Source organism: Budorcas taxicolor, chromosome X (genome assembly GCF_023091745.1).
Source record: "Budorcas taxicolor isolate Tak-1 chromosome X, Takin1.1, whole genome shotgun sequence".
NCBI classification, from domain to species: domain Eukaryota; kingdom Metazoa; phylum Chordata; class Mammalia; order Artiodactyla; family Bovidae; genus Budorcas; species Budorcas taxicolor.
In genome coordinates, this window is record NC_068935.1 from 140,242,817 (window position 1) to 140,301,171 (window position 58,355).

The 58,355-nt window shown below is 52.0% G+C and overlaps 2 protein-coding genes and 1 non-coding gene across 4 annotated transcripts; 2 read left to right on the forward strand and 1 right to left on the reverse strand.

Annotated features, from left to right (window-relative positions):
• Positions 1–9,469: 9,469 nt before the first annotated feature.
• On the reverse strand, positions 9,470–27,094 carry ZBED1 (zinc finger BED-type containing 1). Of its 2 annotated transcripts, none has more exons than XM_052662970.1 (2): positions 26,975–27,094; positions 9,470–13,757 (listed from the first exon to the last, which is right to left on the reverse strand). In XM_052662970.1, exon 2 carries the CDS (start codon positions 13,745–13,747, stop codon positions 11,624–11,626), a length of 2,124 nt encoding a protein of 707 aa, XP_052518930.1. In that variant the 5' UTR covers positions 13,748–13,757; positions 26,975–27,094; the 3' UTR covers positions 9,470–11,623. The 2 variants fall into 2 exon arrangements, with proteins under 2 accessions (XP_052518930.1, XP_052518931.1); XM_052662971.1 differs by lacking the exon at positions 26,975–27,094 and adding an exon at positions 13,889–13,932.
• Positions 20,943–21,071, forward strand: LOC128070694 (small nucleolar RNA U109). Its single transcript, XR_008201666.1, has one exon. It is a non-coding gene; the product is annotated as a small nucleolar RNA U109 (small nucleolar RNA).
• Positions 26,361–28,853, forward strand: LOC128069678 (basic proline-rich protein-like). The gene has a single exon (XM_052662790.1). The coding sequence runs from the start codon at positions 26,361–26,363 to the stop codon at positions 28,851–28,853; it is 2,493 nt and encodes an 830-aa protein (XP_052518750.1).
• The last annotated feature ends 29,502 nt before the right edge of the window (positions 28,854–58,355 follow it).

Sequence of the window (58,355 nt, forward strand, 5' to 3'; positions counted from 1 at the left end):
TGGACAGATGGATGGGTGGATGGATGGGTGGATGGATGGATGGATGGATGGATGATTGGATGGATGGATGGATGGGTGGATGGATGGATGGATGGGTGGATGGATGGATGGATGGGTGGGTGGGTGGATGGATGGATGGATGGATGGATGATTGGATGGATGGATGGATGGGTGGATGGATAGATGGATGGATGGATGGATGGGTGGATGGATGGGTGGGTGGATGGATGATGGGTGGATGGATGGGTGGGTGGGTGGGTGGATGGATGGATGGATGGATGGATGATGGGTGGATGGATGGGTGGATGGATGGGTGGGTGGATGGATGGATGGATGGATGAGTGGACAGATGGATGGGTGGATGGATGATGGGTGGATGGATGGGTGGCTGGGTGGATGGATGGATGGATGGATGGGTGGGTGGGTGGATGGGTGGATGGATGATGGGTGGATGGATGGGTGGGTGGGTGGATGGATGGATGGATGATTGGATGGATGGATGGATGGGTTGATGGATGGGTGGATGGATAGATGGATGGATGGATGGATGGGTGGATGGATGGGTGGGTGGATGGGTGGGTGGATGGATGATGGGTGGATGGATGGGTGGATGGATGGGTGGGTGGATGGATGGATGGATGGATGAGTGGACAGATGGATGGGTGGATGGATGGGTGGATGGATGGATGGATGGATGGATGATGGATGGATGATGGGTGGATGGATGGGTGGATGGATGGGTGGATGGATGGGTGGGTGGATGGATGAGTGGACAGATGGATGGGTGGATGGATGATGGGTGGATGGATGGGTGGGTGGGTGGATGGATGGATGGATGGGTGGATGGGTGGGTGGATGGTGGAGATAGGGAGATAGAGAGACAGGTGAATGGGTAGACAGACAGATATAGATAGTTGTGCATCCATGGATGGAAAGATGGAGAAACTCAGAGACAGAGGGACAGACAGGTAGGTAAAGACAGATAGAGGGACGGAGTGAAGGAAATAAACACAGAGATGACAATATAAACTACATCTGTGTGTTACTTGCTCAGTCGTGCCCGACTCTCTGCGGCCCCACGGACTGTGGCCCGCCAGGCTCCTCTGTCCACGGGATTCCCCAGGCAACTTTACTACAGTGGGTTGCCATTTGCTATTCCAAAGCAGCTACATATAATGAATAGCTAATAAAGACCTACTGTATAGCACAGGGGACTCTATTCATACTCTGTAAAAACCTATATGGGAAAAGAATTTTCACAGAAAGAGTGGTTAAATGTGTGTGTTAGTCTCTCAGTCATGCCCAACTCTGGGCGACCCCATGGACTGTAGCCCGCCAGGCTCCTCTGTCCAGAAATTCCAGGCCAGGATACTGGAGTGGGTATCCATTCTAGTACTGACTATTGAATATTCTGTACCGAAGTCCAGGCCAGAATACTGGAGTGGGTGGCCATTCCCTTCCCCAGGGGATCTTCCCCGACCCAGAGACTGAACCTGGATCTCCTGCATGCTAGGCAGATTCTTTACCATCTGAGCCACCAGGAAACCCATCAAGGAAGAAAATACACAGATAAACACAAAAGATAAATTAGCAATAAATACATAAATGATATATTAGCATTGGATGGCATCACCGACTCCGCGGACACGAGTCTGAGCAAACTGCAGAAGATGGTCAAGGACAGAGAAGCCTGGCGTGCTGCGGTCCACGGGGTCACAGAGTCAGACACGGCTGAGCGACTAAACGGTAACCATGTATAAATGACAAGTAACAGATACCCAGAAAGATGATGGCTACCAAGAGATATATGATACATTGAGAGATCACAGATACACAGACGCAAAAATACACAGATGATACAGATATTCGACACACGTGATCAAAAGGTAGATAGATGTTCAAGAAACAGAAAAGAGATGTATGCATCAGTTCAGTTCAGTTCAGTCGCTCAGTCGTGTCCCGCTCTTTGCGACCCCATGAACCGCAGCACGCCAGGCCTCCCTGTCCATCACCATCTCCCGGAGTCCACCCAAACCCATGTCCATTGAGTCGGTGATGCCATCCAGCCATCTCATCCTCTGTCGTCCCCTTCTCCTCCTGCCCCCAATCCCTCCCAGCATCAGGGTCTTTCCCAATGAGTCGGCTCTTCACATCAGGTGGCCAAAGGATTGCAGTTTCAGCTTCAGCATCAGTCCTTCCAATGAACAGATGAAAGATAGTAGATGCATAGATTTACTAGCAAGTAAATGATAAAAATGTGGATAGACAGATATGTAACACATAGATGATAAATAATTGACTATAAAAAATACATAGAATATAAAAAGTGCACATATTCATATGTATAAATATGTACTTATGTTTATATATGTTTATAATTATGTTCTTTTGAGCAAGCTTCAGGAGTTGGTGATGGACAGGGAACCCTGCCATGCCGCAGTCCACAGGGTCGCAAAGAGTTGGACACGACTGAGCAACTGAACTGAACTAATAATTCTATTTTATATATTTGTATCGTGAAATGAAAATATCTCCTGTCACAGCAATAAACAAGAAATGTCCCAGCCATCAGGAATTTCTGGCCTCCAAACGTGAATAAAAGTGTGTTACTCACTCTAACTGTTTCCAGCTCCTTTGACTGTAGCCCACCAGGCTCCTCTGTTCATGGGATTCTCCAGGCAAGGATACTGGAGTGGGTTGCCATGCCCTCCTCCGGGGGATCTTCCCTACCCAGGGATCGAACCCGCGTCTCTTAAGCCTCCTGCATTGGCAGGCAGCGTCTTTACCACTAGCACCACCTGGAAGCGTCACCAGACAGCAAGCAGGAGACGCCTCCCACTCACGTGGGACCACAGGGTCGCAGCCGCCAGAGCTCAGAAGGTGGCCAACAGCCCCCCACCATGTACAAGCCCCAGCCGTGCGTCTGGGGGATGTGAGGGGCACAGAAGGGCTTGTGTGTCCGAGCAGAGCTGCAAAGCCAGTCCTGGGGCCCAACACAGCTGCAGGACATCCAGCATCGTGTCTGAATTCTGGATAATTTATAGGACAGGGACCCACCGGGCTGCACATTCCCAACGAGAAGAATCCTAGTCAAGCGTCAGGGTTGGTCCACACTGCACTGGGAACCAGGAACATGAGCTGTCAGAGACTGCTGCAGTAGTTTCAGAAGCTTGTAGCCTCCCCACCTTCTCAGAGGTTCAGGTCCTGCTCACGGGGCGGCCAAGACCGAGACCACCAGGGTCTCTTTCCAAATCTGCCCAGCACTGCCCCCCTTCCCGAGTGGAGGTGAGAGCGGAACTCTGAAAGCAGCCTGAGTTAGGGAAGTCCCAACATCGTTTGGAATTCAAAGAAAGAACTCAGGAAGAAGTAACTCCTGAAATGGGCATTGTGATGGCTCAGTGGTAAAGAATCTGTCTGCCGGTACAAGAAACGTGAGTTTGATCCCTGGGTCGGGAAGATCCCTGAGAGAAGAGAACGGCAAGCCACTCCAGCATTCTGTCTGGAGAATCCCATGGACCGAGGAGCCTGGCGGGCTATAGTCCATGCGGTCGCAGAGAGTTGGACATGGCTGAGTGACCCACACACAGATGCTAAAATTCCCATCACAGAGGAAGAAGTTACCTATTTGATGATCACAAGCCCTCAGACCTACTGGTGCCCGAGGGCGGGTAACGTCAACCCCTGCGACCCCACCCTGTCACCTCACCCTCAGTCAGAGGCCCCATGCACGAGGCGACCGCAGACCCCCGAACGTCCCTCCACCACTTGGCCTTTCAAGATGCTGAGGCTTCCCTGGTGGCTCAGCAGGAAAGAGGCCACCTGCCATAAAAATGCAAGAGATAACGGGTTCGATTCCTGACCCGGGAGGATCCCTGGGAGCAACTAAAGCCTTGTGGGCCACAGCTGCTGAACCCAGGGCCTTCAACTCCTGAAGCCCACACACCCTAGAACCCGTGGTCCGCAAGAGGAGCGGGTGACAGGCAGGACGGCCAGGGGTCTCCAAACGGAGGAACTAGGCTGCCAGTGCCAGACATTTTTTCTCTCTCCCTTAAGCGGCAGGAGACAAACTACAATGCCAGATATTTTTCTGCCTTCTCTGTGGAAAACCAAAAGGTTTCTTTTAAAATTCTGTCTTGCCGTGATGACACCTGGTTCCCCCTGAACTTAACTCTTCTAGAACCTTGAGCTGACCAATGCATTTTCTTAGGGAAATGTTTGTCTTAAGCTATGTGAATGAACTACGTATCTGCCCTACACTCTGATTTCCTCAAGTCGGTTCTGCCTAAGACTCAGAACCGACACTGCTGCTGCTGCTGCTGCTAAGTCGCTTCAGTCGTGTCCGACTCTGTGCGGCTCCAGAGACGGCAGCCCACCAGGCTCCCCCATCCCTGGGATTCTCCAGGCAAGAACACTGGAGTGGGTTGCCATCGCCTTCTCCAATGCATGAAAGTGAAAAGCGAAAGTGAAGACGCTCAGTCATGTCCGACTCTTAGCGACCCCATGGACTGCAGCCCACCAGGCTCCTCCATCCCTGGGATTCCCCAGGCAAGAACACTGGAGTGGGGTGCCATTGCCTTCTCCATCAGAACCGATAAGGGCTCAGCAAACCAGTATGTTTTATTCACACACTGTTCTCCTAATCCATGTTAATGAAACTATCTATTTGCTTGGAAACCTGTCCTTCTTCAAGATTCAGGTCAGCCATTTAATGGCCCGGGATGGCTCATGTGGTGCCAATGTTATCTCAAAATGTGTGTTGCTGGGGAGGGGCCTGGTGCCACTTTCTGAGTTTTGAGACACTTCCTTTCTCTAATTAGCAGACTGCTAGCAGCTGTATAACATCCAGCTAAAGACTAGCAGAGGGGCAGTCTCTCTGCCCCCTTCTGATGTCTATCTCAGATGCTTTCTCTATCTCTTCATACTTTGATAAAACTATATTACAAAAAAGCTCTGAGCAACCAAGCCTCGTCACTGGCCCCAGATTGAACACGTCTCCTCCGGAGGCCAAGAATCCCGGCGTCTTTCACGGCTCAGCAGCAACCTTTCAAGGAAAAGCCACAGCAATGGGAAGCCTGCAAACCACGGGTAGAGAGACCCCACTCACCGCCCTGAGAAGCACCCTGTGTGCAGTAAACAAGACCCAGACATTAATAAATGAATTTAAATTTAAAAAATGTAAAACGCTTTGCCAAAATCCAGCGGGGAGTTCACGGTCTTTGGAGCATACACTGACCATCCTCCTTGCCTGGGGCCTCCAATAAACACCACGCTTTCTTCACCACGACCTGGGGTCTGCAGACTCACTTTACTGCGTGTGGGGGGAAAGACTTGGGTTTGGTTCAGTGACAGTTTCAGCCTTGCTGCCCAAAGCAACTGGAAAGGAAAGCTCTCCTCTCGCTCGGAAAGACTGTCGACAGAGAATGCATAACCTGGTGAGCTCGGCTCAACTTGGGGGAAGGGACGTCGGAGGAACCTGAAGCGGACCTCAAGTGACATGGGGTCAGCCGGTAGCTTTTTGACTGAGCTGTCCTTAGAAGCCACGGGACCTTTCTGGTGGCTCCGATAGTAAATGAATCTGCTTTCAACACAGGAGGCCTGGGTTTGATCGCTGGGTCGGGAAGATTCCTCCTTGGAGAAGGGGATGGCAACCCACTCCAGCGTTCTTGCCTGCAGAATGCCATGGGCAGAGGAGCCTGGCGGGCTACAGGGGGGTTGCAGGCAGTTGGACACAACCGAGCAACTAATGCTATTACTACTACCATGAGCCACAGACGGCCCCTGGCTGGATGGTTAAACATCGGCGTACGGGACAGAATTAACAGTCACAGGGAGCAGGCTACACGGGCGCAGAAGCAAGATGTGTCCGGAGACAGACGCAGGCTGCTTCTCCAACGAGATGGACTGCACGGACTCAAATTTTTGTCCCAGAAAAGAAGGAAAATGGCAGAAAAATCTCGTGCGGGTGGAGCATGGGGAAGCTCCGGCCGTTGGGGCTTATCACACTTCTTGGTCAGATGGCGCATATGTTTATCAATGCATTTTATGTTTCTCAACAACAGAAACAGAATCAAAAAGAACAGGAATACCCTCTCACACTAGTTGATGGGAATGGAAATGGATGCAGCCACCACAAGGAACAGAAAGCGAGTTCCTCAAGAAAAAAAACTAAATAGAGCTGCCGTATCATCCTGCAATCCCACTCCTGGGCATATGTATCTGGAGAAAACGGTAATTCTAGAAGCTACGTGCGTCCCAATGTTCACTGAAGCACCGATCACAATAGCCGGCTAAATGTCCATCAGTAGAGGGATGGATAAAAAAAGCGGCGGTACATACACGTGCAACGGAGTATCACTCAGCCACGAAAAGGGACGACATAATACCACTTGCAGCAAGACGGACGACGAACCTAGAGATGATCGCACCAAGCGAAACAGATGAGAAAGACAAACACCATAGTGTGTCACTTCCATGTGAAATCTAAAAAAAACGGTACAAATGAACTTAGTTACAAGACAGAAACAGACGTAGGAAACAAATGTTTGGTTCCCACAGGGCAAATGGGAGCAGGGACAGATGAGCAATTTGGGACTAACAGGTACAGACTACTATTTTATAGACTACTATTTCATAGACGACTGTTTCATAGACGACTGGTTCATAGACGACTGGTTCATAGACGACTGTTTCATAGACGACTGGTTCATAGACTACTATTTCATAGACGACTGTTTCATAGACGACTGGTTCATAGACGACTGGTTCATAGACTACTATTTCATAGACGACTGTTTCATAGACGACTGGTTCATAGACTACTATTTCATAGACGACTGGTTCATAGACGACTGGTTCAGAGACAACTGTTTCATAGACTACTGGTTCACAGACGACTGTTTCATAGACGACTGGTTCATAGACGACTGTTTCACAGACGACTGTTTCATAGACTACTGGTTCATAGACTACTATTTCATAGACAACTGTTTCATAGACTACTGGTTCATAGACGACTGTTTCACAGACGACTGGTTCATAGACTACTATTTCATAGACGACTGTTTCATAGACGACTGTTTCATAGACGACTGTTTCATAGACTACTGGTTCATAGACGACTGTTTCACAGACGACTGGTTCATAGACTACTATTTCATAGACGACTGGTTCATAGACGACTGTTTCACAGACGACTGTTTCATAGACTACTGGTTCACAGACGACTGTTTCATAGACAACTGGTTCATAGACGACTGTTTCACAGACGACTGTTTCATAGACGACTGGTTCATAGACTACTATTTCATAGACAACTGTTTCATAGACTACTGGTTCATAGACGACTGTTTCACAGACGACTGTTTCATAGACTACTGTTTCATAGACGACTGGTTCATAGACGACTGTTTTCATAGACGACTGGTTCATAGACGACTGGTTCATAGGCGACTGTTTCACAGACGACTGTTTCATAGACGACTGGTTCATAGACTACTATTTCATAGACGACTGTTTCATAGACGACTGGTTCATAGACTACTATTTCATAGACGACTGGTTCACAGACGACTGGTTCACAGACGACTGGTTCACAGACGACTGTTTCATAGACGAGTATTTCACAGACGACTGTTTCACAGACGACTATTTCATAGACGACTGGTTCATAGACTACTGATTCATAGACTAGTGTTTCATAGACTAGTGTTTCATAGACTAGTGTTTCATAGACTACTGATTCATAGACGACTGTTTCATAGACGACTGGTTCATAGACTACTGATTCATAGACTACTGATTCACAGACGACCGTTTCACAGACGACCGTTTCACCGACGACCGTTTCACAGACGACCGTTTCACAGACGACTGTATATAAAATAAGAAACAAGCAGGTACCACATAGCACAGGGGACTAAATTCAGTGTCTTGCAATAACCGATAGTGGGAAGGACTATGAAAAAAAGAATATGCTCATATGGATAGATGACAGGTCAGTTCAGGTCAGTCGGTTCAGTTCAGTCGCTCAATCGTGTCCGACTCTTTGCGACCCCATGAATCGCGGCACGCCAGGCCTCCCTGTCCATCACCAACTCCCGGAGTTCACTCAGACTCACGTCCATCGAGTCGGTGATGCCACCCAGCCACCTCATCCTCTGTCGTCCCCTTCTCCTCCTGCCCCCGATCCCTCCCAGCATCAGAGTCTTTTCCAGTGAGTCGGCTCTTCGCATGAGGTGGCCAGAGTAGGTAGATGTTAAAGTGAATCAGAAGGCATCACAGAATGATGTAGCACTTCGCTGTATTTGAAGAATTGCACATAAATAACTTGAATACACACACACACACACAGTGGAATATTACTCAGTCATAAACAAGAACAACTTTTTGCGACCTCTGACAATACAGATGGTCTCGGAGGGTATCACATCTAGTGACATAAATCCCAAACACAGAAATAGCATGTCACCACCTGTATGCAGAATCTAAAATAGTGAATGAATAAATATATCAAAAAGAAACAGACTCGCAGATGGACAGAACCAACTAGTGATTCCACTGGGGGAAGGGTATAGGGAAGGTCAGGATGAGGAGCAGGGATTAAGAGATACAAACTAGGACATTAAGAGAGACAATGTGTCTGACTCTTTACAGTTGGTGGGATTCTCCAGGCCAGAATACTGGAGTGGGTAGCCTCTCCGTTCTCCAGGGGAACTTCCCAACCCAGGGATTGAATTCAGGTCTCCTGCACTGTGGGCGGATTCTTTACCAGCTGAGCCACCCGGGGAAGCCCATCGGAAAAGCAGCACAAAGCCGTGAAAACCGACCGTGTTCTCTGCACGCTTGGCTGTTGGCTTCCCCGAGCCTCGGTGAGAAGCAGCCGTGTCTCTCAGACCCAAAATGACATCGACAGGGACCAAGGGAGCATGGAGACTTGATCAAGACTCAAAATGTGAATGCCTGCCCCTCCCCACCTCCCGCAAGTCACACCCCCCTGGGGGAAGGACGGGAAGAAAAAGCGGTCCTCTGGGGAAGCTGGATGGATAGGCCCCCAGCACCCCCCCCCCCCCAAACCCGCCGTTTTCCATCCAGAGGCTGGCCACGATTGAGATGCTACCACAGGACTCCGCTGATCCCAGGCCAGGGGACTACTCAGGGAAGACCTCCCTGCCCTCTCCCCGCCAGATCACAACTGTTGTGACCGCCTCGCTTTACAAGGGCTTCAAGACACAGCTCCTTGGGGCTCCCCGGCTACCTCCACCCACGTTGTCCACCACCAAATCAGCCCGACATCCCACGACCAGGGGCCAGGAACACATCCTCAGCCCCTTCACTCAAAACAAATATGTACAACCGTGATCTATCCTTCCTTTCAGCCCAGTCCTGCCATCCTCCTAGGGGCTGCTTGGGATAAAGACAACAGTACCCTTCTGCATACAAGGGAAAAAAAAAAAAAAGGAACATCTGAGAATCGTGACTTCATTGTGACTTTACTGAGCATGGGACAAACACCACTTAGAGGAAGCACAGAATCAGGATTTTGACGACAAGACCTGAGCGCGAAACACACTCCATTTCCTGGAAGCAGAGTCCTGGGCAGACCCAGATAAGACACGTCCATGACAGTTAGCGGCCGTGTCTTTACGAGAAGTTCTGGATGCCGGCAATGACGTTTTATCTGAGACATTTACGGACATGTTCCACTTTTGTGTTCGATGGAGAAAGCTCTGAAAGTGGCAGGTTTTCATGCCTGAAAAAGGGCCCATTTAAGCTCAAAATGAAATAATTTGATGTCTGATGTGGCATCCCCCGAGCCACCCTGGATTAGAGGCAACCCATAAAACACAGAAAAGGAGAAAGAGGACGGATGCTGACCTCCGAGGCTGTTTCTGGGGTAGCTTGTTTTCTTAAAAGAAAGGAGAGCGAGGGAGGGAGCAGGGAAAGATAGGAGATGGAAAAAACCCGGACGCCCTGGGGGTACACGTGGTCCGTCCTCACTGCGTAAAGGCTCAGGACAGACGTGGGCACCCTGCTGTATTTAACGTGGAGAACCAGCAAGGACCTGCTGGACAGCACATGGAACTCTGCTCAATCCTCTGTAATAACCTTATGGTCCCCGGCGGGGAAGGGTGGGGGAAGGAATAGATAGGGAGTCTGGGACGGACATGGACACCCTGCTGTATTTAACATGGAGAACCAGCAAGGACCTGCTGTCCAGCACAGGGAACTCTGCTCAGTGTCACGTGGCAGCCTGGATGGGAGGGCAGTTTGGGGGAGAGTGGGTACTTGTGTACGTGTGGCTGAGTCCCTTTGCTGTCCACCGGAAACTGTCACAGCATTGTTAATTGGGGATTTTTGCTGTAGACTTGCTCAGTCATCTCGCTCTCTGTGACCCCAGGGACTGTAGCCCCACCAGGCTCCTCTGTCCATGGGATTCTCCAGGCAAGAATACTGGAGTGGATTGCCATGCCCTCCTGCAGCGGATTTTCCCCAACCCAGGGATCGAACCCAGGTCTCCTGCCTTAGCAGGCAGGTTCTTTACCACGGAGCCCCCTGGGAAGCGTCTTTGAAGCATCCGGACGGGCAAACACCACCTCGACAACACAAGAGCTAGGGAACCTGGCAAGGACCGTGAATTCGGGGAAGGGAGGGGAGGGAAAAAAACAAAAACAAAAAAACACTCGTGGGTGGCAAAAAAGAAACCACACCCAGTATCTCTTTTTTGGCTTTTTTATAAGCGATGGCACCACGGGCTGAAGGGTGACATGTTCCATCATGCCTTGAACACAGGGCGGCTGGCTAAAGCGTGTCTCCAGGTTCCCTGGTAATTGACAAGGTAGGCGTGCTCCTTTACGGACCGACGGGGCTAACAGCCGCGGATGGTGCCCGGGGCGCGGGTGCAGCGTGCAAGTGGTGCTCGGGGGGAGGTGGGCTTTGGGGAACACGGAAGGGGCTTTCGTCCTCAGCGGCCCCCTGATTAACATTTGTCTCTGATTCACCCCAAACCCTCCCTGGCGTGAGAACATGGGACACTGCAGGAACGGAATTAACAGAGGGGAGTCAGACCACCCCCGCCGGCCATGCTAGCGTCGGGGGCGTTGAGACTGGTAATCCGATGGGTGGACGCTGCCGGTTTTTACAAGTCATTTCTTTCCCTGTTCCTGGGATACAGGGGGGTCCCCCCCGACACCGCTGCCGCCCCCTGCAGAGGAAACACTTGTTTTCACCAGGTTTGGACTACTCAAGAGCCTCGTCTCTCTCTCCTCTGTGGACCACCCAGAGTCCATCTCTCTCCTCTGTGGACCACGCAGAGTCCATCTCTCTCCTCTGTGGACCACGCAGAGTCCATCTCTCTTGTCTGGGACCACCCAGAGTCCGTCTCCCTTCTCTGGACCACCCAGAGTCCGCGTCTCCCCTCTGGGGCACGTACACACACACACACACCCTCAAAGATCCGTGTCCCTCTTCTGCTGGATTCCCGCCTTCCCAGCAGCAGTGCGCCCACCCGCACTGGGGTGGCGGGGGCGTCAGTCCCGACAGCCAAGCATCCACACGGGTACCGCCCCCGGGCGCACCCCTGTGCACCGCCCCCGCACCTGCCGGCGCCCGCCAGCCCCCACCCCGGCTACACGAAGCTGCCGTCCCGGACGCCGAAGAAGCCGGCGTGGGCCGCCTCGCCGGGCGCGAAGGCCTGCTCGTGGTCCAGGCCCCACTCGCCCTCGTCTTCGTCCTCCAGCTCGGCGTCGGCGCCGCCGCGCGCGTTCTCGTACAGGAAGACCTGCTCGTCCACGTGCGCGGGGGCCAGGCGGTTGCGCTTGGCGCTCACCACGGTGGCGCGCGAGCCGAAGAGGCGCTCGGGGCCGACGCGCGTGGCCGCCACGGCCCAGTACTTCTGCAGCACCTTGGGCAGCACGGGGAACAGGGCCAGGCGGTCCGACCACCACTTGAGCGGGTCCTCGTTGAGCCCCAGGGGCTTCTGCGACTTGAAGTTGCTCAGCTCCTCCACCACCTGGGCGTGCCACTCCTCCTGGTCCTCCACGCCCCCGGTGGGGCAGAAGATCTCGGCCAGCATGTCGTTGATGACGCTGGCGGGCGGCGGGGTGGGCGAGGGCGCCGGCTTCTTGGGCGGCGGCGGCTCCTCGGGCGGCGCGGCCGCCGTGTCCTCGGACGCGCGGCAGGCACCCTCTTTCACCTTCTCCAGGAGCCCCTTGGCCTCCTCCAGCACGCGGCTCTCCACCTGCTGCCGCTCGAAAGTGGAGAGGAACGGCAGCCTCTTGTAGCGCGGGTCCAGGAAGGTGGCCACGTTGAGGAACAGGTCGATCTCGGGGCTCTCCTGGTAGGTCTTGGCGAGCTCCTTGGCGATCACCTCCTTCGCCATGCTGATCTCCTTGGGGTCCGTCTCCTTGGGGTTGAGCGTCGTGTTCAGGAGCATGTGCAGCAGCGGCTTGACCATGCTGATGGCGGGGTGCTTGGAGGCCGACAGCATCTCGGCCACCTGCTGGAACGGCTGCAGCAGCTCCACCAGGCCCTCGATGGTGGCCCACTCGGCGGCGTCCAGCATGAGGTGGTGGTTGTTGGTGTCCTCCAGCAGGACCCCGGCGACGGCACACTGCTGCTCCCGGAGGCGCTGCAGCATGGCGAGCGTGCTGCCCCACCAGGCCACGCGGTCGCTCACCAGCATGCAGGGGGCCGCGTTCCGTTGCCTCTGCTTCTCGCGGAGCATCACCATGGCCACGGGCGACTGCTGGAAGTACGCCACCAGCTTGGCGCAGCGGCCCAGCAGCGCGCCCAGCTTGGGCAGCCGGAAGGCCTGGCGGATGGCCGCGTCGAAGGTGTGGCCGAGGCACGGCATGTGCACCGGGATGTCAAGCAGCGAGCAGGCCTGGGCCAGGTCCTTGCCGCGGTCCGTGGTGGCGCCGAAGACCTTGGCGTGGACGCCCCACTCGATGAACGCTTCGTAGAGGACGCGCGTGATGGTCTCGGCCGCGTTCTCCTCGGGCACCTCGAAGGTCTTGAGGCAGCGGGAGCCCACGGCCAGCCCGTGGGGGGCCGCGCGGCCCAGGAAGTGTGCCGACAGCGTCACGTAAGTGCGGTTCTGCGTCTGGCTGCGCCACAGGTCGGTGGAGACGCCGCACCAGGCGGCGTCCGCCAGCTCCTTGAGCACCGCCTCACGCACGGCGCCATAGCGCTCGGGGATGGCCTTGCCGCAGAAGAACTTGCGGCTCGGCAGCTCGTAGCGCGGCTCGGCGGCCTTCAGCAGCGCCCTGAACGTGGGCTCGTCGACGATGGAGGCCGGGTAGAGGCCCTCGCAGATGAGGCCCATGACGGCGGCGGTGAGCTCCTGCTGCTTGCGGCTCTCGTGGCCGTGCGCGCCGGCCTTGGTGGCCAGCGGCTCCGGCGCGCCGCCGGGCTGCGCGGGGTCCGGCTTCAGCTTGGAGAAGGCGCTGGCGAAGGCCTCGCGCATCTGTTCCGTGTTGCTCTTGACGAACTCGCAGAACTCGTCGGGGTGGTTCTTCTCCAGGTGGTAGGACAGGTTGGAGGTGTTGCCCGAGTAGGCGATCTGGGCCATGCAGATGCGGCAGTAGATCTTCTTCCACTGCAGGATACAGCCCTCCGCGTTCGTGTCGAAGCCGAAGTAGCGCCACACTTTGCTCTTGGCGCGCGGGTGTGCCACCAGCTTCAGGTCGCTCTGCCCGCCCTCCAGGCTCTTGCCCTCCATCGTGCCGCCCCCGGCTGGGCCTCCGCTCATTCGGGACGACCTGCCGAGAAGCACCAGAACAAAGAGCGTGAGAAGACGGCCCCGGCTCCGCCCGGCCAGCCGGTGGGGCGGGGCGGGAGGGGGGGAGCGGGGTGGCTCTGGAAACGAGGGTGCATGGAAGTGGGGACCAACCCCGAGGCCGCCGCTCCAGCTGGTGGCAAAGCGGCGAGGGCTCAATCTGAAAAGCGAGCAGCTGTTCCATCCAGGTGCGTCGGAGACATGCGCTTATTGATTTTCTTTTTTAGTGTTTCCATCCTCTTTGGACTCCTCATGACAGCTCTTTCCTCACCTGAGCTCGTGTTATTACGTCCTGTTCTGGGAAATAAACCAGCCCCGCAAACAAGCAGGTGGCTCTGTTCCCCAGGTAGACCCCACAGTTCCCAAACACCCCCTTGCCAGGCCAAGAGGACCCACGTCCCCCACTCCTAAAGACTTCTGGTCAGGACGCAAGCGTGTCAAAGGCCACCAAGAAAACTGGCCCAGATAAGAGCAGGACAGGCGGGGCTTCTCAGGCAGGCACTGTGCGTCCCTTGTGGCTCACCTGGTCAAGAATCCGCCTGCAATGCAGGAGACCCCTGGGTCGGGAAGATCCCCTGGAGAAGGGATAGGCTACCCATTCCAGTATTCTTGAGCTTCCCTGGTAGCTCAGCTGGTAAAGAACCTGCCTGCAATGCAGGAGACCCCTGGGTCAGGAAGATACCTTGGAAAAGGGATACGCTACCCACTGAAGTATTCTTGAGCTTCCCTGGTAGCTCAGCTGGTAAAGAACCTGCATGCAATGCAGTGCAAGAGACCCCTGGGTCGGGAAGATGCCCTGGAGAAGGGACAGGCTACCCACTCCAGTATTCTTGGGCTTCCCTGGTGACTCAGCTAGTAAAGAATTTGCCTGCAATGCAGGAGACCCCCGATTGGAAGCCCCGGTCGAGAAGATCCCGTAGACAAGGGACAGGCTACCCACTGCAGTATTCCTGGGCTTCCCTGGTGGCTCACCTGGTCAAGAATCCGCCTGCAATGCAGGAGACCCCTGGATCGGGAAGATCCCCTGGAGAAGCAATAGGTTACCCACTCCAGTATTCTTGGGCTTCCCTGGTGGCTTAGATGGTAAAGAACCTGCCTGCAATGCAGGAGACCCCTGGGTTGGGAAGATCCCCTGGAAAAGGAGTAGGCTACCCACTGCAGTATTCTTGGGCTTCCCTGGTGGCTCAGCCGGTAAAGAACTTGCCTGCAATGCAGGAGAACCCCCATTGGATGCCCTAGTCGAGAAGATCCCGTACAGAAGGGATAGGCTACCCACTGCAGTATTCTTGAGCTTCCTTGATAGCTCAGCTGGTAAAGAACCTGCGTGCAATGCAGGAGACCCCTGGGTCGGGAAGATCCCCTGGGGAAGCAATAGGTTACCCACTCCAGTATTCTTGGGCTTCCCTGGTGGCTTAGATGGTAAAGAATCCGCTTGCAATGCGGGAGACCTGGGTTCGATCCCTGGGTTGGGAAGATCCGCTGGAGGGGGGCATGGCAACCCACTCCAGTATTCTAGCCTGGACAATCCCCATGGACAGAGGAGTCCGGCAGGCTGATGTCCACGGGGTCGCAAAGAGTCAGACACGACTGTGGGACTAAGCACGTACAAGCAGATGCGGGGCTGGCAGACCAGCATTCAGGTTTTTTTTTCAAATTTTATGTTTTCCAATGATGCCTTTCTGTCCACAATGAGGTATCACCTCACCCCCGTTACACTGGCTTTCATGAAAAAAAAAACACACACACAAGTAACAAATGTTGGCAAGGATGTGCAGAAAAGGGGCCCCTTGCTACACTGTTGGCGGGAATGTGAACTGGTGCAGACACTATGGAGAACAATACGGACGTCCTTTTAGAAACTAAAAACACAGCTCCCGTACGATCCTGCCGTCCCATTCCTGGGCATGATATCCAGACAAAACTGCAATTCAAGAAGATACACGCGCTTCAGTGTTCATTCCAACACTATTCAAAATAGCCAAGACACGGAAGCAACCTAAGTGTCCATCAACAGAGGATTGGATAAAGAGCAGGTGGTACATATATACAGTGGATTATTACTCAGCCATGAGAAGGAATTAACTAATGCCACTTGCCGCAACATGGACGGACCTAGAGATCATCGTACGGAGTGGAGTGAAGAAAGTGGAAGGCAAACAGCGCTATGATTCTTAGTTATACAGGCAATCCAATTAAAAATATATTTTTAAAAAAACTAGGGAATATGGGGACTTTGCTGGTGGTTCAGTGGCTAAGACGCCAAGCTTCCAATGCAGGGGGCCTGGGTTCCATCCTTGGTCAGGGAACTGGGTCCCACATGTCACAACTGAAGACTCTGCATATTGCAACAAAGACACAAGGCAGCCAAATCTATATATATATATATATATACACATATATATGAAACTAGTGAGGATCACAAAATGGAAGCAGGCTCACAGAGCTAGAGAACCGAGTCATTGGAAAAGACGCTGATGCTGCGGAAGACTGAGGGCAGGAGGAGAAGGGGATGACAGAGGATGGGATGGTTCGATGGCGTCACCCACTCAGTGGACATGAATCTGAGCAAACTCCGGGAGATGGTGAAGGATGGGGAAGCCTGGCGTGCTGCAGTCTATGAGGTCGCAGAGTCGGGCATTACTGAACAATGACGACATCAACGATAACTCCACGAAAATATTAGAAAGAGGACTTTTGTACTTTGCAGGGTCTCTTTTTCCTCCCCAGGGGCATCTGGGAATGGATGCCAGACTGGGGCAGGAAGGGAATTCTCCATCCCTGGAATGTCTCAGAATGCCCCCCGCCTCATGGCCACTAACACCTGGACACTGCGAAGCCAACCAGCCGTGGTGCCGTGCCCCTGGGCTCTCAGAGCTCAGGTCCCCAGGCTGCCAGTGCAGGCGATGCCCACATGTTCGGCCCCGTGGAGCTGCCAGTCAGAGGGCCAGGACACCCACAAGGCAAGCTGAGTTTTCTTAAGAGGTGTCAGGGGACCTCCCTGGGCGCCGAGTGGTTGAGGCTCCACGCTCGCAGGGGGAACGTGTGAGTCCCCTGTTTTATAGACGGCAGCTCCACCTCTGTTTCATGCGTAGCAGGGGGCACAGGCTGGATCCGTGCGCGCGGAACTAGGATCCTGCATGCGGTCCAGAAACATACAAAAAAAGACTATATCAAGAAAACATTAAAGGTGTCTGTTACTTGCAGACATACAAAACTTACGGCTACCAAAGCGGAAGGAGGAGAGAGAGATTAGGAGTTTGGGATTAACAGATACACACGGCTGTATATAAACTAGGTAACTAACAAGGACCTATGTACTGTATACAACAGGAAACTGTATCCGTTACAGGCTTCCCTGGTAGCTCAGCTGGAAAAGAATCTGCCTGCAATGTGGGAGACCTCAGTTCAATCCCTGGATTGAGAAGAGCCCCTGGAGAAGGGAAAGGTTACCCACTCCAGTATTCTTGGGCTTCCCTGGTGGCTCAGCTGGTAAAGAATCTGCCTGCAATGTGGGAGACCTCAGTTCAATCCCTGGATTGAGAAGAGCCCCTGGAGAAGGGAAAGGTTACCCACTCCAGTATTCTGGCCTGGAGAATCCCATGGGCTGTATAAGTCCATGGGGTCTCAAAGACTCAGACAGGACTGAGCGACTCTCACTTTCCGACTATATATAAACTAGATGACTGACAGGGACCTAGTTACCGTATACAACAGGAAAGTATATTCATTATATGATTACATATCCAGATAACTCTATAATACACTACTATCATCTTGCTGTAACGGAAAAGAATATGAATATAGACGTGTGTGCCCAACTGACTCACTTTGCTGTGTGCATGAAACTAACACAGCCCTGTAGATCAAATAAACAGCAATTTGTTAAAAAAAAAAAAAATTCTTTAATGAAAACAAATTTTAAAAGGTGTCTGTTAAATCTGCAAGCTTCCAGCCTCCTGTTGTTGTCTGGTCTCTCATTTGTGTCTGACTCTCTGCGACCACATGGACCGCAGCACGCCAGGCTTCCCCGTCCTTCACCATCTCCCAGACTTGGTTCAAGCTACTATACAGCACTCACAGGTAAGTCACAAACTGCAGCCGCCAGGCATTTTCTGAGTGTTGGCTCAAATGTTCAAAACTCAGTAACGAGGGCTGAAAAAGCACCCTCCACTGAAAATTCATGTCCTCCCAAAGCCTCAGAAGAGGCTTTGTCCTCAGAAGAGGACATTACACGGAAATAAGTTATCTGCAGACATGATGGAGTGAAGGTCTGAGATGAGGTTCCTCCTGGATGGGGGTGGCCTTAAACCCAAGGACAAGGTCCTTATAAGACATAGAAGAGGAGAGACACGGGCGCAGAGGAGAAGCCACGTAGAGACAGAGGCAGAGATGGGAGGGAGGCGGCCACCAGCCCAGGAATGGACGCCTGGGGCTCCCAGAAGCTTGAAGAGGTGGGGAGGATCCTCCCCTGCAGCCTCGGGACAGAGCTCAGCCCTGGGACCCCGTGAGCTCAGACGTCTGGTCCCCAGGGCTGGGGGAGGACGGATGCTTCTGGTTTGAAGTCACTGGTCTCTGATTCTTGGTCCCAGGGACCCCACGCACTGTCCCAGCAGAAAGCAAGCCTGAATCTGATGCTAGGAGTTGGGGGTGCCTGGGCCTGGGAAAGGCGGTCCCCTAGGGCGAGGGGATCCTCTCAGCGGGCACCACAGCGGGGCTCTGGAATGGAGCTCTTCCGTCCTACATGGGCAATGCGATTCACTCTCATCAGACTTTCTTACTACGTGTTCGTCGTGATGCCAACCACGATGATCGGAGCTGTCGGGATCGGAGCTGTCGGGCTGAAGGCGGCCTGAGGTCTGTGGTCCTGCAGGAAGCATCGTGATGAAGCAACGGCCTAAGGAGGCACCTCCCGTGGGGGGGTCTCCCCCTTGCAGTTTCACGACCACTGGGCAAATGATGGCAGGATTCCCTGAGGCCCCTTAGGAAGACGGGGACACAGGAAGGCACTTTCTTTGTTTATTTTTTTTTCCGCTCTGCTTTTACTTGGCCTTTCTCTGAGGTCAACCAGGCTGAGCATCTTTTCAAGTTTATCTGTTGGCCACCTGTCTGTCTTCTTGGGAGAAATGTCAGCTCAAAATGTCCACTGAGGTCCTCTGGGTATTTTTAATTGGGTTGCATGCTAAGTCGCTTCAGTCACGTCCGACTCTCTGCGACCCCACGGACTGTAGCCCGCCAGGCTCCTCTGTCCGTGGGATTCTCCAGGCAAGAAAACTGGAGTGGGTTGCCATTTCCTCCTCCAGGGGACTTCCCTGAGCCAGGAATCGAACCTGCATCCTTACGTTTCCTGCACTGCCAGGCGAGTTCTTTACCACTGAGTCACCTTGAACGCCCAAATAACTGGGTGATTTGGGGGGCTTTTTTATGTTTGAGTGCGTGAGCTGTTTCTGTTATTTTGGATAAAAACCGCTTATGAAGTCATGCCTGCGTGCTCAATTGCTAAGCCATGTCTGACTGTTTGCAACCCCACAGACCGTAGCCTGCCAGGCTCCTCTGTCCATAGGGATTCTCCAGGCAAGAACACTGGAGTGGGTTGCCATTTCCTCCTCCAGGGACTCTTCCCGACCCAGGGATCCAATCCAGGTCTCCTGTATCTCCTGCACTGCAGACAGATTCTTTACCCCTGAGCCACCTGGGAAGGCCATTATCAGTCACATTATTTGTAAAGACTTTCTCCCTTTCCACTGGCTGTCCTTCTGTTTTGTCCAAGGTTCCATTTTCTGTGCAGAAAGCTTTTACGTTTAATTTGGTTCCATTTGGTTATTTCTGCTTTTATTTCCCTTGCCGCAAGACACACGACCAAAAAGGTACGGCTAAGAATTAAGTCAAATTACTCTCTTCCTGCGTTTTCTCCTACGAGTCTTATAGTTTCCAGAGTCTTAGGTTTAGGTGTTTAATCTGTTTTGAGTCTTGGGGGTTTTGTTTTTTTTTTTTTTTAATTTTCTGGCTGCCCTGGGTCTTCACTGCCGCGTGAAAGCTTTTTCTAGTCCTGGTGAGTGGCAGCTGCTGTTCAGCTGCCGCACGTGGGCTTACAAGCTACACGGCGTGATCCCCAGAGCAGGGATCAAGCTGGTGTCCCCCGCGTGGCAAGGCAGATTCGTGACCACGGGCCCCTCAGCGAAGCCCCTAGAGTTCATTTCTGCACGTGGCGTTCGCGAGTATCCCGCCTCCTTTCTTTTCTCTGTAGCTGTCCAGTCGCGTGTGATGGGTTAGAGTTTACACACTGACCACACCGGGGCCACAGCGAGACTTGCATGGCCCACGGCCGCGTTCAGAGTCAGGAATGAAGGTTCTGTCCAAGCAGCCTCCACGCCGAGCACCTCTCACAGGGTAACCCTAGCATCTCTGGGCGGGGGGAAACCATCGCCAAGATGCTACCCGGGGCCTGGGGAGCTCTTGCCTTTGCTCACAGCAGTGGCACCAACCAGATCCTCCACAAACACAACGACCGTGTCCCAAGACGAAGGATGAAGACAGCGAGTGGAGGGCCAGCATCACTCCGCTCCACGGGGACTTCCAGAATTCAGCAAGAACCGAAAGCAGCAACTGCGCTCCCTGATTTGGTATTTGTTTTGGGAGAAAATAGTTGTGTTTTTTTTTGTTGGGTGGGAAAAAAAAAATTACTGGAAATAACATATAAGCAGCTTGTCGTTTTTTGTTGGGTTGAAAAAAATGTTACTAGGGATCACATGTAAGTGGCTTCTTATTTTTCGCTGGGAAAAAAAAAAAGTGTTACTGGGAATAACATGTAAGCGGTTTGTTATTTTTCGACGGGTAAAAGGAAGAGAAATTAAAAGTGTTGGGCTCCCCAGGTGGCTCAGTGGTAACGAACCCACCTGCTAATATGCAGGAGATGCGGGTACGATCCCTGCGTCAGGAAGATCTCTTGGAGGAGGAAACGGCAGCCCACTCCAGGGTTCTTGCCTGGAGAATGCCATGGACAGAGCAGCCTGGTGGGCTACAGTCCACCAGCTCACAAAGACTTGGTTATGACTCAGCAACAGCAACAAAGCAATGTCACTGGGAATAACATGTAAGTGTCTTGTTAACGTGATCTGAAATACACGTTGTAGTTTTCCGTGTTGACCATTTAAACTTTTTTTTTCACTTACCGCATATGAATATCGGCTCCTCATGCTTTTGCAAAATGGAATCTATAGTATGCTAGAATAATAAAGGAGTTCTCAGGGCTGGCAATGTTACGTTAGCTGTGGAGTAGCTCTGTGTTTCTCCTACATTTCAAAAAAAAAAAAAAAAAATGCAACTGTGGCCCCTCCCTGGGAGAAAACTGTATTTCCCGATAAAAGATAAAAAAAAAACATAACCACAATACTGTGACCACAGCTAAGCAACTGTGACAAGAATTTCTCAACGTCATCGAAAAAAAAATATTTAAGTTTTAACTGTATTAACATGTAACTGAATAGGATCCATATAGACAAGCAAAAGCCACCTACAACCAAAGCTATTGGGGGAGGGGGGAGTCCTCATTTCTTTTTAAGGCTAAAAAAGAGGCAAAGATCAACCAAATTATGGTTTTGCCTCCCTGGAGCTCCCAACTATTTATATGTACGCAAAACCAACCAGATGTTACTTCCTCTTGACAGACTTTTTAAAAAATTCTACAGTTTGAAAACTAGAATCCGCCCTCAAATGGCTTCCTAAATGGGCGAGCTGACCTCTGTTCTTGAGCTGGACAGTCAGTCCGTCAGCAGAAGTCCATTTTGCAGACCAAAGTCCATTTTGCAGATCAGAAGGCCTGACTCCTATTTGCAACAGAACTTTTTTTTTTTTCCCCCGTGGTTATTGTTCATCATGGATTTTTTTGCATCAAGTCTTTTTTGAAAAAAAAATTGGGGGGGCCATGCCTGAGGCACGGAAGAGCTGAGTTCCGCAAACGCAGATGGAAGCTGCGCCCCCTGCCGTGGAAGCAAGGAGCGTTAAGCGTGCGACCTCCAAGGGAGTCCCTGAAACAGGATTCTCACGGGAAAATCTGTGTGGCACCCTTATTTTCTTGGGCTCCAAAACACCACAAATGGTGACTGCAGCCATGAAATTAAGAGGCTCTTGCTCCTTGGAAGAAAAGCTATGACCAATCTAGACTGCGTATTGAAAAGCAGAGGCATCACTTTGCTGACAAAGGTCCGTCTAGTCAAAGCAATGGTTTGACTAAAGAATGGATGCTTTTGAACTGTGGTGTTGGAGAAGACTCTTGAGAGCCCCTTGGACTGCAAGAAGGTCCAACCAGTCCATCCTAAAGGAAATCAATCCTGAATACTCATTGGAAGGAATGATGCTAAAGCTAAAACTCCAGTACTTTGGCCACCTCATGCAAAGGGTTGACTCATTGGAAAAGACTCTGATGCTGAGAGGGTTTGGAGGCAGGAGGAGAAGGGGACGACCGAGGATGAGATGGCTGGATGGCATCACCGACTCGATGGACAAGAGTTTGAGTGAACTCTGGGAGTTGGTGATGGACAGGGTGGCCTGGCGTGCTGCAGTCCATGGGACTGCAGACTCGGACACGACTGAGCGACTGAACAACAAGTTGTAACAGACAGTCACCACAGAGAATGTGGAAGTCAGACTCTATTAGAGGAATTCTTCATTTGCCCACATGCGTCTCTAGACACGCATAGACCTCCAGCTGCCATGAGTTTCTCACGCTCTCGTCTGTAGTAGTACATTTTAAGGAAAGGTCCCCTTCAGGACTCAGCTCCTTTTTCATGCATCTTCTTCCACCTCGTCACAGAACCCACGGGCGCTCACGCCGCACGCCTGCCCCAGCAGATAAAACGTGCAGGGCCATGCACAATTCCAAAGGGAGGCTCATACACGTGGGAGAGAAGTCTCCATCTTATCACAGTCATGCTGGCAGAAGTTATTCAAGGGCAATGAATACGTGCTCCCAGTTTCCCCCCACGAAAAAGATAAGAAACAGCTCACCTCCAGAAAACTCCACATTTGCCCAAGCAAGCCACCATCGAGGGGCTGAGATGACCCACAGACAGATTCACCGGGCATTCAACACCTGACGTGCAATCATTAGCAACCAGCATAAGCAAGGAAGTTTGAAATCTGAAGTGTGATCTGACTTGTCCGGGTGGGTGATCAGAGACCAGAGCAGGGACCGAGGCACACGGACAGAGAGTGGGCTTGTGGGCACACAGTGGGGGAAGGAGATGGTGGGACGAACCGAGAGAGCGGCGTTGACATATATACACACACGACCGCACGTGAAACACACGGCGAGTGGAAAGCTGCTCTGCAGCACCGGCAGCTCAGCTCACGGCTCTGTGATGCCCCGGCGGGTGCCTGGGGGTGGCAGGCAGACTCAAGAGGGAGGGGATGTATGTAAACCTACAGCTGATTCAAGCCGGCTTAAAACTCAACACTCAGAAACACTAAGATCATGGCATCCGGTCCCATCACTTCTTGGCAAATAGATGGGGAAACAGTGGAAACAGTGGCTGACTTTATTTTTCTGGGCTCCAACATCACTGCAGATGGTGATTGCAGCCATGAAATTAAAAGACGCTTACTCCTTGGAAGAAAAGTTATGACCAACCTAGACAGTGTATTAAAAAGCAGAGACATTACGTGGCCAACAAAGGTCCATCTAGTCAAAGCTACGGTTTTTCCAGTCGTCACGTATGGATGTGAGAGTTGGACTGTGAAGAAGGCTGAGCGCCAAAGAATGGATGCTTTTGAACTGTGGTGTTGGAGAAGACTCTTGAGGGCCCCTTGGACTGCAAGGAGATCCAACCAGTCCATCCTAAAGGAGATCAATCCTGAATGTCCACTGGAAAGGCTAATGCTGAAGCTGAAACTCCAATCCTCTGGCCACCTGCTGTGAAGAACTGACTCACTGGAAAAGACCCTGATGCTGGGAAAGATTGAGGGCAGGAGGAGAAGGGGACAACAGAGGATGAGATGGTTGGATGGCATCACCGACTCGATGGACATGAGCTGGTAAACTCCAGGAGTTGGTGATAAACAGGGAAGCCTGCATGCTGCAGTCCATGGGGTCGCAAAGAGTTGGACACGACTGAACTACTGAACTGAACTATAGCCGATTCACATTGTTTTCTAGTAAAAACCAACGCAACACTCAAAGCAATTATCATTCAATTAACAATTTATTTTTTTTAAAAAAAGACCTCTCACAACCAAATGCACTTCAGCAATCATTGCTGTGGTTTGTCATTATCACTTTAAAATATATAAATAAAAAAGTATTTCTGTCACTGAGACCATGCTTGCTCTGCTCTCCACGCCACAGGCCATTGAATCCAAGAGAGAAACTCTTGAGGCAAGAGAGAGACTTTAATCAGGGAGCCTGCAGATGAAGAAGATGGCAGGCTAGCACCTCAAAGTGAGCATCTTATTGGGCTCTGGATGCCAGGTTCTTATATAGATCCGAGAGAAAGAAGCCATGTGGAACTGAAGTCAAAAGGCTGCATTGAGAGGCAGAGACAGTGTGGAAGTCACGTGAAAGGGTCTTCAGTCTTGCAAAACATCTCCCACGAAGAAATGTCCAGCCTTCCTACGGGGTGTGTTAATCTCATCTATTCACAGGTGGGCAGGGACAAACTCTCTCTTCAGAGCTAAATACATGCACTTTAAGTGAAAGTCGCTCATTCATTTAGGAATCTTTGCAACCCCATGGACTGTACCGTCCATGGAATTCTCCAGGCCAGAATACTGGGGTGGGTAGCCTTTCCCTTCTCCAGCAGATCTTCCCAGCCCAGGGATGGAACCAAGGTCTCCAGCTGTGCAGGCGGATTCTTTATCAGCTGAGCCACCAGGGAAGCCCCCCAAAGGCACTTTATTTGACAGTCAAACAGAGAGGCAGGGTCCTGCGGGCAAGCCACTGAGTACGATTATAATAATAAAGGGGCTCCCCTGGTGGCTCAGACAGCAAAGAATCTGCCTAGAATGCAGGAGACCTGGGTTCGATCCCTGGGTCAAGAAGATCCCCTGGAGAAGGGAATGGCAACCCACTCCAGTATTCTTGCCTGGAGAATCCCATGGGCAGAGGTGCCTGGTGGGCTACAGTCCATGAGGTCGTAAAGAGTCAGACACGACTGAGCGACTTTCTTTTCTTTTTTTTTTTCTTTATAATAATAAAAACCAAGTCAAAGAAAATAGCTTCCAACATGGAGTCAGAATTGGTGACTTCCTCCCTGTAATATTTCCACATTAATTATTGTATACTGTGTGCACATTTATATAGGCCATACATACTGTTAAGAAAGAAAACATCTGATGTTTAAAGGCAAAAAACCAGGACTCCCCTGGTGGTCCAATGGTTAAGACTTGGCCGCTTCAATATCGGGTTCAATCCTGGGTGGGGTTGCTAAAATCCCTTATGACTCAGGGACCAAAACACCAGAGAAACATAAAAACAGAAGCAACGCTGTAACGAATTCAATAAAGACTTTAGAAATGAAACAAAACAAAACAAAATCCCAGCTAGTCTGCATCTGAACTGGGCCTCTGGGTTACAGTTTATTTAGCTGCATACCTGGGCAAAGTTCAGTGTCTGGCCCGCCAGGATCCTCTGTCTGTGGGACTGTCCAGGCAAGAATACTGGAGTGGGCGGCCATTCCCTTCTCCACGGAATCTTCCCCACCGGGATCGAACCCTGGTCTCCTGCCTTACAGGCAGACTGTTCGCTGTCTGAGCCACCAGGGAAGCCCGCAACCTCCCCTGGGTGCTCTGCAACTTAGGGGCAGTTTGGGGCAAACATGGGACTGCTCTTCACAGTCCTTCACTGTTTACAAGTCAGCCCAGATGCCAAAGCTGTACTCTGCCTTCCACTCTGCCTTCCTCTGCAGTCTTTTCCAGTCATGCTCCGTGTGCTTTTTAAGAAAAAGCACCAAAATGCAGTTTATCAGAAAACTAGACGCTTAACTCAACATAAACCTGGGAGATGTATCTCCCCGGGTGAAGACCCAGGGAGGGTAGGAAAACAAGTGCTCAGAGCTGCAGATGTGCAAGGCCTGGGCCCTGCTGGGCCTTCCTGCAGGTGGAGGCACGGGAAGGCATTTCCAGAAGCATAGTAACAGCCTTTCTGTTTTTCCACCCCAATCTCCCGTGGTGGGGGGTGGGGGGCGGTCAGGGGCGTTACCCACAGGCTGCCCGGGGAGGGGGTGGGGGTAGGGGGTTGGGGGGGCCGGGGGCTATGCCAACACCCTTGAAAACCCAGTTGGGACTGAAGAATCTCTCTCTCCTCTTACCCCAGACGATAAAGAGAGTCGTTACAAGGTAACGGGACACCGAGCTTCCCAGAGAATACTTTGTTTCCAAAAGTAGCTGTTTTTCTCCTAAAAAAATTGACATGTCATTTACGGCTCACAGACCCTAGAATTATTTTGATATCCTCCAAGTCAAGGACAGACAGAAACACCGGTTTCCTCGATCGAAGTCCTGAGAACACCGAGGTGACTAGACAGACAGAGACACCCCGGCCCCAGATTGGTGGGGAAGGGAGGTGGGGGGGTCCCTAATATGCGTGAAGACGCGAATGGGTCCCCGCACCGCCAAGTTTGGGCCCCGAGGCTCCGCGCAGGTGGTGCAAGCCAGAGAAACCGGCGGCCACTACACTGAAGCTCCCCTCTCCAGGGCTCCTAGAACCCCTAGAAGCCGCCTCCAGCCCCTTGGCGCGCCCCCCACACACACACACCGCCCCAACCCCCCCAGTCCCTGCAAACCCGGGCAGGCCCCGTCCTACTGGAGCCTGCGCGGGGCCGGGATCTCGGGCGCCCCCCGCCTCCCTCCGGGATGCGGGTCTGCAGAGCGCAGGGACCCCGGGGTGGGGGGGGGGGGGGGGCTCCCGCCGCGGTTGGGGCGCGCACGGATCCCCTGGAGAGACCCCGGCCCCCGGGGCGCTGGGGAGGGCGCGCCTTCCCCCAAGCCAACCCCCCAGGCCGCCCGGGCCTGCTTCCGGGAGCGCCCGACGCGCCCGCCTCCCCGCGCCCCTCCCCAGCTCCGCCCCGAACCCGGGGGTCCTCTCCGCGGGCGGAGGGCGCGCCCCGGGCCCGGCGACGCGGGCCGCAGCCAGCCCCCTGCCGCAGCCCCGCCCGCCCCGCGCGGCCCCGGCCCCTCGCCGCCGCCCCGCGCCGCTCCCCGGCCGCTGACCTGGCTCCACGAAGCCCCGCGCGCAGCGACGCAGCAGCTGCGCCACGATCAGCGCCGCGCCCACCGCGTACACCCGCAGGGCCGCCCGCGCCGCGGACAAAGGCGACATGGCTGCCCCGCCGCCGCCGCCGCCGCCGCTTCCGCGCCGCCGGCCGGACTCGGAGCCCCGGGCCGGACGGCGGAAACGCGCCCGCGCCGGCCCGCCCCGCGCCGCGCCCACGCCCCGCCCCGCGCGCGCGCGCCCCCGACGCCCCGAGCGCGCCCCCGCCCCTGCGCGCGCCCTGACTCCCCGAGCGCGCCCGCGCCGGCCCGCCCCGCGCCGCGCCCACGCCCCGCCCCGCGCGCGCGCGCCCCCGACGCCCCGAGCGCGCCCCCGCCCCTGCGCGCCCCCGCCCCTGCGCGCGCCCTGACTCCCCGAGCGCGCCCGCGCCGGCCCGCCCCGCGCCGCGCCCACGCCCCGCCCCGCGCGCGCGCCCCCGACGCCCCGAGCGCGCCCCCGCCCCTGCGCGCGCCCGCGCCGGCCCGCCCCGCGCCGCGCCCACGCCCCGCCCCGCGCGCGCGCCCCCGACGCCCCGAGCGCGCCCCCGCCCCTGCGCGCGCCCTGACTCCCCGAGCGCGCCCGCGCCGGCCCGCCCCGCGCCGCGCCCACGCCCCGCCCCGCGCGCGCGCGCCCCCGACGCCCCGAGCGCGCCCCCGCCCCTGCGCGCGCCCTGACTCCCCGAGCGCGCCCGCGCCGGCCCGCCCCGCGCCGCGCCCACGCCCCGCCCCGCGCGCGCGCCCCCGACGCCCCGAGCGCGCCCCCGCCCCTGCGCGCGCCCTGACTCCCCGAGCGCGCCCGCGCCGGCCCGCCCCGCGCCGCGCCCACGCCCCGCCCCGCGCGCGCGCCCCCGACGCCCCGAGCGCGCCCCCGCCCCTGCGCGCGCCCGCGCCGGCCCGCCCCGCGCCGCGCCCACGCCCCGAGCGCGCCCCCGCCCCTGCGCGCGCCCTGACTCCCGCCCCGCGCCGCGCCCACGCCCCGCCCCGCGCGCGCGCCCCCGACCCCCGCGCGCCCCCGACGGCCCGAGCGCGCCCGCGCCGGCCTGCCCCGCGCCGCGCCCACGCCCCGCCCCGCGCGCGCGCGCCCCCGACCCCCGCGCGCCCCCGACGCCCCGAGCGCGCCCCCGCCCCTGCGCGCGCCCTGACTCCCGCGCCGCGCCCACGCCCCGCCCCGCGCGCGCGCGCGCCCCCGACCCCCGCGCGCCCCCGACGCCCCGAGCGCGCCCCCGCCCCTCCGCGCGCCCTGACTCCCCGAGCGCGCCCGCGCCGGCCCGCCCCGCGCCGCGCCCACGCCCCGCCCCGCGCGCGCGCCCCCGACGCCCCGAGCGCGCCCCCGCCCCTGCGCGCGCCCGCGCCGGCCCGCCCCGCGCCGCGCCCACGCCCCTGCGCGCGCCCTGACTCCCGCCCCGCGCCGCGCCCACGCCCCGCCCCGCGCGCGCGCCCCCCGACGCCCCGAGCGCGCCCCCGCCCCTGCGCGCGCCCTGACTCCCGCCCCGCGCCGCGCCCACGCCCCGCCCCGCGCGCGCGCCCCCGACCCCCGCGCGCCCCCGACGCCCCGAGCGCGCCCGCGCCGGCCTGCCCCGCGCCGCGCCCACGCCCCGCCCCGCGCGCGCGCGCCCCCGACCCCCGCGCGCCCCCGACGCCCCGAGCGCGCCCGCGCCGGCCCGCCCCGCGCCGCGCCCCCGACGCCCCGAGCGCGCCCCCGACTCCCGACCCCCGCGCGCCCCCGACGCCCGGAGCGCGCCCCCGCCCCGCGCGCGCCCCGACTCCTGCCCCGAGCGCGCCCCCGCCCCCGCGCGCCCCGACTCCCGGAGCGCGCCCCCGCCCCCTGCGCGCGCCCTGACTCCCGCCCCGCGCGCGCCCCCGCTCCCCGCGCGTCCCCGCCCCGCGCGCCCCCGACGCCCCGAGCGCGCCCCCGCCCCCTGCGCGCGCCCTGACTCCCGCTCCCCGCGCACCCCCGACTCACCCGAGCGCGCCCCCGCACGCGCGCCCCCGACTGCCGCCCCGAGCGCGCCCCCAACTCACCCGAGCGCGGGTCCCTGACTCCCCCAGCGCGCCCCCGCCCCCTGCACGCACTCCGACTCCAGCCCCCACGGGCGCCCCCGACTCCCAACCCCGGAGCGCGCCCCCGCCCCTGCGCGCGCCCTGACTCGCGCGCGCCCCCGACTCCCGCCCCACGCGCGCCCCCGACTCCCCCGCGCGCCCCAGCCCCTCCTGCGCGCGCCCCCGACTCCCACCCCCCTGCCTAGTGCGCCTGCGCCCCAGCCGCGCCTGCGCGCGCCCCCGACTCCCGCCCCGCGCACGCACGCGCCCCCAGCTCCTCCGGGACCCCTGTCCGACCCCTGAGGACAAACATCCCCACCCTGAACGGGGACCTCGGAACTACCCCCGGTGGATCATAGACCCCAGGGACCCCTGACCAGACCCCCGGATCCCCCCGCAGATCAGAGACCCCAGGGACCCCCACCTGGACCCCAGGACCACCACAGCCCCCAGGATCATGGACCCCAGGGACCCCTTCCCAGACCCGGGAGACACCCCCCCATCATAGACCCCAGGGATCCCCACCCAGACCCCAGGACCACCACAGCCCCCAGGATCATGGACCCCAGGGACCCCTTCCCAGACCCGGGAGACACCCCCACTACTGGATCATAGACCCCAGGGACCCACACCCGGACCCTCCAATCATGGACCCCAAGGACCCCAAGGACCCCAGCTCAGGCCAGAGACCCCCTCATACATGTCCACTGTCTGGACCACAGTCCCTAGGGACAGACAGACAGACAGACACACAGACACACACACACGTCCTCTGTCTGGACCACAGCCCCTAGGGACACAGACACACACAGACACACAGACACACATACACAGACACACACACACACGCAGACACACAGACACACACATGTACACACAAACACATCCTCTATCTGGAGCACAGTCCCCAAGGACACACACACACAAGTCCCTGTCTGGACCAGTCCCCAGGGACACACACACACACACACACACACACACACCCTCTGTCTGGACCACAGTCCCCAGGGACACAGACACACACACAAACACAAACACACCCTCTGTCTGGAGCACAGTCCCCAGGGACACACACACACACACACACACACACACACACCACACACACACAAGTCCCTGTCTGAACCAGTCCCCAGGGACACACACACACACACACACACACACACACACACACACACACACACACACGTCCCCTGTCTGGACCACAGTCCCCAAGGACGCAGCCCCTGAGGTCCCAAAGCCCTTTCACCCCTGGGACCACACTGAGACCCCCAGGACTCCTTCTGACTACACGACCTGCCACCGAGACGTGGACCCAACCCCGACCTTGGGCTCCTGCCCTAGGGCCCCTCTCCCGGCTCCCAGACCCTGAGAGCTTAACCTGGCCTGCAAACCATCCATTCTGACCACAAACTCCTGATACACTAACCGCAACCCCCCACCACCGCCCACCCTCCAGCCTCCACTGAACCTCCCACAGACAGGAGGATCCTGCCCGGATGGTGGGACCCCCTCCCAGTCCACCCAGACTGGACATGGACTCCCAGCTGGGACTCTCCAGAGCCAGTGCACCCCCCCAGATCACAGCTGAGACCGCCGTCTCTACAACTCCCCCTAACCCAGACCCCCAAGGAGACCGCACATAGACCCCTACCCAGAACGTTGCAGAAACCCTAACCTGGCAGCCCCAGAGGCTGAGATGGTTGGATGGCATCACCGACTCGACGCGCATGAGTTTTTGCAAGCTCCGGGAGATGGTGATGGACACAGAAGGCCTGGCGTGCTGCGGTCCATGGGGTCGCAAAGAGTCGGATATGACTGAGAAACTGAACAACAATAAGTGACCCCACGTGTACCAAGTGCAGCAACACCAGTATCTGATCCATCTCCCTGCCCTGTGGGTGAGAAGTATCGCCCGTGACCCCTGGCTCGAGGTCTACGAAGGTCAAAGCGGAGCCGTTTACCCACTGGGCTCCCCTGGCAGTGGCGTGGAAGAGCCTGTTTCTAAGCTTGTTCGGGTTGGTGGATGGCTGGACCCACTTCCTTGTGGCTGTAAGGCTGGATTCCCTGCTTCTGAACTGGTGGTCAGCGGTGGGGAGGGAAGGGGGCCCTATCTCTGGTCCGACCATACCGCCCTCAGCATCTCCAGCTTCGCTCCTGCCTTCCCTTCTCTCCCGCTCCAGCCCAACAACGTTCTCTGCTTTTGAAGGCTCTTGGGATTAAAGTGAACCCATCAGGCTAATCCAGGATCATCTCCCTATTTTAAGCTCCATAACCTGGAGAAGGGAAAGGCTACCCACTCCAGTATTCTTGGGCTTCCCCAGTGCCTCCGTGGGTAAAGAATCCGCCTGCAGTGCAGGAGACCTGTGTTCAACCCCTGGGTTGGGAAGATTCCCCCCAGAGAAAAGGTAAAGGCTACCCACTCCAGTATTCTGGCCTGGAGAATTAATTCCATGGATTGAAGTCAAATGGGCCTTAGAAAGCATCACTACGAACAAAGCTAGTGGAGGTGATGGAATTCCAGGTGAGCTGTTTCAAATCCTGAAAGATGATGTTGTGAAAGTGCTGCCCTCAACATGCCAGCAAATTTGGAAAACTCAGCAGGGGCCACAGGACTGGAAAAGGTCAGTGTTCATTCCAATCCCAAAGAAAAGCAATGCCAAAGAATGTTCGAACTACCGCACGATTGCACTCATCTCACACGCTAGTAAAGTCATGCTCAAAATTCTCCAAGCCAGACTTCAGCAATATGTGAACCGTGAACTTCCTGATGTTCAAGCTGGTTTTAGAAAAGGCAGAGGAACCAGAGATCAAATTGCCAACATCCGCTGGATCATCGAAAAAGGAAGAGAGTTCCCGAAAAACATCTATTTCTGCTTTATTGACAATGCCAAAGCCTTTGACTGTGTGGATCACAAGAAACTGTGGAAAATTCTGAAAGAGATGGGAATACCAGACCACCTAAACTGCCTGTTGAGAAACCTATATGCAGGTCAGGAAGGAACAGTTAGAACTGGACATGGAACAACAGACTGGTTCCAAATAGGAAAAGGAGTACATCAAGGCTGTATATTGTCACCCTGCTTATTTAACTTCCATGCAGAGTACATCATGAGAAACACTGGGCTGGAAGAAGCTGGAATCAAGATTGCCGGGAGAAATATCAATAACCTCAGATACGCAGATGACACCACCCTTATGGCGGAAAGTGAGGAGGAGCTAAAAAGCCTCTTGATGAAAGTGAAAGAGGAGAGTGAAAAAGTTGGCTTAAAGCTCAACATTCAGAAAACGAAGATCATGGCATCCGGTCCCATCACTTCACAGCAGATGGATGGGGAAACAGTGAAAACAGTGTCAGGCTTTATTTTGGGGGGCTCCAAAATCACTGCAGATGGTGACTGCAGCCATGAAATTAAAAGACGCTTACTCCTTGGAAGGAGGGTTATGACCAACCTAGATAGCATATTTAAAAGTAGAGACATTGCCAACAAAGGTCCATCTAGTCAAGGCTATGGTTTTTCCAGTAGTCATGTATGGATTGTGAGAGCTGGACTATAAAGAAAGCTGAGCACCAAGGAATTGATGCTTCTGAAATGTGGTGTTGGAGAAGACTCTTGGGAGTCCCTTGGACTGCACGGAGATCCAACCAGTCCATTCTGAAGGAGATCAGTCTTGGGTGTTCTTTGGAAGGAATGATGCTGAAGCTGAAACTCCAGTCCTTTGGCCACCTCATGCGAAGAGCTGACTCATTGGAAAAGACTCTGATGCTGGGAGGGATTGGGGGCAGGAGGAGAAGGGGATGACAGAGGATGAGATGGCTGGATGCCATCACTGACTCAATGGACGTGAGTCTGAGTGAACTCCGGGAGTTGGTGATGGACAGGGAGGCCTGGCGTGCAGCGATTCATGGGGTCACAAAGAGTCAGACACGACTGAGCGACCGAACTGAACTGAACTGTATAATCCCTGGGCAGGGGGGGGGGGCGGGTTGCAGAGAGTCGGCCACGACTGAGCGACTTTCACTTTCACTTTTCAACCTTAATTATATCTGCAAGGTCCCTTGGGCTTCCCTGGTGGCTCAGTGGTAAAAAAAAAAAAAATCCGCCAGCCCGTGCAGGACACACAGGTTCTATCCCTGGGTCAGGAAGATCCCCTGGAGAAGGGAATGGCAACCCACTGCAGTCTTCTTGCCTGGAGAATCCCACGGACAGAGGAGCCTGGCGGGCTACAGTCCGTGGGGCTGCAGAGACTCGGACACGGCTGAGCAGCTAAACGGCAACAGGATAATCAGTAACCCAGGACTAAGAAAGTCACACCTGGTTGTCTTTCTTGGGACCTGCTACCTTCAAAGGTGAGAGGGTCCCAGGGAAACAGTCTTTTCCTAGTGAAAGCGTTAGCTGTCATTTTTGGGGTCTCCAAAGAGCTCTGGGACCACAGTCCTTAAGGTCACCACAGAGAAGAATTCAGTGAGAGCAAGGTGATGGGTACAAACTGATTTATTCGAATAGGACGCTGTGAGTCTAACAGGCAGGTGGGTGTTGCAGGGGCCCGACCCTGAGAACTTTCTGAGCTGTATACTTCGTCGCTCAGTTGTTTCCAACTCCACGACCCCGTGGACCTTAGCCCAGCAGGCTCCTCTGTCCATCGGATGCTCCAGGCAACAATACTGGAGTGGGTTGCCATGCCCCTCTCCAATTAACTCACAGAGGTCTCACATATTTTTCCTACTTACAATACCCTCGTGGGATTAACTCTTAAATCACCTACTTTGTCCCTTTTTCATTGCTGTTCAGCCGCTCAGCCATGGACTGCAGCCCGCCAGGCCTCCCTGTCCATCACCAACTCCCGGAGCTTGCTCAAACTCATGTCCATTGAGTCGCTGATGCCACACAACCATCTCATCCTCTGTCGCCCCCTTCTCCTCCCGCCTTCAATCTTTCCCAGCGTCAAGGTCTTTTCCAATGAGCTGGCTCTTTGCCACCAGGAGGAGACTGTCAGTGGTCCGGAGGAGCATCAAGGTTCTCTTCCCAACACAGAGAGGATCCTGGTGTTTCCCATCAGGACGCTGTGTCGATTGCGTTCCCAAGGAACTCCTTAGAAAACCACTTAGGACACTTCAGACTAAGGCATCATCAAGCTATTTGGTGGGGGTTTTTTTTTATGGCATTTTCCGGTACCTCTTTCTAGAAGCAGCTGTGAGGCTTGTCAGTGCCCTTTGTGGGCGAGCACCGCGGTATTGTGTGTCTCTGGGGGGAAGGCGCGAGAGAGGGCGTCTTTAAAATCTGCTTCTAAATTTGCCACCCTGATTTATCTCCTGCTATTGTGTCCCGCAGGACAGAGAAGGCAGGTGCAGCTAGCTGGCTGGGCTCCTTCGCCAGAGTGGGCTGGTCCCCGGGTTTCCTTGTCTGGGTAGCCTCGGACGCCCCCAGACACCACGCCAGGGGTCTCTGCCACGTGTTCAAGCACGCGATGGTTTCACGGGTCAGTTTTTTCCAACGTTCCAGTATCTGGCTTCTCTCTCTCTCTCTTTTTTTTTAATGGAAGGCGTATGGTTCCTAACGAGCCCCTTTCGACTGCAGCTGGCTTTATGGCAATAGACTGCTTTTTTTTGTTTTTCTGTCTGCACTTAAAGCCTCGTCAGTTCCCTGGACAAGGATTGAATCAGCTCCACCACACAGACAGGGCAGACTCCTAACCAGCGAACAGCAAGGGAAGACCCCAAAGTTGAGGATTCTTATTGTAATCCTGCTGTCCCTTTAAAAGCCAAAAAAAAAAAAAACCCACAAAAGTTCAGGAAAGCAAAATCCAGGGAAGATACTCCTTTACATACTTAGATGTCCAGTGTATAGACTGTGTGTTTCAGTTGCTCAGGCGTGTCTGACTCTCTGCCACCGCATGGACGGCAGCTGGCCAGGCTCCTCTGTCCGTGGGGTTCTCCAGGCAAGGATACTGGAGTGGGTTGCCACGCCTTCCTCCAGGGTGTCTTCCCCACCCCAGGGACTGAGCCCTTACCTCCTACATCTCCTGCATTGCAGGCAGACCCTTAACCCCTGAGTCACCAGGGAAGCCCACACTCGTGTAGGAAGGCTTAACAAATCTCCTCGTTAGTGGACACTGTTCTTTTTCTAAAAAAAATAATAATAATCTAAGCAGTGTTCTTTGCTAAAAAAAAAAAAAAGTAAGGGTGGTTATGCCGTTGAGAAAACATGTGGGCAGCCAACAGAGCTTTAGGCTGAGATGCACAGGAGAGGAAGGGGTAAGCGAACCATTTCTGAGTAACGTTGGAGGTCCCTGGGGAGCATTACTGGCCCCATCCTTTGTGTGTCCCAGGACACACGGGGGTCTCAGCTATTTAAAGGCAGTAATAAAATGCATCGTGCGGATTCTTGAAGACATTTTTGAGGAATCTGATGGTTCAAATCTCAGGAGCCGTGATCTTGATCATTACTGAACTTTTACATGGTCCTTCCTTCCTTCATCAAAGATGAATTAGTGCCAAATGGACCCAGAGTTTCCACTGGACCCCAGAACAATCATGAGCAGAACAAAGCTCACTTCAGTTCAGTTCAGGCGCTCAGTCATGTCCCACTGTGTGCGACCCCGTGGACCGCAGCACTCAGGCTTCCCTGCTCTTCACCATCTCCCGGAGTTTACTCAAACCCATGTCCATCGAGTCGGAGATGCCATCCAACCATCTCATCCCCTGTCATCCCCATCTCCTCCTGCTCTCAATGTTCCCGGCATCAGAGTCTTTTCCAATGAGTCAGCTCTTCGCATCAGGTGGCCAAAGGATCGGGACTTCAGCTTCAGCATCTAAGCTCATTTGTTCCCAAACGCCACGGACTCCAGGGGACTCCGACGATTTCATCATTTTTCGAAAGATACACTGGCATCTGTTCTCAAGGCCTTTGTCCAAACACATTTTTAGAAAGCAAGCGTTTTTCCTCTTTGGATTCCTACACTGAAAAAAAAAAAAAAAACTTGGAAACAGATAGCAAGGGTGGTTTGTACAATAGGGTAAGAGTCCTTCCTGCCACTGAATGTTGCACTTAAAAACGGTTAAAATAGGGACGTCCCTGGTGGTCTGGTGGTTGAGACTTCAACCTCCAGTACAGGGGGTGGCAGGTTCGATCTATGGTCGGGCAGCAAAGATCCCACACACCTCATGGCCAAAACACCAAAACATTGAACAGAAGCAATATTGTAACAAATTCAATAAAGACTTTAAAAATGGTGCACATAAACAAATTTTTTTAAGTGGTTAAAATCACAAAATTATTTTTCTTGATTGTATATATAATTTAAAATTATTGTGATAATATGCATACTGTTATAAATATATTGCTATAAATACATAATATATAATATAAATATAACATAAATATATTTATAATATACATATATAATAAATATAATGTAAATATATAATATACATATATACTATACATTTATAATATAATAAATTTATAATATAATAATATAATGTAGGTATGTTTATAATATATATAATGTGTATATTTATAACATGTATATTATCGCAATAAAAACTTTTTGGCTATTGTTTCTCAATAGGTGATGTTATACTTTTTACAAAGGTTGTTTTTGTTCAGGTATGGTTGATTTACAATATTGCAATTTTATTTTAATAAAATGTGATCTACAATATTATATCGGTTTCAGGTGTACCCAGAGTAAAATTTTAAAATATATATATTGTTGTTTAGTTGATAAGTTCTGTCTGACTCTTTGTAACCCCATGGACTGCGGCCCGCCAGGGTCCTCTGTCCATGGGACTCTCTGGGCAAGAATACTGAAGTGGGTTGCCATTTCGTTTTCTAGGGGATTTTCCTGACCCAGGGATCGAAACTGTGTCTTCTGCACTGACAGGTGGATTCTTAACCACCGTGCCAACTGGGAATCCCCACCGTATTTTTTTTACAGTTGTTGTTTTTATCGAAGTATGGGTAATTTAAAATAGTACATTAGTTTCAGATGCACGCACAGGAAAACTTTTAAAACTATGGGCTTCCCTGGTAGCTCACATGGTAAAAAAAATCTGTCTGCAATGCAGGAGATGTGGGTTCAACTCCTGGGTCAGGAAGATCCCCTGGAGAAAGGAAATGGCAACCCCCTCCAGGATTCTTGCCTGGAGAATCCCATGGACAGAGGAGCCTGGAGGGCTACAGTCCCCGGGGTTGCAAAGAGTCAGACACGACTGAGCGACTTCACTTTAAAAATATATATATATTGCATTTTAGCATTTCCTATCTCGCCTCCAAAGGGCAACACAACAGAGTGAGCACACACACACACTCGCACATACACAGTCACACACACACTCACACACACACACACACACACACACTCACACACACACACACACACACATTCAAGGATCCAGTGATTCTGTATATGTTTTTTGGCTCTGAGTTTGCTATTGCTCAGAGCAGGATCTTCATCTTCACGGAAATTAAACATCCTCTCACCTTTTCTGGAAGCTTCACACCGTCAGAGAGCTTGTGTTCTCAACGTGAGCATGAAAAGCAAATTCCGCCCCACCGTCTCTAACCTGATGCCAGATATCCAGCTAGAAGCCAGAGGTGTTTTTCCCGAGGCAGTTAAAGTCACAAAAGGATTTTCATTTGTTGACGTGTTTATATATAGCTCATGTCCTACTTTCGACTGAGATGGCCAAGGCGTTGATAGCTGAAAATAACATCTGGCCTTTTTTTTGTTGTTTCTAATGTCCTTTCCGAGTAGCCTCTGTAGCCTGAGGATCTAAAGGCTGTGTGGACAGGTTTGGTGTAGGTTAATCTTCTGTCTCAACTCACACCCACGTCTGGTCCACTTTGCAGGGGTTTCTTTTCAAGAGAGTGGTGGCATTTTTCAAATTTTCTTCTACACGGCACTATTCACCGTAGTCAGGATACGGAAGCAACCTAAGTGTCCAGGGACAGAGAGATGGGTAAAGAAGCGGTAATAGACACACGAGAATATCACTCGGCCGTGAGAAACGATGAAACGACATCATTTGGAGCAACGTGGGTGCCCAGGTGACCCCAGCGGTACATAATGTCTTGGAGACAGAAGAGACACAGGTTTGATCCCTGGGTTGGAAAGATCCCCTGGAGAAGGGAACGGCTCCCCACTCCAGTATTCTGATCTGGAGAATTCCATGGGCTGTATCGTCCGTGGGATCACAAAGAGTTGGACGCAGCTGGTCAACTTTCACTTTATATATAAAATGGATAACCAACCAGGACCTACTGTACCGCACAGGGAGCTATATTCAATACCTTGTAATAACCTAGAAAAGCATGTGTGTGTGTGTGTGTGTGTGTGTGTGTGAACTGAGTCGCCTGTTAAAAACTAGTGAATATGCCAAAAGAGAAGCAGGCTCACAGATACAGAGAAGAAACTCGTGGTGAGCAGTGGGGGGGCGGACGGTGGGAGAGGCAAGATAGGGGTGGGGTTATTAAGAGAAACAAGCTATTATGCATAAAACAAAATAAAAAATCACAAGGATACATTATCCAGCCAAGGCAACTGTATCACAACTTTGTAATAACTGCAAACCTTTAAACACTGGAGCAAAAAAAATAGTGAATAAGACATTTAAAAAGGAAAAATAATATTTCCTAGAAACAGCACCAACAAGAAAAAAAAAAGAAAAGAAAAACATGTACACACCGTCTTCTGAAAGGAAATTTTCCTATTAAGATGGGGGCCCATATTAAGATGGGCCATGTATTCATCTCAAGATATAAGTGAGGGAGATCAGAGATCTGGCAGGTTGGGTTCCAGACCACTGCAATAAAGTGGAACCTCTAAAGAAAGAGAGCTACACAAAATCTTTGGTTTGGGTGCGTATAAAAGTCACGTTCAAGGGAGCGCCAACCCTGGGCTCTGCGACTGCCTGGCTGAGTGGGATGGGGTGGGAGGTGGAAGGCAGGTTCAAGAGGAAGGGGACGTGTGTCTATCTGTGGCCGATTCAGGCGCGTGAATGGCAGCGAGCAACACAATATTACAAAGCAATTACCCTCCGATTAAAAATAAATGCATCGTTTTGAATATTTTGAAATTTGCATATTTTGAATAAAGTTAGGTGCACGTTGGATTGTAGTGGGTTAAATAGCATTGGGTCTTATCAAAACAATGCACCTACCTTAATTAAAAAAAAAAATGTTGTGCCTCAAAAATGCTTATCATTATGTGAGAAGGCAGAGTTGCCACAAGGCTGTTGTAAAAAAGCGAAATGTGTGCAAAGCACAATAAAGCAAACTGCGGCAAGCGCTTGCTGTTCCTCGGGTCTGTGAAAGCTTCAGGGGCCCGTGAAAACGCTTTCACTTCTCTCGTTTATTTACTTTTAATTTTTGGCCTCGTGGCATGTGGGACCTTATAGTCTGGAGACCGGGGATTGGAATCCCGTTCCATACATTCGTAATGCAGAGTCTTAACCACTGGACGGCCGGGGAAGCCCTGTTTTCGTTTATTTTATGGTGAAAAGGAAAAGATGTGAACAGAACGCAGCCCGGATGATATTCGTCTTTACGGCAACCCAGTTATAAAACACAATGCTGAATATATTTTGGAGTTTTATTATGATGATTTTTAAATTTTTTATTTTATAGTGGCACATATAGTTGATTAACAAAATCATGTTAGTTTCACATATTACAGCAAAGTATATGTATATATGTATCCCTTATATTCTTGCCTGGAAAATCGCATGGATGGAGGAGCCTGGTGGGCTACAGTCCATGGGGCCACAAAGAGTCGGACGTGACTGAGCGACTTCACTTCACTCACTTTATACGTATGCATGTACCCATTCTTTTTTGAATTATTTTCCTGGTTAGGTTGTTACATTATATTGAGCAGAGCTCCTTGAACTACTATATATATATAGTATATACATGTACTATAAAAATATGTACTCTATATATACATACATATATATATATGTATTGGAGCAGGCAAAGGCACCCACTCCAGTACTCTTGCCTAGAAAGTCCCATGGACGGAGAAGCCTGGTGGGCTGCAGTCCATGGGGTCGACAGTCAGACACGACTGAGCAACTTCACGTTCACTTTTCACTCTCATGCATTGGAGAAGGAAATGGCAACCCACTCCAGTGTTCTTGCCTGGAGAATCCCAGGGACGGGGGAGCCTGGTGGGCTGCCGTCTATGAGGTCGCGCAGAGTCGGACACAACTGAAGCGACTCAGCAGCAGCAGCATATATATGTATTTATATAGTTGTTTTTTAGCTGCTAAGTCGTGTCCGACTCTTTGCGACCCCGTGGACTGCAGCACACCAGGCCTCCCTGTCCATCACCAGCTCCTGGAGTTTACTCAAACCCATGTCCATTGAGTCAGTGAGGCCATCCAGCCATCTCATCCTCTGTCGTCCCCTTCTCCTCTTGCCTTCAATCTTTCCCAGCATCAGGGTCTTTTCCAGTGAGTCAGCTCTTCGCATCAGGTGGCCAGAGGATTGGAGCTTCAGCTTCAGCATCAGTCCTTCCAGTGAATATTCAGGGTTGATTTCCTTTAGATCCTCTTTCCTGGGGAAAATGCAGAATTTGAAAGCAACGTGCATGGAAATTAAAAATCCAGGAGTCATTGAGAGACGTGGTCCTCATTCAACCTTGGAGTGTGGACCAATATCACCCTTAAGAACCAGGAAGCTTATTGACTGAGAATCTAAAATTCCATCACTGGAGTCTGTGTGTATGTAAGCCACTCTTTTCTTTTTTTTTCTTCACATGATATCTGACTTTTTATTGCTGTGTTAATTATTTGAGCCTGGTCTCCAGGGCATGTGTGTGAAGGGGCCAATTTTTTAAATTGAACAAATAAATTATTCATCTGAGCCGATTTCCTGTTTTTACGGAGACAGATGAAAGCTGATTTATATAACACATCCCAATGCCAAATTGGTAGTCTTTCCACGTCCCCAGCTCCCGCTGAAAGCTGCAAGTCCAAACTCGATCTTTCGCCCTTGGTTTTGCGCATTGAAATCTCCTGTTTTGAAAAGATATGTTTGAAAAAAAAATTAAAAAGGGTTAGACAACTGCAAATAGACTTCAGTGTAACTGGGTAGCGTCAGTCCTGGCTCACATGCCGTCTCAAATTTCTGAAGCATTTGCAGGCTCTCGAAACGAGAAAGAAGCAGAGACGAAAAAATCGCGGAACTGTACTAGCCAAGGTGGCAGAACCCCAGCTAAAGATTTTTCAAAAAAGGTTCCCTGCCTCCTAGGAAAGCTACAAAAAATATTTTGACATCCTGAAAGCTGCGCTCAGTTGGTGTAGCTCCTTCTGTGAAAGAAAAGAGAGGGAGGCAAAAAAAAAAAAAAAAAAAAAGGCAAGTCTGTCTTGAAAGCCACCCTTGATTTTCGAAACAGAACATCTCCCGGGCCAATTACTCATCTCCCGGCTCTCCCGGGGGAGGGTGCTGCTGAGTCATCGCGGCAGATCCGTCAGCCTGCTGTGATCCAAGGGCCTTGAGGAAGCCTCACCTTTGCAGGGCGACGTGCTGCGTCCTGGGTGGGCATTTCGGAAAGATGCTTGTGCCAGAATAACCGAAGACTGTGGGCTTGGGTGGGGGGCGGGGGGTCCCCAGGCGAGGACCAAGGGTGCAGAGAGGAGGGCATCGCTCACCCAGCCAAGGCTGGATCTATCTTCCGAGGCTGTTGGCACATCCGCACAAGGGACCAGCACCTCCTGGGTCCCCGGCTCGCTACACAGTGACAGACATCCAGGTGCAGATGAGGCCACGCTCCTCTCCCAGCTCAGGATGGACAGGAGGGGGTTGAAGAGAAGGACGAAGCTGTCCGGCGTCCTGGGCTCTGATGGCTCACGGGGTATCCGGGACCCAGGTCGTCCCACCTCAGGGTCAGCCCCTCTCCCCTGCAGCTGTGCCCTGCCCCTCTGGTCTGGAGGACCCCCAGTGGGAGCCCCCTCCCGTCTGCCCCACGGGCCAAGAGACCCTCCAGGCCCCACCGAGGGGCCATCTAGCCCACCCTCACCACGATGCTGGGCCTGCGCTGCCCAGCGGGCTGGCTCACCCCTCCGCTCCACTCTGCTGGTTTTCGGGCTTGCCTCTCTTGAGGGGTGTGTCTAGTCCCACATCTATGCCGACATCTGGGCACCCCTGCCTGCCCACCCGCACCCACCCCCCCCTGCCTGCCCACCCGCACCTATACCAACTATAATGAGTGAAGCTGAGCATCTTTTCATGTGCCTCTTGGCCAGCTGGGTGTCTTCTTTGGAGAAATGTCTGTTTAGGTCTTCTGCCCATTTTTGTGATTTACAAGAAGCGAGAGATTTTAGATCCTCTGACTTCGCTTTTTAGGAAATTAATCAAGTGTGCTTCATTAGAACGAGATACTATTTGAAAAGCTAATTATAACGCATTTTATTTTATTAACTAAATCAGGCCCCTGCAGGTCTACCACCCTTCAGTACGTTGATAGTGTATTACCTTTATTAAAAAAATTTTTTTCCAGCCTATGAAGGTGTAATTTTTTAAATATAAATTAATTTAAAAATAAAGGAACAAGCCCCTGACACACTCCACCACACAGAAGACGCTGAAAAGCACCAAGTTCAGTGAAAGAAACCAGTCTCCATAGGTTACACAGCATGGCACCTTTATTTTTTTTTTTAACATTTATGTTTCTTTATTTGGCTTCACTAGGTGTTCGTTATAGCACGTAGCACCAGTTTCCCAACCAGGGATCTGACCTGGGCCCCCCACACCGGAAGCACAGAGTCTCAGCCACTGGACCACGAGTGAGGCCCCTCGTGTTCCCTTTCGAATGCAACGATAATTCAACTTTTAAAAGCTTCGTAATATACAGCTTGGCATAAAACACAGTGCAATTCAAAAAACATGAAACTCTGCTGCAAGACATTCATGTCTTTCCCTTCAAATAGGAAGAATTTTTGTATGTGACTGTCTTCTCCTCTTTTAAATAAGATTATAGACAGTGACCCCCGCAGTGGCCGTGCGTGATTTAAGCTTCCTTGACCTCCCCCTGTACTGCCAGCTTTGGCACCTCAGGCTCTGTTTTTGCCTTTCGTCTTATCCAGTTTTCTCCTATTTAATTTGCCTCACAGTCTCTGTGTGTGCTCAGTGGCTCAGCGGTGTCCGACTCTTTGAGACTCCTTGGACTGTAGCCCACCAGGCTCCTGTGCATATGGGATGCTCCAGGCAAGAATACTGGAGTGGGTTTCTACGCCCTCCTCCAGGGGATCGTCCCGCCCCAGGGACCCACCCGGGGTCTCTCGAATTGCAGGCGGATTCTTTACCATCTGAGTCGTCTGGCAAGCCCCACGGATTTTTATTTCATGAACATCCATCCCTTTGAAGCCCCACTTTCCCCAACCTCCCCCAGCGCTGAATCTGTTCTTGCAACCTCGTACACACCCAGCTGTGTCCACAGAGGTCGGCCTAGGTCTCTTCACTGCCCGTTCCCAGAAGAGGGTTCCACCTTTGCGTCTGGCGTGTCTGCTTCTGATGGCGTCTAAGATCCGTTATTCTGTTCTGCTTGCAATTTTCCACACTGCCTCTTTTTTTTGTTTTATTTTGGGCTGTGACACCTTCGAGTCAGCCCTTTTTTTAAAAAAAAAAATATTTTTAAACAGAAAACAGTGCCATGCACGAGGAGTTAGAAATTCAGCTTACCTCTGTGTAAATATTTGGTCTGAATCCGCACAAGGTACAGGCTGCGGTCCTTCTCGTTTATTTTTACCCTCGGGCAATTCTTTTTATTTTTCCCTTACTGATGCATTTGTGAAACGGAAGAGGCATACGTAACAGTGGGCTGCTGTCTCTTTTTTTCTTCTCAACTGCGCCTGCCCAGCTGGTAAAGAACCTGCCTCCCAAGGCGAGAGATGTAAGAGACGCAGGTTCGATCCCTGGGTCAGGAAGATGCCCTGGAGGAGGGCATGGCAACCCACCCCAGTGTTCTTGCCTGGAGCATCCCATGGACAGAGGGGCCTGGAGGGCTACAGTCCATGGGGTTGCAAAGAGTCGGACATGCCTCAATTACTTAGCACACACCTGCCCTGGAGTGTTTGACCAGCCTGCCTTACCGGTTCATGAATATGGATAGAATCAGCCTCAGGGGCTATTGAACGATAGTCATCATGGATTGGGTCTTAAGAGACAGCTGCTAATTCTTGCAAGATTAAGCAAGTTTATTTCTTTAATTTATTTGTTTGTGGGCTGCACTGGGCCTTTCTTGGGGGCTTCACTCATAGCGCCATTGGTAAAGAATCCGCCTGCAGTGTGGGAGACCTGGATTCGATCCCTGGGTTGGGAAGGTCACCCGGAGAGGGGAAAGTCCTCCCACCCCAGTCCTCTGACCTGGGTCTTTCTTGCTGTCTGCGGGCTTTCTCTAGCTGCGTGAGGGGTTGCTACTCTGCAGTTTGGACGCACAGTCTTCAAGCCGCAATGGGTTCTCTTGTTTTGGGACCCCGGGCTCTGTTGCCTCACAGCACGGGGAATCTTCCTGGACTGAACCCGCGTTTCCATGGATTGGACCCACGTTTCCTGCAGTGGCGGGCGAGTTCTCAGCCAGTGGACCACCAGGGAAGTCCTGCACTGGTCTTCTCATTTTTTCTTATTTCTTGATTTGATTTGTTCTTGATTTATTTATGTCCTTCTGTTATTATGATTATTATCTGGCCATGCCATGCAGCACGGAAGTCTGTCTCTTTTTTAAAAAGACTCTCGGGACATTGCAAAGTAGATGGCCAGGGTGAGTCTGATGAAGCAAGGCACCCGAAGCCCCTGCTGGGTGACAGCTTAGAGGGGAAGGTGGGGAGATATTCAGGATGCATGGGTCACACGCACACCTGTGGGCAACTCATGCTGACGTTGGCAAAGGCCACCACAGTGTCGTAAAGTGATTATTCTCCAATCAATGTCAATAAATTTTAAAAAAAGACAAGTCAGACACACAAATAATGTTAAGAAATAAGATGACATTTGTTGTCTTAATCACTCAGTTGTGTCCAAGTCTCTGTGACCCCATGGACTCTAGCCCACCAGGCTCCTCTGTCCATGGGACTCTCCAGGCCAGAATATGGGAGTGGGTAGCCTTTCCCTTCTCCAGGGGATCTTCCCAACCCAGGGAGTGAACCCAGGTCTCCCACATTGCAGGCAGATTTTACACCATCTGAGCCACCAGGGCAGCTTGAAAAAAAACCATACAAATGACTGTCATGAAACGGGCCCTGTCTCTGAGTTTTGGGGCTCTGTTTGCCAATAGCCAGACATCCCTCAAGATGTGGGTGTCATGGGGTGTCCTGACCCGGCCTTAGTAATTGAGTGTCCTGCCTGGGGCACTAAGTCGCTGCCACCTCCTCTTCCCTCTGTGCCCAGGAAGACACAGATTTCTCTGGAGCAGGAAAACTGAATTTGGCATCCCATTAACATTTCACGGCTAGGATTTTTTTTTTTTTTTTCCCTGTCCTTAGCTTAAAAAGATATGCAGCAGAGATGGTGTATTTCTCTAGTGGAAAAATACTGTCCACACACACACACGCGCGCGCGCGCGTGCACTCACACAGAGCTTGGTGCAGTCTCCGTAGGTGTTAAGGGATTTGATAAAGCGAGAGCTCAGCTCACCTCTTTTTCACCTCCAAAGTCGCTGCAGACAGTGACTGCAGCCACGAAATTAAAAGACGCCTGCTTCTTGGAAGGAAAGTTATGACCAACCTAGACAGCATATTAAAAAGCAGAGACACTACTTTGCCAACAAAGGTCCATCTAGTCAAGGCTATGGTTTTTCCAGTGGTCATGTATGGATGTGAGAGTTGGTCTATAAAGAAAGCTGAGCACTGAAGAATTGATGCTTTTGAACTGTGGTGTTGGAGAAGACTTTTGAGAGTCCCTTGGACTGGAACGAGATCCAACCAGTCCATCCTAAAGGAGATCAGTCCTGGCTGTTCCCTGGAAGGACTGATGCTGAAGCCTGAAGCTCCAAGCCTTTGGCCACCTGATGTGAAGAGCTGATTCATTGGAAAAGACCCTGATGCTGGGAAAGATTGAGGGCAGGAGGAGAAGGGGACGGCAGAGGATGAGGTGGTTGAATGGCATCACCGACTCAATGGACATGAGTTTGAGCAAGCTCTGGGAGTTGGTGATGGACAGGGAACCCTGGCGTGCTGTGGTTCGTGGGGCTGCAAAGAGTCAGACACGACTGAGCGCCTGAAGAACACACACAGAGAGACTGCAATGCTATATCTGTCGGTGTGAAGGGCTTCAGTCAGGTGACAGCTCAGCTCAGCTGAGCCCCAGATCGAGGGCTCCTTCTCTGGGTCAGGGGTCAGCAGAGCTGTGTGGACTCCAGCTGCAGCTTCAGACTGGAAACTGCTACTGCATTCGGCCTTGTCTGCAATCCAGGTGCAAAGCGCCCCTCGCTGCAGAGGCTGGGCACATTCCTTCCTTGATGGCTTTGGTGTCCCCTGACCTCTGGGTTTGCTGGGAGTTTCATGAAGAGCACGGTGGGAGGGACAGTCCAGCAAAAAAAAAAAAAAAACAAGATTTCTGCAGCACGATCCCACGGCTGTTCCGGAGCCTGGTTTGCATCGCTGAGCCGCTCTTTTGCACAATGGGTCATTCATAGCCCGCTGGCTGCCCCAGGACGTGTGGGGTGACTGGCTATTGGGGTGACCTCTCGGGCCACGCAGCTCCCATGGAATGGAGCCCATTGCAAGGACAGAAAGGTGCTTTTTTTTATTGCTTTCATCCGGAGCATTTGAATCATCTGTATGAAAAGAGGAATCTTCACTAAATGATTTAATTTGAGTCGCATCGCTATGCCAAACCCCTCCAGCTCTGCCAATGGTGTATGTCTGTCCTATCTCTCAGTAAAACTGGAAGAAGGAATTTTTTTAATGTAAAAAAAAACTTTTTTAAAAAGAAAATGGAGCCATTTAGGAACATGAAAGGTGTTCTTAGCTTAGTGGCTGTTTGGGAGCCATATAGACCCTTTTTATTTTATTTTATTTTTTATTGGAGCATTTATTGGAGTAGCTCATTCCCTGGTAGCTCAGCTGGTAAAGAATCTGCCTGCAATGCAGGATTCGATTCCCGGGTCGGGAGGATACCCTGGAGAAGGGATAGGCTACCCACTCCAGTATTCTCAGGCTTCCCTGGTGGCTCAGCTGGTAAAGAATCTGCCTGCAATGCAGGATTCGATCCCTGGGTTGGGAAGATCCCCTGGAGGAGGAAATGGCAGCCCACACCTGTATTCTTGCCTGGGGAATCCCATGGACAGAGGAGCCTGATGGGCTATGGTCCAGGGGCAGGGAAGGAAAGAGTCAGACACAACTGAACGACTGAGACACACAGATACATAGTTGCTTTTCAACGCTGTGCTAGTTTCTGCTGTAGGATGAAGTGAATCAGGTCTGTTTACATATATATCCCCCTCCCTCTTGAGCCTCCCTCCCACCCCCTACAACCCACCCCTCTCAGTCAGTTCAGTCCCTCAGTCGTGTCCAGCTCTTTGCAACCCCATGGACTGCAGCACGCCAGGCCTCCCTGTCCATCACCAGCTCCTGGAGTTTACTCAAATTCATGTCCATTGAGTCACTGATGCCATCCAACCATCTCATCCTCTGTCGTCCCCTTCTCCTCCCGCCTTCACTCTTTCCCAGCATCAGGGTCTTTTCCAGTGAGTCAGCTCTTGGCCAAAGTATTGGAGTTTCAGCTTTAACATCAGTCCTTCCAGTGAACACCCAGGACTGATTTCCTTTAGGATGGACTGATTGGATTGCCTTGCAGTCCAAGGGCCTTCTCCAACACCACAGTTCAAAAGCATCAATTCTTCAGTGCTCAGCTTTCTTTATAGTCCAACTTTCACATCCGTATATGACCATTGGAAAAACCATAGCCTTGACTGGACGGACCTTTGTTGGCAAAGTAATGTCTCTGCTTTTGAGTATGCTATCTAGGTTGACCATAACTTTTCTTCCAAGGAGTAAACGTCTTTTAATTTCATGGCTGCAGTCACCATCTGCAGTGATTTTGCAGCCCCCCCAAAATAAAGTCTGACACTGTTTCCACTGTTTCCCCATCTATTTCCCATGAAGTGATGGGACCAGATGCCATGATCTTTGTTTGCTGAATGTTGAGCTTTAAGCCAACTTTTTTACTCTCGTCTTTCACTTTCATCAAGAGGCTCTTCAGTTCTTCTTTACCCACCCCTCTAGGTCATCTCAGAGAACTGAGCTGAGCTTCCTATGCTTATGTTCTCACAGGGAAGGGTGGGACAAAGTGGGACATCAGGGTTGACATAGGTAAATGCCGTGTGTAAAAGGATCCTTTTTACATCTCACCTCCCGCCAGAACACTTAGAAATAAACCCTCCCCGATTCAATCTCATTTACCCTTAATGTATTTGGTCTTGAGGCTGTAGCTTCTGCTACACTGATTTTTTTTCCTTCTTCATCATGAGCAATTTTGTATCAAGTCAATCGCAAGTCACCCAAAACAGGCTGTATGATGCTGGCTCTCCACCTGTTGCACAGAATATTCAGAAAGTTTGGTTTCACTGTCTTGTGTACTTTCTAGACATAAATCCTAAGGAGCTGGATGAGGAGGGTAAAAATTGCCAAGTGCGAATCCAGGACTAAATACGCAACCCACTATGTACACTGATTTAGTCTGCACGCCCTCTTCCCCTCATCTGTCAGGTCGTCTGGTTCCGACAATTAGTCATGGAATTCAAAGTCCGATAACAGCGCCTAAAATGTAATTGGTGTGGTAGGTCCAAGATGGAGGGTCCCACGCGTCCATTCTGAAAGGCAGGCACATTTTCATTAGCCGCTGTTTCGAATTAGTTACTCCTCCCTTTAATTAGAATTGACGAATGAGGCTTTCGATCGGCATGGACGTCTCTGGCTCAAAGTAAATTAAAACAGGAGCTGAAACAAGTGTGTATCTTTCTGATCCCCAGAACCCGTTATGATTTGTTTTCCTTATGCCCTTGAACCACACTGAATACAGGCTTCCAGAGACGTCTGGAAAAATCATTTATCCATTTGAACCATGTATTGCTAATAAACTCCTTGGGGAAAAAATGCACATTCTTCCGGGAATCTGTCTTCTTGGTTGCGGATCTGTTTTTCCTGCAGTTTGTTGAAAGTGAAGCTGCAGTGATAAAGGATTTTTCCATCATATTTTTTCCACCTAAAATCCTCCCTTGTTTTTCTCCTGTCAGTTTTACTAAGATAGAATTGGCAGGCAGTGCTGTTCAAGCTTAAAGGATACAGCTCCACGATAAGGCTTCACTTCCATATATCATGAAACGATGCCCATGATACACTGGCTGACCATCCATCACTTCAGATACATACCAAAGAAAAGACATAGAAAAAATATATCTATCTCTTAAATTTTCTTGTGATGGAAACTCTTAGGGTTTACTCTCTTGACAAGTTTTGTATACAATGCAAGGCAATGTTAATTATCTTTATTATGTTGTACAGAATATCCTCTCAGTTCAGTTCAGTCCAGTCGCTCAGTCGTGTCTGACTCTTTGCGATGACACCATGGACTGCAGCACGCCAGGCCTCCCTGTCCATCACCAGCTCCCAGAGTTTACGCAAACCCATGTCCATCGCGTTGGTGATGCCATCCAACCATCTCATCCTCTGTCGCCCCCTTCTCCTCTCGCCTTCAATCTTTCCCAACATCAGGGGCTTTCCCAATGAGTCAATTCTTTGAATCAGGTGGCCAAAGGATTGGAGTATCCCCTAGCACTTATTTGTCTTATAACTGGATGTTTAACATCTTTGGACAACGACCCTGCAATGACCCCTTCCCCTTCATCCCTCGCCTCTGTACCCACCAATCTGATCTTTTCTTTTTCTCCCCCCAGTTGTTGTTTGCTTTTGAAGTATGCGGGAGACCGGGGTTCAATCCCTGGGTCGGGAAGATTCCCCTGGAGAAGGAAATGGCAACCCGCTCCAGGATTCTTGCCTGGAGAATCCCATGGATGGAGGAGCCTGGTGGGCTACAGTCCACGGGGTCACAAAGAGTCGGACACGACTGACCGACTTCACTTTTGAAGTATAAGTGACCAATAACACTGTGAGTTCTTGGTGCACAGCACAGTGACCCAATGATTCTGTACACTGGCCCGCTCTCGTCTTTAAAAATGTATTTACTTGGCTGTTCCCAGACCTTAACTGGGGCACACGGAACTTTCAGTTGTGGACGCGAACTCCTACCTGCAGCAAATGGGATCTAACTCCCCCACCAAGGATCGAACCCAAGTTCCCTGCACTGAGAGGGCAGCGTCGTAGCCACGGGACCACTTGGGAAGCTCGTGGTCCACTTTCTAAGCTACCCAGCTATAACATTTCCCCACATTTCTGGGTTTATTGGAGTGACAATCTCATTGGGGAATGATTGTTCCCCAAACTGGTTTATTTTATTGCATCTCCCCGTTTACCAATGGGTGGTTAATCACCGCCAATTATTTATACAACCTCCTCATGTTCCTTCAGATAGAGGATCGATAAAAATCAGCCCATGGGACCCATACTTCAGTGTATGGACGTTTATAGTCAGCAGACGTGCTTTTCCCAACATTTAAAAATATCCTCCCAGCCACGTTTCTAACTCACCCTTGTTTTTTAATCCCCTAAGCTACATTTTGAAATAAATTTATAACAGTCGATGCCACATTGTGTCAAACTTAAACCCACTCCAGTATCCTCTCCTGGAGAATCCCATGCACAGAGGAGCCTGGTGGGCTACAGTCTGCAGGTCACAAAGAGCTGGACATGACTGAGCGACTTTCACCTGCACTAAATACCCTTTTCTGTGAAACGTCCATGCCTCCAGCCTCCCCCACCTCCTCCAAGTATTTTGGAATCCAAATTGTGCGTTTATTCCGTGTGTTTTAACCGAATGCATTCCTTTTTAGTGGAAAGGCTTTGCGGTGGCCAAAATTTTTTTTTTTTTTCTCTTTTGGAAATAGACCAACCCACGCACTGCCAAAGTTGTGTTCCTGCTTGATAAGGCATTCAGGTGTTTGCAAAACACTTCTCTAGCCTTTCGGAGACGGGATATTTGGCACCCGAGGCAGCATGACATTTCTGACCATGGGAACGTTCTCTGTTGAAAGATGCCTGGCTGCAGCAGGCACATGCAGGTCCTAGAGTGTCTGCTGATAGTGCTGGGTGGGCCTCCCTGAAAACCCGCAGAGATGCGGGGATTCCATGGAAAGTCTGCAAGTGGACCCTACCTGGCTCCATAAGTTGCTGAATTCTTCACCACCTGAGCCAGCTTCAGTGAAACTGATGCTTTTGAACTGAGGTGCTTGAAAAGACTCTTGAGATCAAACCAGTCCATCTTGAAGGAAATCAACTCTGAATATTTATTAGAAGGACAGATGCTGAGGCTGAAGCTCCAATACTCTGGCCACCTCATGCAAAGACCTCACTCTTTGGAAAAAACTCTGATGCTGGGAAAGATGGAGGGCAGGAGGAGAAAGGGACGACAGAGGATGAGATAGTTGGATGGCATCACCAACTCGACGGACATGAGTTTGAGCAAGCTCCGGGAGTTGGTGAAGGCCAGGAAAGCCTGGCATGCTGCAGTTCAGGGGTCACAAAGAGTTGGACGTGACTTAGTTACCGAACAACAGCAACTGAAGTTAAACCAGCGGGGTCTGAGGATCCTGGTTGGTCTCGCACTGGGTCCACCGTCAACCAAAACTCACAGACAAGCTTCATCACTAACTACCGCTGAGCAGTCGCTGCCTGGACCCCATACAAGTCATCAGCAGCTTCCTTGGAAAGCTCTTCTCCCTGGCAGAAAAAGTGTCATTTTTTTTTTAAGTCTATAATGGTCAACCAGATGAATAAGTTAATTACATGAGAAGATGCTGTCAAAACAGAAATTGCTTTTTGTTGTAGAGACACAGGGAATGTTTGGGCAAGAATTAAAAAAAAAAAAAAGACAGCACTTATTTTGATTGGGAGATTCAGAGACTGCCAGATTGCAGCAAAAAAAAAAAATAATAAATAAATGCAGAAAATAAATCGCTTTTGCACGGGTCTGAGAAAAGCAGGTCATGGGTTTGGGAAGGAAAGATAGGCTGAAACTCAGGCTAAGGATGATTTTTTTTTAAGGAATGTTGATCAATTAAATGTTTTAACATATATTTACCTGGCAGCAGTGGCAGACAACTTCAGGAAATGAAACAGCAAATATTTATGGAATGCAGGTGTAGGAGTCTTCTCACCATACAGAGGTCGGGGTGAGGCGAGTGGTCTGTGAGACCCAAGCACAGTAAGAAGCAGACAGCTGGCTTCATTGTTCACACGAACCATCACATTCTTTTTCTCTCTGTGTTCTTAAGTGCTTTCTCAACTATGCCAAGCAATTCCTTCCAAGATAAATGTAAGTCAGGACACTCACCGCAGCGTCAGTGGGCAGGAACAGGGTCTCTGGGGATCAAAACACGTAGGAAACTCTGGTCTGCAAAAAGTGAGCGTTTTGCTTCATCACAATCTGTCTTCCCAGGGAACTCAAGTCGGGCGGGGTGGGGGGGGGGCCGGGGGTGGGGGAGTGGGGGTGGATGCTCTGGGAAAACTTAGAGGGGTGGGAGGGAGGTTCAAGAGGGAGGGGACATGTATATGAATATTCAGGACTGATTTCCTTTAGGATGGACTGCTTGGATCTCCTTGCAGTCCAAGGGACTCTCAAGAGTCTCCTCCAGCACCACAGTTCAAAAGCATCAATTCTTCGGTGCTCAGCTTTCTTTCAGTTTCCCTGACCAGGGATCAAACCCAGGTTCCCCCGCACTGGGAGGGTAGAGTCTTAGCCACTGGACCAGCAGGGAAGTCCCCAGTCGGTTTTAAAGAATCGTTTGTTGTGTACAGAGCAAATGAACATTGAAAGGGATTTAAAAAAAAAAGAAAAAAAAATTTTTTTTCATTAAGTTTTACAAATTAGTCTTGCTACATGCATGCTTTTAGAATTCACTGTTGAAAGAGGCCAAGTCTGCACAGGGGAAGCTCCCTGTGGACTCTCTTAAAAAAAAAAAAAAGATTTCAGAGCTTTATCCTACACTGAGCAAAGTGCATTTTTCTGGGGGCAGGGCGGTGCTCAGGGCTGTGCTTTAAAAAGGGGAGTGTGGAGGTGTGTGCTTGCCGGAGACTACGGGGAAGATGGAATTCTCTAGGGTCTAGATGCTAAAAGGGCACCTTTCATTGTCTCTCTGCTCCGCTGGTGCGGAACGATTCATTTAATCCCGGATAATTGGCTATTTAAACTTATCTGGCTGGCCCTGCTCAGAGATACACGGAGGCGGAGATTCCAAAAACAAACACATAGTGGTGGAGAGGTGCCTTTGATTTAAAAAATAAAAGAGGGAGGGAAAGACAGGGACCTTCCGGGCGATACGAAATGAGCAACGCGTGGACCTTCAGGCATTCCATCTGCGTTCCAACCACTTGTCGACTCGCCGGGGAATACACATTAGTCCTGCATTTTTTCCGGCTTCTAGAGTTGATGAGTGCTGAAGAAGACTCTTGAGAGCCCTTTGGACTTTAAGGAGACCCAACGAGTCCATCGTAAAGGAAATCACTGCAGAATATTCATCGGAAGGAGTGATGCTAAAGCTGAAACTCCAATACTACGGCCGCCTGATGGGAAGAGCTGACTCATAAAACACCCCGATGCTGGGAAAGACTGAAGGCGGGAGGAGAAGGGGGCAACGGAGGATGAGATGGTTGGGTGGCATCACCGACTCGACGGACGTGCCATCAACTCAGACTGGTGCTGACGTGGTGGACACTTTTCCTATGCTGTGTGAATCCCAGTAGGGGAGATAAATAATCCCGTTTCACACAAGAGAAGAACCATGAGCTGTCCCCACTGAGATGGATGAAGAGAGGGAACCAAATAAGCAAGCGAGAGTGTCTGGGGATTAATGCATGGGCCCAGCGTTCCGACACGTGGAGCTTGAGTGGGGCTGGCTCGTGGCTTGTGGTAACGGGGCCAAATAGCTCACACCTATCAGCTCTGCAATCTATAAAAGATCAGCGGCATCTCTTCCTGGCTGGCAGGGCTGAGCGGGACTAAATGAGGTTATGTCCACCCTGGCAGCCGGAGCTGGCGTCGTGGTACGGGCGATACATTTTCCCTTTCGCTTTCTGGGACAACAGACGCCGCGGTGACGTTTGTGGTAGCAGACGAGGGGGCCAGATGCTTGCCCTGTTTGCCTGTCTTACAATCGTTCCCAGAAAGTGGCTCCGTCTCCTTCTTCCCGACGTGTTCATACCATTTTCTTTTTTTTAATTGATGTCTAGTTAGGACTTTCCTGGTGGTCCAGTGGCTAAGACTCTGAACTGCCAATTCCAGGGCTCAGGGTTCGATCCCTGGTCGGGAAACTGGATTCTACACGCTGCAGCTAAAGATCACACATGCAAATACTAAGGCCCCGGAGGCAGCCAAGTACATAAATAAACACCAGCTTCTAGGGTAGATGGCTGCTGGAGAAGACACTTGAGAGTCCCTTGGACTGCAAGGAGATCCAACCAGTCCATCCTAAAGGGAATCAGTCCTGGGTGATCATTGGAAGCTGAAGCTCCAATCCTTCGGCCATCTCATGCAAAGAGCTGACTCACGGAAAAAGACCCTGATGCTGGGACAGATTGAAGGCAGGAGGAGAAGGCGACGTCTACACTACTCTAGAAACTAGAGTAGAGGTTTGTCATTTAAAAGAAAAAGGAAAAAGGGACGTTAGTTGATTGACAATGTTGTGTTTCTGCTACACAGCAACTCTGAGTGAATCTGACTTCAGACATGTTTCTGAGTCCTCCCCCCTGCCCAGCATATAATGGGAGATACAGAAGCATCTTTGTTATTATTACATGCAAAGGCATAATCGTGCATCTATCAACTGTGGTTATTCAGTTGCTCAGTCGTGTCCGACTCTTCGCGACCCCGTGGACTGCAGCACGCCAGGCTTCCCTGTCCTTCAGCGTCTCCCGGAGTTTGCTCAGATTCACGTCCATTGAGTCGGCGATGCCATCTATGCGTGTCTATACTCGCACATGTGTATTTGTATCGCAGTTATGTCAGCTGATTTAAGTGCTTCTATTACTGTTACTGGCAGAGACAGCATTGTGTACATACAACACCTGCAGACTTCACATCCCAATTACCCCCTGGGTTAGGCTGGCGGACTTCTGTTAAACCAGTCAGAATTGTGTTCACATTTTTTTTAATAACTCCTTCTTGTTTTGCTTTTTAGGTCTTTATTGAATTTGTTACAATCCTGCCTCTGGTTTTTGTTCACTTTTCTGGCCACAGTGTATGTGAGATCTTAGCTCCCAAACCAGAGATTGAACCCTTGGCCCCTCCGTTGGAAGATGAAATCTTGACCACTGAACCATCTGACAAGTCTCCAACAGTGAGAAATTGTTTTAACTGAAGTACAGTCGATTACTACAATGCTGAATTAATTTCTGCTGTACAGCAAATGAATTCAGTTCCATTGTATATATAGGTATATATGTGTGTGTATAACATACATTCTTTTTTTTTTTGTATTCTTTTCCATTATGGTTTATCACAGGATATTGAATTAGGACCTTATCATTCCTTATACTTTCTCCTATGTTTCCCCACAACACCATGATCTTTCAAAACATATGAATATTCCTGATCTAATACCTTTTTTTTTGTTTTTCTCCAAACTACCAATATGGGCCACCTCATGCGAAGAACTGACCCACTGGAAAAGATCCTGATGCTGGGAAAGATTGAAGGTTGGGAGAAGGGGACAACAGAGGATGAGATGGTTGGATGGCATCACTGACTCACGGAACATGAGTCTGAGCAAACTCAGTGAGTTGGTGATGGACAGGGAGGCCTGGCGTGCTGCGGTCCACAGGGTCGCGAAGAGTCAGACACGACTGAGCGACTGAACTGCACTGAACCACTATGAGCCCCAAACACTTATGAATAATCATCTTAATTATGGGGTTTTTTTTGTTTTTTTGTTTTTGTCTGGACGGAGACTTTTAGCAAGAATAGTGAGGATGCTGGATTCAAGTGGATGTGGGTGTCCCCAAAATACAGAATTTCTCACTGGGGCTGTTTGTGGATGAGGATGCGGTTTCGGCCAGTCCCAACCTGTGCAGGACTGGGTTGAGTATGAGAGCGCGTGTTTTCCATTCATGTCCAGACTTTTCACGTGACCGTGAAAGATGACCATCTTGTCACCTTATCAGAGCCGCCCCAGGACACACAACTCCGACCTATAACCAACTCTTTACAGCTGCTGTGCAGAGTTCCCAAAGAGGGGCAAGATCATTTTTTTTTTTTCAACCTAATAAGGTTTGAAAGAACAGTGTAAATTCTTATCTTCTTTGCTAGCCTTCCAGGATAAACGGACAAGCTGCGACTTAATTAGACAAACCTGCCCCCTTTTCTTTCAAAAAGGTTTGTACTCGAGGTTATTTGGCAGCCTGGCGGCTCTGAGTGTAAAGAATCTGCCTGCAATGCAGGAGACGGGGGTTCCATCCCTGGATCAGGAAGATCCCCTGGAGGAGGGCATGGCAACCCACTCCAGTATTCTTGCCTGGAGAATCCCCTGAACAGAGGAGCCTGGCAGGCTACAGTCCATAGGGTCGCAAAGAGTCGGACAGGACTGAGCAACTTTCACTGGATGGGAGGGGTGTTTGAGGGAGAATGGCTGCGTTGCTTTGCTATTCACCTGAAACCATCACAACATTGTTAACTGGCTATACCCTAGCAATATTCCTTGGAAGGACTGATGCTGAAGCCCCAATCCTTTGGCCACTTGATGTGAAGAACTGACTCAGTGGAAAAGACCCTGATGCTGGGAAAGTTTGAAGGTGGGAGGAGAAGGGTACGGCAAAGAATGAGATGGTTGGATGGCATCACCGACTCAACGGACATGAGTCTGAGCAAGCTCCGAGAGTTGGTAATGGACAGGGAAGCCTGGCCCATGGGGCTGCAAAGAGTTGGACACGATTGAGCGACCGAACAACAACAACCCTAATACAAGATGAAAAAGTTAAAGTTTGGGGAAAAAAGAAAAAAGAAACACCTTCCCTTGATTGTCTACAGAATAAATGAATTCTCCATGCATCTTCCAAGGGTTAGCAGCCCACTAGCCCACCACGAGACAAAGGAGCACGGTAGCCCTGATGTGCGGTTTCAAAAATATTTTATTTTCTGGAATAGCCTAATGTCTGGAATAGCTTTTCTCTTTATTGCCCGTCTCCACGCAGGGGGGAGGCAGAAGCCACGAGACGAGATAACACGGAGGCGCCACAGACCACATCCGCGGGACCGAAAGATGGGGCGCTTGGGGGGGCGGGAAGGGGTAAGACGTAGAAAACGCTCATCAGCGGCTTGAGAAACGGGTCAGCGGGGGCTGGGGGTCGGCATTCACGGACACACGCACGCACCCCGCAGGGCGGGGGGCCCACCTCCACCGTCAACCTGGATCCCTCCCGGTTTAAACAGAGCAGACAGGGGAAAAAAAGTAATAATAATAACAATAAACGCTCCAGAGTCCTCCGTGGCTGCCTGGAAGGGCTCCCACAAGTCTTATCCATGGTGCAACGTGGAAAGATCATTGAGGCCTCCTTGAGAGTCCCAGAGAGAGCCGACGCTACAGGGTGCGTTTGGGGGGAGGTCCCAGAACCCTCTTGTCTTGTCAAAGTCGCCAGCATTTTCTTTTCTTCCCCATCCGGGTGTCTTCTCGCGGCAGACGGGTTAAAAACCCCTCGGAGTGGGGACTGTCGGCAAGGAGAGCAGCTGGGATCCCCTGGGCGTCTTTCTCCTGCACAGACGGGAGGAAGGCAAAGAGCCCCGGGCGCGCGGGCGCGTATGTCGAGACAAAGGGGGCAGCATCTGAGACGTGAAGAGGGTCGGACCGCAGCGGCGCCTGCCTTCACGGTGATGGTGCGATCTGAAGCTGCTTGGCCTCCGGACGCGTCAAGCCGGGAATAAGCGGAGAGCCTTCCCGTGGGCGGCCGCGCGGGGCGACAGGGTCCCCGCCCCGTGAGTTATCACTGTGCACAAGGGCGAGGCGGACGGCAACTCGAGAGGCACGGGGCCAGGCAGGCGGGGCTGGGATGGGAACGTCCGCACCCCTGGGGGGGGTGGTTGGAGGTTGTAGGTGCCAGCATGGACCCCCCACCCCCCGCCCCTGGGGAAGGTTGACACCGGCTCGTGGGTCCTGACCGCCTCGCGATGGCTTCGCAAGACGGGTGATGGGGAGATGG

What these genes read in the sequence shown, in the direction of transcription:
- LOC128069678 (XM_052662790.1), top strand. Translation starts at nt 26,361, where the DNA reads ATGGGTCCCCGCACCGCCAAGTTTGGGCCCCGAGGCTCCGCGCAGGTG.
- ZBED1 (XM_052662970.1), bottom strand. Translation starts at nt 13,747, where the DNA reads ATGAGCGGAGGCCCAGCCGGGGGCGGCACGATGGAGGGCAAGAGCCTG.